Consider the following 72,089-nt stretch of genomic DNA (forward strand, 5'->3'; position numbering starts at 1 on the left):
GTGGCAGCCAGACTGCCTTTGGCAAGGATGACATGCAGCTGACTTGCTCTTAAATTTCTATGCTCATTGATACCATCTAGATGGCTTTGAAATAGACCGGTGCATGGATCCCAGGGATTCCAGCTTACTTACTGTGAGTACTGACTGGGCATCTGGATTTTCATAAGCTCCACTGCTCTTGAGACCTTTAGAAGTTCCAAGTTCCTGGGAAGAGGTTAAGGAATTCGGGCCAACCGGAGATTGTTACGCAGAGCAAATAAGAACAGATGGAGTCCGATGAGCTCCATGCCCTGTGATATGGCTCTAGGCCTGCTCAGTGATCTTTTTCTTTCCTTCAAAGGGCATCCTTGGGTCCCTTCTGGTCACTGCATGCCAGTGTCCAGATGACTGCCTGCCTAAAGCCAAAGGGCTGCGCCCTACGGAGACCTCACATTGTACCCATCTCCTGCTCTTTAATGTCCAACCGTGAAACAGAGACCTCATTACAGTGAAGTCCAAGGGTTTGTCAGAAAACACATGGCTGCTGTTGTCTGGATATGAGGCAGCCAATGCTGGCCCATCAGAGAGCTGTGGATCCCCAAGCCTTGCTACCAGGCTGTCAAGCTTCTCAGCAACTGTCACCCTGTCACCACATAGAAGAAGCAGCCTCCTGCTGGCTGAGATGCTGGTACCCCTCCGCTTCCCTCTCATGGTGGGTGGGGAAGAGTGTCTCAACCATCAATCCGTGTGTCTTCAGCATTAATGCTGCCCCATATCAGGATTGTGCTGTGCAGCCATGGGAGGATCTGGTTACTGTACAAGTCAAAGGCCATATTCTGCTGGTTTCAGTAAATCCAGTTTCTGTTCTCTGATACTACTCCTTCTAGGACTGGTAGAACATCCACAGTGTTCTTCACCTTTGGTTTTTTTCTATTGTGGACAGAGGATCTTTGGCTTTTCTTTATTTAGAATTAGTTCATATCAATGACATAAATTGCTGGAATTTTTATCAGGATTGCATTTAATCAATAGAAAATCTGTAAAAAAGTTAATAACACCTTAACAATAGTCATGCTTCCTTTTCATTCACACAGAATATCTCTCCATTATTTAGATTTTTTTAAAATTACTTTATCAGTTCATGCTTTATCAAAAGTTCTTGTGTCTTTTTTTTTTTTAACTAAACATTTCTCTTTGTTTCTTTTCCCTTCTATCCAATCCACTTCCTTCCAAGGCATGTCAATAATCTAGGATAGATTTTTTTTTTCTTTTTCTCTGTACCCAAATACTCCTAACTTGATAAATATCTATGTGTCTTTTTGTCTTCCTCTCCCTCTCTCTCTTTCTTCACTCTCTTTCTTTCTCTTTGTGAGCTCACACACATACATCATTCTTATCGCTGTTGACTTATGAAAATGAAATTCTGCTATTACATATCTTCTTGTGTCTTTGTCTCACTTAGCAATCTCATATAAATCTAAGAGATTTTAGTCTAACTTTAACATTTTTTTAAATGAAGACATGATATCCAGTAGTGGTTGGGGTCACCAATATTTATTCAGTTTTCCCATATGTAGTCATTCATTTTATGCTCTAATTTCTTTTTCTCCCCTCAAACATTATTATATCTTCTTGCAAATATGTTTTTACATGTTATTGTCATATTTCTAGGGATAAATTCCCAAGAAGGAAATTTCAGGATCAGAAAAGGATATAATTTTTATTTAAAAAAGTATTGCCAGACTGCATGTTCAGAAAAATACATTAATACTCCATTTTCTCATCATAAAAACTTGGATAGAAAATTTTACCCATGTTCCCACTATAAATTGCTGTTATCACTCTTTCAGTAATTTTCTCAGTCTAATGGGTATAGAAGACTATCTGTTTTATTTTTATTTCTCTGACTACTATTTAAATGTGAGTATAATATTTTATATTTGTCAATCCTTTGGATTGTATCTTTTGTTAATTATTTATGCATATATTGAGAATTTTATTCTATTTTTTTCTCATTGTCAAGCTGTAAGAGTTCTTGGTATATTATATATATCCATATATTTTATCCTTTGACTGCCATCTTCATTAGTTATTTTTTTCTAGATATATCTTTTTAATTGAATTTATCTGCAGGCCATTTTATTCTTTTTTTTAAGTTTAAAGAAATTTCTTTTTTTTTTCATTTAGTCACATGTGCATACATTGGGTCATTTCTCCAACCTGCCCCCCTCCCCCCCCTTCCCCCCACTCAGTTCCAGACAGGTCCTGTTCTGCCCTTATCACTAATTTTGTCGAAGAAATGACACAAGCCTAATAAGGAAGAAAAGTGTTTTTGCTAGTTAAGGATAGCTATACAGAGAGATTCCTACTATTGCTTTCATGTACCCATGTGTTATGACCCATGTTGATTCAACTCTAACTGATCTTTACATTGGTTCCTGATCCCCTGCTCATGATAACCACTGTCATTGTAAGGTTTCTGTATTAGTTCCTCTGGAGTGGGGACATTAGTTTGTACTTTAAAGCATCAAACATTGGCTAAATATATGTGTAGGGACTATTTTAACTAAGAGAATCAGAGTCAAATGAATGACGAAACAACTCACTTCCAGACGGCTACTGCATCCTGAGGAAATCACAGAGAAACTAAGACCATAGTGAGCCAGTGGCTAGAAGACAGAGGGAGATGACAAGGCATCTTATGTATCTGAGTAATTGTCATGGATTCTAAGAGGCCACAGGTGGTAGAACTACATGAAGGAGCAATACAAGGGGGAGAATTGGGCTTAATATAAGAGAACCACAGCTGTCCCAGGTAGATGCTTATGATTTAGTATTCCAGGAAACTTCTGGAGATGGAAAACTTTTAAGAGAAGATGTTATCGATAGGTTTCTATCATTTAGGAGCACTGTGGCCATTTGAGACATGCTACAGTTTGGATTTGGTGTGCTCTTGCCAAAACTTGTGTTGAAATTTCACTGTTATTATGGCAGTGTGGGAGGTGGGACCTTTAAGATGTGATTAGATCACGAAGAGCAACTAATCCTTCTCTCCCAGGAGCTAGACTCACTCTCCTGGAACTTGATTAGTTACTCTGAGAGTAGTTGTTATAGAGTGAAGCTGGTCCTTATACTTTGTCATCCATATGTTTCTGCTTTTCCTTCTGCCTTCTGCCACGAAGTAGAAAAGCAGCACAAGAGACTCACAAGCACCATGCTATTAGACTTCAGTGCCTTCAAATCATGAGCCAAAATAAACTTCCTTTCTTTATAAATTACCAGTCTCAGATATTCTGTTATAACAACAGAAAACAGACTAAGACAATTTATTGCAAAAACAATTCATACAGGTAAGTCTGCAGTCACAAAACTGTTGAAAGGGATGAAGAAGTTAGTCAGGAAGCAAGCATTTCACTTCACTGTGCAATGATAGTCTCACAAGCCAGATAAATGGTGCTGCTGCCCGGAGGTCAATGTCCACAGTGTTGAGAGAACTGTGGTTCCCTCAACACTAGCTTCTGAAGTACAGAAGACAACCAGAAGAACAGGTTGTTAAACATCTAATGCAGGGTTCAAGCATTAGAGAGGAATGAATACTTGGTGCTGCATGGTCTGCTCACAACTGATAGAAGTGGAACTTCTAGCATGTTTCTTACCCCTTTCTTTCGAAAGGACTGTTTTGCAACAACCACCATCATGACACTCTTGTGTCTTCTCTACTTTACTCTTGGCAAACCAGCAACACTGCCTTTCTAAACACAATGGCAACCCACCCACTCTATTGCTTTTATAGATTCTGTGCAAATTTCATTTAAATAGAAGTCATCTCACTGAAGCTGGTCATCTTTGTGAGTGCTAAAATACAAACAAATTATTCAATTCAATCTACATGTGTTGAAGAACAACTTCCATGAGCAAGAAGAGTATTTGAAAGCCCAAGAGGCCAGCTCACGCCTGTTGTAGACACAACCTTACCCTGAAAAACTGTCCTGCTCAGACACAGAATGACCATAGCGGCCTCTGAACAGAAGGGAAATGAGGAAGAGAGGCTTTCTTGCTTGGGTTAATTCCATTGTGATAGGCAGGTAAGTCACCCACTTCCATCCCATTTGAGAACCAATTCTACAATGCCATGTAGTGAAGATTAAGGAATAGATTTTATTAAGGAAAGGAGAAAGTCACAGGGGCAGAATTGATAATATGGTAGTGCATTTTGTATCCTAGTCTTTCGTCATTCCCTTAAAAGGCACGGTGAGGACAGTGAAGCAGCCATGGAAGTGTGTTTCTCAGATCTCATCTCAGAGGACCTGCAATGGAGCATATAGCTGGTTAGACGATAGCTTCTTCTTTCGGGGCCTCTGTGTCCACCACAGTTAGGCTTCACTCTCCTCCAGCAGCTCCAGCAATCACTCAGCAACATATTAATAAAAGGGCCTGGCCATTTTGTCCAATGTGGAACTCCTCTATGAGTATTCTTGTGCTGGCCCTTCCCCTTGAACTGGTCAAGACTATCCCAGAATTGCACAGTCCTTCCAAATTTGTCCTCTTTCTTTGATGCTGTAGGTGTTAGATCCACAATGTGGTTCTTCCCAGCTTTCCCTGGCTTCTTTCCCTTTATCTCTCATGGATGCTATCCCAAATAAACTCTTGTATTTGCAACTGGTATATGTTTTCTGGAGAAAGGCATCTTCCAGGCACAATGTCTGTTGTGTAACAGAGGAAGTAGCTGTCTTGCCTTTTGACTTTCCATTTTTCTGTGGAGGTAAAAGGAAAAGAGAATACCAAATAGCTTGGATTTGAGAGGCCAGCTTGTGTTAGTTGTCCTTTTCATTTCTGTGGAAAATACCTGAAAGGAACAATTTAATGGAGGAAGGATTTATTTTGGCTCACGACTTCTGTCTATAGTTACTAGACTCAATTGCTCTGGGCCTATGATGAGGCTTGGCATCATGGTGGAAATATATAGTGGAGCAGAGCTGCTTACCTCATGAGAGCAGGAAGCAGAGAGAATAAGAAGAAAGATCGGGGGATAAGATATACCCTTCAAAGGCACACCCCAGGGGCCTACTTCCTTCAGCCAGGCCTTACCTTGTAATATTCTACCCAGCCTTAAATTCATTAGTGGATCAATCTATCAACGAAGTTACACTCTCATATCCAACCACCTCTCAAAATTCCATCAGCTGGGGACCCAGCCCTTAACGCATGAGCCTCTGGGGAATATTTTTATTTTATTTTATTTTTTTTTTCATTTTTCTTTTATTATTCATATGTGCATACAAGGCTTGGTTTATTTCTCCCCCCTGCCCCCACCCCCTCCCTTACCACCCACTCCACCCCCTCCCGCTCCCCCCCTCAATACCCAGCAGAAACTATTTTGCCCTTATCTCTAATTTTGTTGTAGAGAGAGTATAAGCAATAATAGGAAGGAACAAGGGGTTTTGCTGGTTGAGATAAGGATAGCTATACATATATTTTTAGAATCAAACCTTAATACGACTGTATTAAGTTTGTCGTATTAAGATGTCTGAGAAAGCCACTGCTTTGATTCTGGGGTGGGGTTATTAAGATGTTGAAAAGCCTTATATGATGATGATAGTCCCATATGAAGCTCATCTCAGATGAAGCCCTTTCTACTGGGAGTGATCCCAGATGGCTCACTATCCAGGTAACTCCAGAGTTATTAGGAAACTCTTCTGCTCATCACACAATGCACAACAGCATTGCTCCTTTTATTTGTGCACCTCGGTGGGTCTTCGGGGCCACCAGTCACAGATTCTAGGCTTTTAATTCCTAATTCAGAGCACAGCTACATATATATTCCCTGTTCTTAAAAACATCCAATTTTAAAGTAAAATAGTTCCAGCTGGAGAGAGGCACACTGTCTACCACCCTCTGCACTCACATTCAGAAGCCAAGTTTGGCTGACAAATCACAGAACTGTTAGGCTTTGCATTTGCAAAGGTTCCCCCCATTTCACCTCCAATATGTTACTTCAGTGCCTTTCCAGCCCTAAGCCCAAAAACCATTGTTCTTCTTTCCTCCCATGTTATCGTGCCTCCTACAACAAGGAAGAAAGAATTAACACCACTCCTTGTTTTGAATAGCTAATTAGTTCCAAAGGAGCAGAGCGGGATTCACATATTCACATACCTGTGACTTTGGAAGAAGAAAATGAAGTGATTAAAGCTACAAATAAAGGAAATTTTTACTAGCCAAAGTTATAGGAGCCCATCTAGCAGAAGAAATATTACTTGGGCAACTAATTTGGGCACCATGAACTTAAAGTCAACATCCGCCCTTCCTGTAAAGTTGAAACACACTGCAAACATGAAACAGAGAAATGTGGTGGTATGTCATGGGTGGAAGTCAGTGCCAAAATCTCGGGACTTATTTGACCCATACTACATAAAAGGCAGCCAGAGATTTATTTGGCTCAAACTTCACCTTATAGATGAGGAGAATGACTTGCATACAGTTGTATCACTTACCGGTGGCCTATCAGAAGTAGTACCCAGATCTCTACACTCCTATTTCTCCCCACTCCAAATCCTCCTGCTCCTTCTTTACTGCCTCCTTGCTTCTTGATCATTGAACATTGCTATGCTTTATTTTCTCCAGGCACTGCTGTGCAATTCTCCCCACAGCCTTCATGTTCTCTGAAATATATGTGACATGTCAAAAATCACCCTGATTTCTACTTGAGGCCCTACTTCTTATATTTTTGTCATCTAACTTTCCCTCTTCTATCTAACAGCCCCACTATGATCCACTGCTATTTCCCTGAGATGGAGAGAGTGGGGCCAGTGCTGCTACAGCTCATGCACCTGCCCATGGACCTGCAGCTCCCCTGGTTGGCCTGGGGCAGTAACCAGCCTATAGCTCCCGCAGGTGCAGTTGGCATGGGCACCAGCTTCTCCTAGAAGTCACCCATGTCTTTGAGTTTGAGGACAATTGGCAACTGGCATGGAATCCAGTTTGTCCTTACTCTCATCTATGTTATGTCCAGCTTTCCTTCCCCAATCCTGGCCCTTACTACCTCAGGCCCAGCATCTGACAGAGATGACAGCGTATGTGGGCTTCTTAGTAGCTCCATGGGTGCATAAGACTTAATGTCTGCAATGAATGCCTTACTCTGTGTCACTCACAATAGCTTTACTTCTCAAGTCACACTCTAAATGACATACTGTTGATCTTTCAGCCCCGAATTCTTCTGCCAGTCAATTTCCTCACTTCTAGACTTTGAGTCTAGAAGAGCCAGGTAACTAGCTTTTGGTGTGACACATGCCCAGTGGCACTTTCCCCTCTGCAGCTCTACCATTACCAAGAGCATAGCATGCTCTAGTCAGTTCCTCCTCCCTGGGAGAGTTGGGATTCATGAGGGGCAGAGCCATCCCAACCATCATAGTCAGAAGCAGAACTTCCTCCACCAACCTTAGATACACAGTGCAATGGGAAACTGCCATCCCGTCCAGTCTGGATCAGCTGAACACCAGCTGACATACAGATGCCTGAGCAATACCAAATATTCATTCTATCAACAAGCTGCCTGTTGCATTATGTCAAAGAACAGATTCTATACCTCTCTGTCTTGCCAAAGACATTTTGAGGAGGGAGCAGCAGTGCTAGGGATAGAACTCAAGGCCTTGCATATCCCAAGTAAGTGATCTACCCCTGAATTACATCCTCAGTCCAAAAAACATATTTTTGTGTTTAGCAATACTTCTTTAAAAAATCGCCCTCCTTCTATTTCATTTTATAACTATCTGACAAGCACACAAATGTTGGACATAGTTTGGGTTTAGATTTTGGTTCAAATACTTTGATTGTGTAAGACGCTATTTAACCTGTTTCCTCATCTGTACAATTGGGATGGGGTATTGCCTAACTGGTTATAGTGAGGCCATAGTAAGGGAGACTTTACATAGTAACTGTACCTAGTTACTATAGATATGTGTGGGCATGGACTCAGGTAAAGCATACTGCCTTCAAGTGTTTGGTTCACTTATTTGGTTGGCACTCAGGCCCATCAGCTGAGCATTTAGTCTCCATGTGACAGAGTTGTGTAGCAGGCATCCACAGTGGAGACAGAAGACACTGCCTTGAGAGATATCTGTCGCCTTTGCCACTTTTCAGCTGCTTCCCAGATAGCTAAATCATTTCTGAAACCCTGGGATGGAAATAAGGCTAGTGTGGCCAATAAGAGACACAGTTTATGATTCTGTAGAGCAATCAAGGATGTAAGCAGGAAATGAAGTGCTCAGTGATTTTGGAGACCCTCCCATGGTCCCCATGGTCCCACTTAGCCCATGGCATGGACAGGAGTCATTTGACTCCAAATCCCAGTACCTTCAACCCCAAAGTGCAGTTACATGGCTGTCATCATTGTCACCACCATCATAATCCCTACGTTACTTCAAGTATCTTTCTCCTAGTAAGTGAAATAATTATAGCATTTACATTCTAATTTGCAGCTTCTGTTTTAACCTCATATTTCTGAATAACCTGAAATTTCTTAAAAGAACTTCATTAATCTTACAATTTATAAAACCAGATTGTTTCCACAGTGACCTCATTTCAGGCTAATCATAACAGTAAACATTGACAATGTGCTAGCTTTGTCAATTGTGGCAGCCATTATCTTTAGCACACGATATAAATTTGCTCAATTAATATAACAATTGCACTATGAAGATGGATTTATTTTTCTTGTGGTACTGAGGTTTGAACTCAGAGTTTTGGTTTGCTAGGCAAGTGCTCTACCACTTAATTCACGCTCTCAGCCCTTTTGGCTTTAGTTATTTTGCAGATAGGGTCTCTTTTTGTTTGTTTGTTTGTTTGTTTGTTTGATTGTTTGTCTTTGCAGGGGCTGGCCTGGACCAAAATCCTCTAACCTACGCCTCTCATACAGGTAGGACAACAGACATGCATTACCATGCCAAGCTTGTTTGTTGATGTGGAGTCTCACTAACTTTTTTTCTGGGCTGACCTTGAACCACAACCTGCCAGTCTCCACCTCCCAAGTAATTGGGATTATAGGCATGAGCCACAACAAAGTAGGAACTTATAAATATTTCCATTTTGTGGATCAGGAAGTGGAGGCAGAGGGAGTAAGTCACCATCCCACAGTTCCCAGTTAACCCACAGTATGGGCAGATGTCATTTTACTCCAAATCTCGGGCTCTTCAGCCCCAAACCACCCCACCTCCACCACCTGCTCCACAAAGCAAAACCTGCACTCTGTACATAGTAAAGCCTAGTCAAAATCCTCCAGAAAAGATAATCCTCAAAACAGTCTCTTCCTTCTTCTGGACCTGTGGCCTTGGGTGATGCTCTCTATCATCTTCAAGCATCATTTCCATTTAATAAACATCCTCTTTCTATTGACAGGAATTTCATTAACTTGGTCGTCTCTTGGGCCCAATAGGAATGATTATCACATTCAGGAAATTGGAGAGAAATGGGTTATTACTTTGGAGGCAAACAGAGCAGGGGAAGTCAGAGGAGCTAAATGCAAAGAAGGTGGGAGCGGGAAGGGAAATTGGAGCTGCTGCATGCAGGTCTCCCAGTTGCTGCCCACCCCCCCCCCCCACTGGCAGACAGTTACCAGAAGGCCCTGGAGTGACTGCTAAGCACGCAGCACAAGGTCCCCAGGGCCTGCACTTCTCCCACGACCACACTATCAAGGAGCAATGAGAGAACAGCTGCCGGACAGCTGCAGAGGGAGGCGAGATGAAGCAATGTGTCTTGAATTTTTTAACTGGAGGCTCCTGGAAGCTTCTCTGTGCTCTGCTTGCTCCTGGGGAGCCAATAGCAATAGCAAATGAAAAGCATCCTTCAAAGGAGTGCAGGAAGGGAGCCGTATGGCACACGTTCAAAGGCCCTGAGTCATCATTTCCAGCCCCTGTGGACAGGTACGCTGCCCGGAGGCAGAGCCTTCTTGCTTAATCACTTGGTGATACTCATGAAACTCGGCTGACACAGTCTCTCCACTTCTAGAAAAGAGTGTTTCCTCTGTCAGGCCACAGAGGCCAGCCTCATTTCTGCCCTGCCATTTGAAACAATTCTTTCTATTTCTGTACTGACTTTTGCCAGCTGCCCCTCTTCTGGTGCTCGGAACACCTGGATGCTACAATGGTCTCCTAACCAGCCTCCTTGCATGACTCACTTCCTGTCTATTTTTGACCCAATATCCATGTAGGCTATGAAAGTCATTTCTGAGAACTGGAAAGGGTTTTCAGCTAGGATAGTAGGTGACTTGGTTTTATTTGTGATTTTAAACAGACAACTCTGGCTGTTGGGTCAAAAATAGACAGGGTTGCTCTGTCATGCCCTCGTTCTATAACCCAGATCATGTGCTTAACCTGTGAAAGTCTCATCTGTAAACCATGGGTCAACAGTACTCCCCTTGTTGATGAGTTGTGAGTATCAGTGTAGATGATGTATATATGGCTCTTGGTGCATAGTAAATTCTGTAGCATACTAGTGGTTATCACTGTGCTTAAAATGAGACTTCAAAAGAAGCAGGATAGAGTTGAATGAATTTTACCTACCTTCCCACCCTCCATGCCTATCTGAGGAAATCTGCCTTTCATACAGAATTCACCAAATAGGTGTTGATCTTCAGTCACAAATAGCATTTTGATAACGGCCAGCAAGAGTGACTGCAAAGGAACTTTTAATCATACCAAACACTCCTGGCTAGATTCCTAAGACTGAGTTGGATTGGTCCCTCCTCCATCTCATCTCTCAGGACCCCTGGGTGCAGGCACCAGTACCAGGTATGCTGCCACACTGTTTTACAGGGTCAGAAATGGGACCTGGTTCCCGCTTAGGCACAATCGTCATGCAGTCAATGCAGTGTTTGTTGTGTTAGGATGAGCAGGGTTAGGAGGAGCAGGGATCCCTCCTGTGACCCATCAGCAGTGGTAAGTGTGCACAGCTGAAACTGGGGAGCAAGAGAGGAAATCTCTGGATAGTTCACAGTGCAGCTCATCAAACCTGGTGCAGCACCTCAAGTAGTTATAGCTATGTGTGGACTGTTCTCTGGTTTCCTATTGCTGCTGTAAAACAAATTAGCACAAACACGTTGGCTTAAAACAACTCAAATTTATTCTCTGACAATCCTTTAATCTGAAGTTCAAAATGAACCTCACAAAACTAAAATCAAGGCAACTGAAGAACAGGATGCTTCTGGAGGGTCTGGGAAAAATCCATTGCTTGCCTCTGCCAGCTTGTGGCTGCTGGCTTTCCTTGGCTTGTGGTCGCAACACTCCAGTCCCTGCGTTTATGACCACATTTGGTTCTTCTTCTATGGTGAAAACCCTCTCTGCTTCTCTCACAAGGACTGTCCACCTGAGTAATCCATCTCAAAATCCTTTGCATATCTATAAAGGCCCATTGGTCACATGAACTAATGGTCACAAATTCTGGAGATAAGATGTGTATATTGTGTGGGGAAGCATTGTTTAGTCTGCATAGGTTTACCTCATAGAAAAACTGAAGCAATAGGTCCGCTCTTCAAACGGATGAGAATTACTTCTTGTCACTTTCCCAAATGTCACCATGCTTCCTACTCCCTTCAGTGATTAAAGAAGAGGAGAGAGAGGGGGAAGCCCTGAAAGAGAGAATCAAAGGCTCTCCACCAAAAAGCACTGAACTGTTAGTAGCTATGGCTGATGTTTAGACATTTTGCTCAAAAGACATCACAAACAGAGGTTACGTCTCTCTCCAGTGGAGTCACAGCTATAAGAACATGCATGGCCATGAGGACACACCTAGACGATGGGCATCAAAGGAGATGCTCTGCTTCCCTTTATTGTATTCTAGAAGGCACAGGTTCTGCCACCTTGTCCCATCACTCCTCTAAAAAGGTGGAACCCAACCACATCAAGTCATTTATTTCTCACTAGCAAGAAATCACTTCTCACTTGCTCCAACACCTGCCCATTGACTTTGATTATGAATGACCAGTGACAATCAGCCCGATCGCTTGTTCTGTTCTGTCCACTTAGCCATGGCTAATGAGAGCAAGGGAGAACACACAGCTCCCCATTGGATGCTTTCACACTGTTTGAAATAGTTCCTAGGGATCAGGTGAACCAAATGAGGTTATCGGCACAGAGACACTACAGAACAAAAGGAAAGGGGACACTGATCATGTAGATGCCTTTGTGAGTGCACCACAAAGAAACAGGCATGACATATTCAGAAGGGAACCCTAACTTTCAACTAATAAAACAAGATTCTGTTTAAACAACAGTCTCATTACATGCATATTTAACATACATGATTACAAATTTAAAGAGAGAGAGCATAAGAGAACAAAACAATTTTATTGATGGGGAAAATTCCAGCATTCTTTTAAGTGAACATGACAAGGTTGGGTTCCCACTGAACAAGGATCTCAGAGAAGCATGTAGTTCACTTAGGAGGCCATCCCAGGTCGCATTAGTAAGGTGGTGGGAAAGCAAAACAGAAAAGAAAAGGAAGTTAATATGGAATGCAATTAGGAGCATAATATTCTGCTCACTCCAGCAGACATCTTCTGGGAGACTTGTGAAAAACATCCTGGTATGTCCCCCACAAGGGATGAGGAAGTTGGAGTGCTTCTCTTCCAGAAAGTGTCCATAACTGGTAAATGGCTGCTCCAGAGGGCACCGATTGGCACTTATAGCTGCTCCAGCCAGGCTGCCATCAGAGCAAGCCCTTGGGCTTGGAGTCACAGGTGTCTGTAGAATAATGATTCTTGTACACAGGAATGATGAGTGCCGAGAGGATCTAGGCAATACACAGACAGGGCCAAAATGGGTGAGCAAAGGGAGAAGTAAATCAAATATTTCAGCATTCTCCCTTCCTGTGGGGCTTTCAACACACCAGTGTCATCGCACACTGAGAATGCTGTCATTCTGATGTTTAAGGTATGAATTTTCATAAATGCAAAATGCCTACTCTATCTGTTGCTCAGCTGAGCAAGCAGCAAACTATCCCAACACCTGGCACTTAGTGAAACTTATCAACCCACGAGTCTTTGAAAAGATCTTGGTAGCTTCAGGGTGAAGGAAATCCCTTGACTTTGTGTCTCTCAATAGATTTGGTGAAAGGAAGAAGAGAACTGGATCAGAGGTGGAAATGGATGAAAGGAACTTTGTTGTTTTAAACAGAGATATGAGAAGTGGCATAGCACTTGCTTATCATGCATAAGTCCTGGGTTCCATCACCAGCACCAAAAAAAAGAAAGAAAGAAAGAGCAGGGAGTAGAAGGAAGAGATGGAGGAAGATGAGGAGAAAGAGAGAAAAAGAAACTGAATGGGCATAACTTAAAGTAAGACAGGATTTCAGAGCTAATATTACTACCTATAGAATATTGGGTAATTATTTTTCCATTTTACTCTAAGTTTTTGCCTTCTTATAATCCTTACTTTTTGTGGGAACTACACAAACCAGTGAACACCCAGAGCTAACAGTCCTTGCACATAGTTGGTACTCAAAACCCTTCAATTCCTGCTTTCAAAACTAAATTTGCTGACCGAACTAACATAATCAATATGTTGTCTTGAATCCTAAAAATCAAAGGCAAGCCTGGTTTATACCTGACATATTGCCTCCAAAATGTTCCCAAGGTAGAATCAATCTTATAACTTCCCTTGCCCTAAGAGACACTGCCTCCCTCTGGGACTGGGTCCTGGAAAACAAGGCTTTCTTAACCCAGATAGCAGCTGAAAGGAGGGCTGCCTTTCATCTGTCATGAGGAGCATGTGCTCAACTCACTCAGTGCAAACCCAGCCATACAATGCAACTCTGTCCAACAATCCTTTGAACTTGGCTAGGCAGAGTGAAAACGATTCAATTTTGTTCCAGTTATTATCTTTGACCATTGTCTGCTGAGTCTCCCTCCTGATTTTTATTGTGCACGGATTCTATGCTTTTCAATTGTTCGGCAACTTAAAAAGTCCAGTTCATTTAAAACTCCAATTATAGATTCCATTTAACAAAAAAGAATTGGGAACAGATAGAATCATTGGAGAAGGGGCACTGAACCAGAGCTATCTTTTGTGTTCCAGCCCCCTTTGCAGTCTTCTGAGGTGTTTTTGTTTTGTTTTGTTTTGCTTTATGTGGCAGGAAGAGGGGTCCTATGGAAGAGGGAACAAATGAGAAAGGATTAGGATCCATGTGGCTGAGACAGGGAAGTCATTCCTACCTGAACTCTGTAAAAATGGTAGGGTGCTGAAAAATGAAGTCTTCTTAAATCTGTTTTCTTGCCCAATCCTCTTCAGAATCCAAATCCTGGATTTTAGTCATCTGCAGAGCATCTGTTTGAATGTTTTACCGGAACAGAGATAGGTAGAACACTAAACCCCTTGACTTTCTTAAACTGTCTCTCATTCTGATTAATTCATTTTGCTCCCCCTCCCAGCTTTGCATCAACAGTTCTTAAAGCTACAAACCATTGGATTATTATTCCTATTTCTCTGACCTGTTCAAAGTCCCTTTCATGATACCATTTCCCATACCAACTTACTACTAAGGTCTTCTTGGCTGACTGGCATTCCTTTTAGAAAACAATTCAGTCAATCCTAGAAAACTCATCTCTCCTGCCTTCTCCAGCCATGGAGCTGGAGGTCATCCTGAGTTGCCTCTCTCTGCATGCTGGAATCTCTCTCCAGGTCTCTTCTCCCCCTGTTCCAAAAGACACAGGATAGCAAAGTCAGCTAATGTGCTATAGACAGACGTCCAGTGTGTGTATCTCTGATAGATCACCCTGTAAGGGAGCAAGGATGCCACGACTGCCTGCCTGCCAGGCAGTGACTCCCGCCCTCATCAGTTCCCTTGCCCTCTCCCTGACCCAGTGTTCCACTGACACAAGATTGAGAATGGCTGAGGGCAACAGACCTAGCTATAAGAGGCCATTTTCAAAATTCTTTCTCAAACTTACATGTAAGAGCATACAATCTTATGAGTTTTAACAAATACAGGTTGCATAACCACCACCACAATAAAGATAAATAGCAGCCTCATCACCTCAAAAAATTCCTGTTTCCCTTCTCTACCCTTGAATTCCGGCAACTACTAATTCGTACTCTGATCCTATATCAAAGTCAGTTTGATCCTATGATCTATGTCAGGTCACAGACATGGGATTGTATGTGGGCTTTTTGAGCCAGGCTTCCCACAATTAGCGTAACACATTTAAGGGTCAGCCATGTTATTACTTCTAACAATAGTTCTTCTATTGTAGAGTGGGACTATGATATGTGTATGTGTGATTATGACACAGTTATGAATGAATAAATCTGTCATAAACATTCCTGCACAGTTTTGGGGAAGACATCTAAGTCATACAGCAAGTATAAGTTTAACCATAAGAAACTGTCAAACACTTTCTTCAGTGACTACACCACTTCTTTTTACAACTAATGTTCAAGAATTCAAGTTGTTCAGAATACTTGGCACAATTTGTTACTTTATATTGACTGTGCTTGTTTTTAAAGGTGTTCTGATATGCACAGTGATATCTCATTGTGATTTAATTTCATTTTTTGATGACTAATGATATTACAGGTTTTATCTTGTGCTTCTTGGCCATATATATGATCAAATCTCTGTCCATTTTAAAGCTGGTGTTTCTTCTTTTCTTACTGTTGAGAAAAGGGTTCTTTATATGTTCCAAATAAAAGTACTTTGTCACATACGTGACTTTCAAATACTGTCTTTCAAAAAATAGCTTTTCATTCTTGTAAGAGTGTTTTAATAGCACAAAGAGTTTCCGTTTTCATGAAGTCCAATTTGTCTTTCATTTTTTAAATTCATGGGTAATTCTTTGATGTTATTTCTGAGACCTCTTGGCCTAACTCAAAATCATAAAATCTCTGTTTTTTTCTTGAAATTTCATGGTTTTGCACTTTTCATTTAGGGCAATGATCCATTTTGAGTTAGTTCTGTATAAGATTTGAACCCAGAGGTTGAGGATTTTTTTCCCCTCCAACATATGGGTGTCCAATTCGTCCACTGTGGTTTATTGAAAACACTATCCTTTCTTCATTGAATTACCTTTACATCTTTGTCAACTTTGTCAACTAGCCAGGTTGTGCACATTTATTCTGGACTCTCTTTCAATTCCATTGTATATGTCTGTCTTTTCATCAATACCACATTATTTTGATTACTGAGACTTTGCAATATTATCAAAATTAGGTACTGTGATTCTTCCAACTTGGTTCTTTTTCGAAAATTATTTAGTTATCCTAATTTATTTACTTTTTCACCCAAACTTTAAAATTAGCTTGTCCAAAATGACTAATATCTGGAATATATATTGAACTCTCAAAACTTATCAATAAATAATACAGCTAGAAAATGGTCAGAAAATATGAACAGACACTTTACTAAGGAGATACACAAATGACAAACATAAAAAGGTGTTCAATATCTTTCCATTTATTTAGTTATTCTTTGGTATCTTTTCTATTTTTTGTTGTTTGCAGTACTGGGGTTTGAACTCAGGGTCTACACCTTGAGCCATTCCATCAGCCCTTTTTGTCTTTTCAAGATAGAGTCTCATGAACTATTTCCCAAGGCTGGCTTCAAACCATGATCCTCCTGATCTCTGCCTCCTGAGTAGCTAGGATTACAGACATGAGCCACCAGCCCCCAATCTTTGGCATCTTTCATTGGTGTTTTGAACCTTTCTGCATTAAGAGTTCATTGTAAATAGTGTTGCTTTTAATTTTCATTTCCAGGTGTTGTTCACTAGACTATCAAGATGAATTCAGTTCCTGTATATTGATCTTGTACCCTGCCAATTTGCTGGGTTCACTATTAGCTTTAGAAACTTTTTTAACAATCCCTTTGACTTTCTATATAGATTATCATGCAAACTGTGAAAAGTTTTGTTTCATCCCTTTCAACTTATATGCCTTTTATTTCTTTTACCTCCTCTTTATCACACTGCCTAGAGTTCCAGTATGGTGGCAAGTAAGAATTACAAGAGTAGACATCTTTGCTTTGCTTCTGATCATGACAGGAAAGCATTCAGAAGTTTTCTATTAGGTTCTTGTCTGTTGTTAAGTATTTCATAGATGCCCTTTATCAGATTAAGGAAATTCACCTCTATTTTTAGCTTGCTTAGAATGTTATTATGAATAGATATTGAATTTTTACAAGTGCTTTTTCTGAATGTATTAATATGATTATATGATTTTTCTTCAATAGTGTGTTAATATATTGAATTCTATTGATTAATTTTTCTAGTGTCAAATTAGCCTTACATTCTTCGAATAAACCCTGCTTAATTAAGATTCATTATTCTTTTCATATAATGCTGGGTTAGATTCTCTGGTAACAGTTGACTAAAGATGAGTGTGTCTATGTTCATGAGGAATATTAGTCTGTAGTTTTCTTGTTGTATTGTAATATGTGTGTCTTTGGTATCAAGATAATACTTTTTTCAGAAAATGTTCTGTTCTAGTTCCTGGAAGAAATTTTGTAGAAATGTTATTTTTCTTCTTCAAATAAGTGACAGAATTTTCTAGTGAAACCATCTGTGAGTGGATTTTTATTTGTCAAAAGGTTTTTTAGTAAGTCAAAAGTTTAAAAATGCTAGTGAGGGTGAAGAGGTAAAGGAACTCTTGTACATTGCTGTGGAGATGTAAATTAGTGCAACCACTATGGAAAATATTAAGGAGGCATCTCAAAAGCTAGAAACAGAATTGCCTGTAGGATCTAGCAATTTCGCTACTGAATATGTATTCAAAGGAATACATACCAGTATGTTGAAGAAACACCTGTACACCCATATTTATTGCAGCAGTATTCACAACAGCAGATATGGGATCGATCTAGGTATCCATCAATGGATGGATAAAGAAAATGTGGTACACATGTATACAATGAAATATTACTTGGCCACAAAAGAATGAAATTCTTTCATTTGCAGCAATATGGTTGGAATAGGAGGGCATCATGTTGAATGAATAAATGAGGCACAAAAAGATACCACCTGTTCTCACTTATATGTGGAAGATTTTAAAAAGTGATCTTATAGAAGTTGAGAGTGGAAGAGTGGTTACCAGAGGCAGGGAAGGGACCGGGGGAGGGGATGGAGAGAGGCTGGTTAACAGGTACCAACTGCAGCTGGTTAGGAAGAAGAATTTCTAATGTTCTATGTGTGCGATAGGGTAACTGGAGTTAGCAACACTTCATTTGTATATTTCAAAATATCTAGTACAGAGGATTTTTCATGTTCCCAACACAATGAAATGACAAATATTGAAGGTGACAGTATAATGATATAATCATTATACTAAATTATATTCTCAAAAAGAGTGTGGGGCTGGGGAGAGAGTGCTTGCCTAGCACACACGAAGCCCTGATTTCAATCCCTAGTACTAAAAAAGAAAAAAGAAAGAAAGAAAAGGAAAAAGAACAGCAATGTATGAGATTTCCCCTTTCAACTGTATTCTCACCAACATTCATATCTTTTTGGCAATGGCCGTTTTAACTGGGATACTTAATGCAAAACCATCCATACAAAGCAGCTCTGCCCAACAATAATTCGAACTTGACTAGACAGTGTGAAAATGATTTCATTTTGTTCTAGCAATTCCTTTTGATAGCTTATTATGATTTTGATTTAATTTCCCTGATTATTCATGATGTTAGACATTTTTCACATACTTGTTGGCATTTTTATTCCCCCTTGTAAGAAGTCTATTCGGACCATTACCATTTTTAAAATCAGATCATTTGTTATTTTGTTGTAGGGTTGAGTTCCTTATATACTCTATATTTTAATCGGTTGTTTGATGAATAGTTTGCATATATTTTGTTCCAATCTTAAGCTGTCTCTTCACTCTGTTGTTTCCTTCACTGTACAAAAACTTTGTAGTTTGACATAATCTTTTGCCAATGCAGTACCTGTCAAATGCTCACAATGCTGGTGAGAACACAGACCATTGTCCTAGAGCATTCTCTGAATATTTTCTTCATAGTTTGGAGTCTTACATTTAGGTCTTGGATCCATTTTGAGTTGACTTTTTGTATATGGTGAGAGGCAGAAATCTAGTTTCATTCTTCTGCATGCTGTTATATAAAGGATTCTGTAGATGCCAATTGAGTCTTGGTGGTTAGTAGCATTTCTCTGGTCTCCTAGATTATTGCTGATTTTCTGTACACTCATCCTATTGGTAACTCTCAGTGCAATCGCTACCATATTTATGTGGATATGTCAGCTTTTAATTTCAATTCCATTAGTTTTGAATACACATATTTTAAAACTGTTTTAAGTAAATACATACTTCAGATTATTTCTTTTTGATGAGTTTATCCTCTTAGCATGATGGGGCACCCCTCTTCATCTCTAGCAAATTTCCCATTGTGATGTCATGAAGCTTGGTAGTCATACAGCCATTCCACCTTTCTTTTGATAAATGTTTTTGTGGGGTTTTTTTTGTCCATTTCTTACTTTTTACCTAAAAGTAGGTTATATTTAAAGTAAGAATACTTGTAGACACCGAAAATCTGGGTATTTGTGGCCATTTATTTCTTTACTTGTCCAGTTTTACAGTCACTATTAACATTGTATTTAAAACATTTATGTCAGTGTAATTATTCATATGATTTAGAGCTGCCACTTTTTTCTGTTCATCCTCCTTTGTTTATTCTCTATTCACCTTTTCCTGCCTTATTTTACATTATTTTAATATATTTAATATTCAATTTTAATTAAATACTCATTTATTGGCTCTTTGGCTATACCTCTCTTAAAATTATTTCTTTGTGCTTATTCTATCAATTTAAATATACATGCCTAATTTTCACAGTAAATTTAGAGTTTATATATACAACTTCCATAATACAAAGAATCCTTACAAACATGTAGATCATGTTACCTTTGTTCTCTTATTGTAGTCACCATATGTCTTACAAATGTATATATTGAGAATCTACCGATAATGTTGCCACATTTGCTAACAATAGCTATACTTAGAGAAATAAAACATAATATACATATATATATATATATATATATATACCCTAATACATATGCATACACACACACATGCCCTAGATGTTTACTGGGGTTTTTGCTCTTTTTTCATTCTAAGTTTTCCTCTGTATCATTTCCTTTCAGTTTAAAGAACTTCCTTTTAGCCTTTCTTCTAGAGTGGTTCTACTGGAAAATCTTTTTCTGATTTTTTCTTCACTTGGAATGTCTTTCGTTTTCCTTCATTCTTGAAGGATGTTCTCACTGAATTCATAATTATTGGTTGATAGTTCTTTACTTTCATCTTTTAAATATGCTATTCTACTGCTACCTGTCCTCTACTATTTTTCTAATGAAAAAACCACAGTCACATAAACAGGTACACTGGTTTTCTTGGAGTTTTTCCTATTTTGGACTAACTAACCTTCTTAGTCATATAAATTTGTGTCTTTCATCAAACTTAGGAGGTTTTCTGTCAATATTTTTTGGCACAAGTCTCATCCTTTAATTTTCTGGAATGCCAATTACATGAATCATTTGATGTTGCCCCACAGGTTCATGAGGCCCTGTTCAATTTTCTATGTCTTTTATTTCTCTGGTGTCCAATTTGATAATTCCTACTGCTATATCTTTAATTCCAATGCTTCGTGTCTTATCTCTACTCTGCTATTGATTATTTGATTTCAAATATTATATTTTCATTTCTTAAATTTATACTTGGTTCTTTTTGTAGTTTCTTTATCTGTGTTGAAACATAGTTTTCCATTCATTTCAAGAGTATTCTTCTTCACTTCCTTCATTAACTTAGTTGTAATAACTACTTTAAAGTCTTCGATAGCTCTAACTTCTGTGTATTTTCGTGTTTGTCATATGGGACTTTGACTTTTTCATTCAGTTCTCTCAGCCACTTGTATGTCTCTTTGAGTTTTTTTCATCAGTGTGCTCCTTGGGTATGAACCTAGAATTTACATCAGTTCATAACAGAATCAGGATATGGTGTTCTCTAGGAGTCTCCTTGCAGGAATCCCCCATATTTTTTGTCTTCAAAGGACCTCCTGGAAAACATATTTAACATATTACACATTCTGTAACATATGAATAATTACATACTAAAAAAAACCTCAATATTTCCATTGACTCACTGGCTACTGGCTCTATGTCTTCCTATCTCTAAGTACAGACTTTACCTGAAAAGACTGCTTCAGAAAGATGGGAGGCAAGACTGTAGCACAGATTTCAGATTAGGAAAAATGCTGCTTTACCTCAATCAATACCAGAGAATCTGTACCTAGACTGTGAACATCTTACGCTAATGTACTGTGACCCAGTGGTTGCCCACACCTGCTGAGGCCCTCAGGAAAATTCTGCTGCAAACAACTGAACAAGATTTTCAGAAAAGCTTAAGTTGAGGAAGTATGTCTGTGACCAGATAAAACCAGGAATGGAAGCATCTTATACATTAATTTTAATCTCTGACTTGTTTAAAACTATAAACAAATGCTGATCTTTTAAATTTATAAATGATATGGGCTACAAACAAATGACGAGATCTTTGAAATTTTATAAAATTGAATTCAAAGTAAAGGTATGTGTAACATTAAGATCAAGAATACAGAAAGACAATGGTTTTCCCCAGTGTTCTGAGACATCAGAAAACTTTCCAGAAATTAATATTAATATCAATGACCCAGAACACTCATCTATTCACTGGAGGGAAAGAAAAAAATTCAAGGTCATGGTGTAAAGTGGTTTTTTTTTTTTAAGTCAATAAATGGTAGTTAAGACAAAGAAAGTAATATGGAAAAAGTATGTGCCTCCATATGTTCTTGAGTATAAAAGTATTTTTATAATCAGGAAAAAAGTAGAAGCAACCTAAAAGTCTAATCATAAGTGAATAAGTAAGTTAATTATGGTACATCTGTTCAAAAAAGTGACATGCATCCTGTAAAATAAATAATGTTTAAAAGGAGGTTTGATGGGTATAGAAAAGTCTACATTCTCTAATATAAAACAGTATGGGTATGTAATGTATGTATCTACATGTAGATGGAGTATTTCTATACACATCCATACACACATGTGTAAATACATCATCCCTCACCATCCTCATCATCTATGGGGCCACTGGTTCCAAATCCCCCTCACAGATATCAAAAGACATGAGTGTTCAAGTCCTGTATGTGAAGTGATATGGTTACAAATAATGTATGCACTGTGTACTACATCTTCAGTACAGATGTAATTTCTTCTGAACTTTTTTTTTTTTGGCAGTACTGGGGTTTAAGTTCAGGTCATTATGCTTGCTAGGCAGGTGTTGTACCACTTGAGCCACTCCACAAGCCCAATTTCTGAAGATTTTTGAACTGTGGTTGGTTAAATCCACAGATGTGGGAGATAGGAAGGACTTACTGTAATATATTTACATATATGTGTATATATATATGTGTGTGTGTATATACACATATATGTATTTGACATATTTCCCATGTGTGTCCCACATATACATATATAATGTGTGTGTGTGTCACAGGCTTGCTTTAAAAACCTATCTGTGTACAGTAACTGGCACTTTGGAGATATTTAAGGAGTTTATAAATCAGTTACGAAGCTGAACTCATCTGTTCTTTCCCTATGATATCATTAAACACAAATTTAAGTGCCAGAAACCAAAGAGAGCTTGTGAAATAAGTCATGTACACTCTTGATGAGTATCTGAGCTTGACTATGATGGAATAAATAGCAGCCGAGAACTAGTGGTGACTGTGAGGTCATGTCAGCCAAGGGCTCAAGGGGCAGGGCTGGGCGGCTCCTCTTCACCTCAGGGAGGCCATTAGACCATTCACCTAGTTACTATTCAGTATGTTGCTTGAATCCAACCCAGGAATTGGGCTCTAATGGAGTATCACCTTTCTTGTTTTCATTGTAAAAACATCTATAAGAGGAAAGGCAGGTAGAGAAATACAATTAAAAAATGGTACTGAGACTAAAAGATAAACAGATGTATAAGCAAATGATTAAATATTCATGGAATGTATTACTACTTATCAATAAAGAGAATGAAGTATTGATACACAACAACATGGATGAATCTCAAAAACATTTTACTGAGTGAAAGAAGGCACACAGAAAGGAATGCACATGAAGTTCTGCAGTAAAGAAAACAAGATAAAAGCGAGAGCACACAAGGGAGGGGTGAGGATAGGTAAGACACCTAAAAAACTAGCTAGCATTTGTTGCCCTTAATGCAGAGAAACTAAAGCAGATACCTTAAAGCAACTGAGGCCAATAGGAAAAGGGGAACAGGTACTAGAGAAAAGGTTAGATCAAAAAGAATTAACCTAGAAGGTAACACCCACGCACAGGAAATCAATGTGAGTCAATGCCCTGTATAGCTATCCTTATCTCAACCAGCAAAACCCCTTGTTCCTTCCTATTATTGCTTATACTCTCTCTACAACAAAATTAGAGATAAGGGCAAAATAGTTTCTGCTGGGTATTGAGGGGGGGAGCGGGAGGGGGTGGAGTGGGTGGTAAGGGAGGGGGTGGGGGCAGGGGGGAGAAATGAACCAAGCCTTGTATGCACATATGAATAATAAAAGAAAAATGAAAAAAAAAAAAAAAGAAAAAAGAAAACAGGACACAGATTATTGGTTTCCTGGAAGTTGGGAGGGAAGTGGCAATGGACACAGATGGTGGTTGGTGGGGGTAATGATCTGCAAAGGGGCACAAAGGAACTTTCTGGTATGACAGAAATATTGTATGTCTTGGTTGTGGTGGTTTCGTGAGTATCTATATTTGTCAAAATTCATTGACCTAAATACTTAAAATAGGTACATTTTATTCTATACAAATTAAAACCTCAAAAAAATTTATTAGAATTCTGAAAATAGGTTGGCAGCTCACAAAGCCAGAACAGTTATCTCATGTTAAGTGGATAGAATTACGAAGTTCCTTAAAGGGCATGGATTTACAAAAGCATTTCCCTGTTGAGTGAAGGTCTGGGTGGAGTTGTGTAGATTGTTCTTCTCAACCTGAACTGCAGACTGAAACCACTTTGTCAAATTCAATTGTATGGTTCTGTAGTGTGGCCTGGGCCTCAGGATTCTTCAACGCTTCCTGAGTGATTCCAGTACGTGACCAGAATGAAGGTCACTCAGGCTGTAAACACTCTGCATGTCCAGGGCTCCTGCAGCAAACAATGTGACAGCATCGCCAAGCCTCCCACCTGCTGAGGTGCCCAACAGAAATCAATCTGTGTGGGGGCTGACTGAGGTGTTGGCCCAGACTAGCCCTTTCCAGGAGGAGGTTCTGAGAGCAGAACCAAACCACACCCACAGGTTCACCTGGGCACACAATGCTCACTAAACAGTTAGCCAGACTCAGCTGGTCCTGCAAACACAAGATGAGGCACTTCCACTCTGTCATTTGATCTTATTGACATCTCAATCCTTCTGTAGAAGAATGCATTGGGGTGGATCCAGGGAAATCATGTATTTTATCTCTTCAAAATGAGGGCAGACAAGGGCATAATGAGAACAGAGAAAAGAGATGTAAAGATGCAAAATTCATTGTCACCCACTGGCCCTCTGAAAATGCAGGAGGGAACTAATACATAGGGACCAGGTGCTTTACAACATTATCTTACTCAGCTCCTCACTTTTCCTATTGGATATACTGTACCAGGATTAGCACACTTGGCAATATGGTAACTGAGGCTTACTGAAGTCATTTGTCTTGTCCAGGTTCACACAGTAAGTGGCAGACTCATAATGTGAGAACTTGCTTTTTCTAAAACCTGTGTGTGACCAAGCATGGTGGCTCACACCTATAATATCAGCTACTACAAAGGCAGAGACTGGGAGGTTCACAGTTGGAGGCCAGCCTGGGCAAAAAGTTAGCATGATCCCATCTCAACCAACAAGTCAGGCCTGGTGGCACACCCCTGTGGTCCCAACAACATAGGAGGTTGTAGGTAGGAGCATCGGGATCCAAGGCCCATTCTGGACAAAAAAATGAAGACCCTACAAAAAAAAAAAAACCCTATTTGTATGCCATAGTGGTTCCTGCTGTCTTGAAAACTGATAATTCTTTTAGCAGTAAAGTAATGATATTATCTATTAAGAGTTTTCCACATGCTAGGACCAGAACTAACATTTTATCTGTATCTCTACTCCTACACTGTATCTAGAGATAGATACATAAAAGGCCCTTAATCTTCATGCCTGCTCTAAGAGGTAGACACTATTTTTATCCTCACTAACTATGACATAAATAAGATGCAAAGTGGTTAATTTTCTTAAGGTCACAAAGCTACAGAAGATAGAAGTTAATGGAAATTCTCTTCTGAAAACCCCTTACCTAACTAACTCAGCCAAGGAGAAGAGAAAAGAATTTTGCTAACCTCGCTTTCAACCCCAATATTCAATATGGCTCAATAACAATTATGATTTTTAAATGCCACTTCTTGCCTTCATACTCTGTAAACTTGGGATAGTCCATTTTGACTGCAGCGATTATGATATCTGGGAAAGAACTGGTTATTGCAAACTGATTTGCAAGATCGATGTGCATATTATTACCCCATCATTTCAGAAAATCTTGGATTAGCAAGCTGGAAAAACACTTCTGACAGCTTCTGCAGTGAGAGAAGCAATGCATTGCATCTGTCATGGTGAAAGGGAATGTAGAAAGTAGAGCTTCGAGCAAGGATTGTCAGCTGGAACTGACTATGGAAAATGCAGCCTGCTTTCTTTATCAGATCTTCTTCCCAGAAGCAACCTGTGAGTCAGGACTCCAGTTTCACTGACATATGCAAGTTCTTACTCACTAAGCCCTGCAGGGTGAATGTGAGAGTGGCAATGTGACCAGGTCCTACCTGCCTCATAAATCCTCAGCACCAGTGTCGGCTGAGTTCTCATCGAAGACATTTATTCATGATACTGCAGTCCATCGGGAAGGGGATCGTGGAATTCATGTCCCCCACAGCATTTTTCCTTGAATGAATTTGTATGTAGGCACACTCATGTTGAGGTTAAATGCAGGCAGGAATAATTCCAATATCAAAAAGAGATGATTTAAGTGATAATGGGTGCAGTTCACCAATTTAAGCTTCTCTTGGCTATTACAAGCCATTTGTACTTCATTTAAAAGTCACCCTCATTCATTTAGTGGTTATTCACACACTTTCACACCCAGGTCCTTGGAGCACAACTTCCCCTGGGTGTGGTCGTCAGGGCTTTTCCCCAGTCTGTTTGGATCCATACTCAGCTGTATATTTTCAACTTAGGGCACCTCCAGCAAGGCAAGGGTGACCTCCCAGCTGCATTGGCAGACTGGGGTAGCCAGATTTATCCTCTCCTTGGGCAGCAAGACTGGCAACTCCCACCAGCACATCATCAGAAGAATTCTGCCTGTCTCAGATTCCATTTGCTGGATGGAATTGGTTTATCAAGTACTTTTTCTCATCAGAATGTAGACATAAAAGAGTTATATTTTTTCTCATCTCTGCTTTTATCTCTACTTTATCAAATGTACATTTTCTGTTCCTTAACAACATCTTGGGGGCGTTCCAAACCTTTCCCTCAATTTTCATTATTAAAATTGGTCTGGACAAGTTTTAAATTTCCATCTTGTGTCCCCTTCAAAGCTCTCCACATCCTCCATCCCTTAGACTTTTGTCTGGATTCACAGAATGTGGGTGACAGGGAGAATGATAGCCTTGCACATACCCCACCCTTCCTCTGGATTCCACCTCTTCTGAGGCTCCTGGGTTGAAGACTGGAAGGAGAGGGCCATTACTTACCTAAATAAGACCAGTTCTTCCTTTTTTTTTTTTATTTTATTATTCATATGTGAAGTTCTTCTTGCTGACTGGTTGCTTCTCTGGTCTTCATCTCTGGCCCTCAAGACCTCAAAACTTTGTGCCCGACCTCCTCTAAGTGCTTATAGCACAGGGGTGGGATCCTTGAAGCAGGGGTCCTGCTTCTTGTCCACTCTTCCCCAGCTTTCTAGCCTCTACTGCTAGCATCTCCTCACTTAGCAGGCACCCTATAGGGGGCATATTAGAATACCCAGGTACCTTATTCACTGCTGTTAATGACAAGATATCTTTTGCAAGTTAAATGGGGACAGTACAGTGTCCCTGCCGCGCCATCCCAGTCTCACGTCCTCACTCTCTTGCCCCCTGCTCAATAGGCTTACAGGTCAATCAGCAAGGCCATTATCTAAAAATTATCTAAGCTGACAATATAAATTTCTTCTTGCAGAGCAGATACCTCAGGTCTTACTGTTAACAGTGCTGGTGCAGTCTGTGATCAGAAGACTTCCAAATTCTTTGTGTCTCACTGGGAAGAATCAGTGGCAGGACATGTGGGTGTAAATGGAGTTTATTAAAAGTTACGAAGGGAGTTTATTAAGTTAGAGAAGGAAAATACAAAAGGGAGCATGGGGGATGGGGGTGGGCAGATAGAATCCAGAGGCAGAGAGAGTGTGCCTTTCTACCCAGGTACTTTTAAAACTTATGCTAATCTATGGGAAGGGAGAAGCCAGGTGATTTCCATCCAATAATCAATGAGTGAAGAAGGGTATGGTTGGTTCCTGGCTGGGTAAGGGTGCCCTAAGCCAAGATCCTGAACTTTCCCTAAGTTTAGTCTGTCTCATTACCAGTGCTCTCAAAGACTTCGCGTTCCTTGCTTTAGACAAGAAAACATAACCCTCCTTCCATGCTCTCTCTCTCCTCACAAGACTGACTGACAGTGACCATGGCCTAGCCCAATCAGGAGAACAGTGGGACTGGGTTGCTGACCTGTAGAAGCAGAGATGCATCTTACATATGTTAACAAGCTCTGGGTTGGAAGAGTTGGACCTGGAATTGTCAGTTAAAATTACTGGATTCTCAGTTAACTTTAAATTTCTGATAAATAACAAATTGGTTTTAGCAGAAATATGTCCTAAATATTGCATGGGACATCCTTACTTAATGACAAATTTCTTCATGTAGGACATCTGTTGTTTTGTTGTTTATAGCCCAGGTTAGCCTCAGAACTCCAGGAAATCCTCCTGATTCTAGCCATGGACCACCGTTACCCCACCAGCATACCTTTATCCTAAAAATAATTTATTGTTTATTTAAATTTTAAATTTAATTTTTACCTGGACAGCCTATATTTTTGTTTGCTGATTCTGACAAATTTAGTCTTACTGCGGTTTGAATGCATGTGTCCCTCCAAAATTTCTGCGTTGGAACCTAATGCTCAATGGGATAGCTTTAAGAAGTAGGGTATGTGGGTAAGTGACTGAGTCATAAGCACTCTGCCTGATGAAGGAGATTAGTGCTCTTATAAGGGGTTGAAGGGAGCACATTGTCCTTTTTGCCCTTCGTCCCTTCTCGAAGACACAGTAGCAAGGCACTATCTTGGAAACAGAGAGCATCCCTTGCTAGAAACTGAATCTGCCAGCACCTTTGATCCTGGACTTCTCAGCTTCCAGAACCATGAAAAATAAATTGCTATTGTTTATAAACTGCTTAGTCTAAGGCATTTTGTTAAAGTAGCACCAATGAGCAGAGACAGGTCCTGTAGGTTCCTCTTTAGCAATTTTTTTTTCAGATTGTGAGGCACTCTTGTTTTCAGCTTTGGCATATAGGCAATATTCTGGAATAAAGAAAAAAGACCCATTGGTAATCTCTTATACATGGTTTTATTTCCAATTTTCTCTCTTTGTGCTGCCATGGGCACTCTGTTCTCCCTTGCCCCTTCTTTTTCTCTCTTTTTGGAGGGACAGGGTCTCACTATGGGTCCCAGGCTAGCCTTGATCCTCCTGCTTCAGCATCCCAAATGCTGAGATTATAGATGTGATCTACTATACCCACCCACTGTATTCCCTCATCTGTGCTCACCTGCCTGATGTCCCAAAGAGATGTTCTGAGCATCTTTGCTCTAAGTTGGGGGGAAGCCACCAGACCATCATATTCTTCAAGAATTGTGCATTTGCTCTGCCTGCTAACCACCTGGACAATGAGGCCCTCAGGCCCTTCCTGGAGATGTTCATCTGCTGTTTTTTCCTGCCTGTGTCTACAGCCTTAGGTATCTTCAGCAACTTAGAATTCATATCTACAATCTCAAACATTCACTTCTACAATAAACTGAATTTGTCCAATCCCAACAGACAATACGGAAACCTGATTATCCAAAAGATGTCTGGCAGTAGATGCCAAAGGAGGCCCAAAGTGGGAGCTGGTACCATAGCGTCCAGGGTGGTCTGGATCACCTGGCATGACCATGTGGGGGCTGACGTTCCTCTGGACCACATTCTTTGATTGGAAGGCTTCAGATTCAGACAGGCATGGTTCAAGCTCCCTACACTCCATGCACACTCCTCCCATTGTCCTCCTGGCAGACTCTCAAAGCACCACACTGTATTTGGGTCCCTTTTCCTATTTCTGTGCTCCCTCTCCTTGCTGCCCTTTGACTTGACTTTGAACAGGCTACCCCAATGACCAATTATGGACAAATGCTCCTGGGCTCCAGGAGTTGCTTTGTCCACCAGAAGAGCATACACGCCAGTCCCTCCTGCTCTCTTTTGGAGCCTCTACCCAAAGACTAGCAGGTGGGGAGACCAGAGAAATGCCTTGGAGGCATCCCCCTTCATCCAGACCAAAGCTGCCCTCTTGGAGTCTGCCTGTTGCTGCCACATTGTTTGGCTCTCTGCCTCTTCCTGTCCTAGCCACTCTCTTACCAGCTTCTCCCATACTCCTTAATACATCTTTGCGACAGTCTCATTGGAGTGTCTGCTTCTGCCAAGCCCAAAGGGAGGCAAGTTCCCTCTCACTGGGAGACAGACTAAAAGGGTCAAAGTACCCTGGAGGAAGCTGGGCCCCCTGAATTCTCACACACTCCTTCCACAACTGGCCATTCGTGTACTCAAGGTCCCTTCCAGGGCATTCAATTAGAATGAAAGCCCTGAGAAATTAAATAGAAAGATTTTGCTTTGCAATGTTTATATGGACGGATTTTTTTGGAAAGGAAAAGGCATTTTAATATACTTACAGCTAATTAGCTCTAAGAGGAAGCTCAAGCATTTCAAAGTCATGGTTTTGGCAAAAAGACTCGAAACACAGGGAATGAAAATCAAAATTGTAATTTTCTAGAGTAGTCAGATAATTGTGTCAGTGTGTTGGAAGGAGGAGAATCACTTTCTAATTAGTAGAAAACTTCTAAGAATCCCAGACCACACTGAACATTTTTATGAAAAATCCAACGGACATCAAGAGCACAGGCAGTTTTTTGTTTATTTGTCTTAACTTAAGAGCATTATGTTCATGCAACTATGACAGCCATGTTCTGTGAGGGGTCTGAGATTACTCTGAGGGCAAGGTGGGCCTGAGAAAGGCAGGCAGTCCCAGCACTGCCTGTGACAGAAGCCAGGCTGCTCTCTGATCACCTCTTCATGAGTTATGTATCTTAGGTTGGCCTGTGCAGAAGCAGAGCCTGAGGCAGGGGTCCTCAGGCATGGAATTTAGTGAGAGGTCCTCAGATGAAACTTGTAGAGGAATGAAGGGAGCAGGGAGCAGGCAGAAGAAAAGGCAGGTAAAGATGTGGTTTTAGGTGAAGTCCAGCCTCATCCAATCCCACATGAGCGCTAGAGTTGTTCTGCCCAGAAGCAAGGGCCCTGGATTCTGGGCTCTTTTGCCCTAAGTAGGCCATTCATGGGTATGGGCCATCTGGAAGTGGAGTGGCCAGGAGTGGCATTCACCAGTGGGAATGGGTAACCATACTAGAGAGGGAGATTCTATTAGTAATTGGCACCCATGCACCTGAGGGTGGATTCCCAGCCCTGTGAAGAGGCTGGGTACCAGGAGTGTGCTAAACCGGGGTGCCTCAGGGTCTCAGAGGTGATGCCACTACAGATGCCCCCCATTCAGTAGTTTTCCAGTCATTTCCTAAAGGAAGAAACTAATCCTCCAGTCACCTGCCTGATGCTGGCACCTGTGAGAAACAGATGAGTCTTTTCCTCCTGCAACTTAGCCGGGTGACCTTTATGAAAAACTATGTCTTACCATCCCCACTTCCCACCTGGCCTAGTGCTGCACCCAGGCCCTGTATGCTCTTTAGGTGCTGCCTTGGTAGGGGACCTTGTATTGCCTGGGCATCCAGGACCCTTTTGTTCCCAGCTCCACAGAGTGGGGACTGAGCCCTGGGCAGGTCTTTTAGGGCTGTGCCATTTTGATGCCACAGACTTTAGGACAGCAGATTTTTGTTCACTATCAGAAATCCCAGGGTTGGGGGAGATTCCAATCACGGGAGGTCAAAGACCCCAGAGTCATCTGGGCTGAGTGGGAGGGATGCCCGCCTCCAACCCTCCCAGCATCCTCGGAAAGCCACAGGCTGCCCAGGAAGAGCTGGAAATGTCCTGCCTGAGACAGCCCATCCAGTTCACTCTGAAATGTTGCATGATGAAGCGACCATTTGATGACTCAAAACCAGTACTGACCCTAGAAAAGAATGAAAGGGGCTGTGAGCATCCTCCTTTGTCACCACTCCCTGACAAGACAAGTGCCTGTGGTGCTCAGTCTGTGACAGGACTCTCCTGGCCATCCTCCCCACCAAGCCGCTGGGCAGGAGAGCTCCATGTTCCCAGGGCCATTTCCATGGTAAGGAGGTGAAAGGGAGATGGTGGGTGGTGACTTGTGTTTGAAATGTATGGTGTTTGGGAGTCTTTTGAAGAGCAAAAATAGACCTATTTATTGACCTAAAACCTCCCATGAGATATGATATGATCTCCAGGGCAAAGAATAAAATAGAAACTCCCAATAGTGTAGCTATCTGAAGATAAAAGAAAAATGGGACATGAGCAAACTATTTCTTCATCCACAGTCCTGACGCTGAGCTTTCTGCAGAACCCTGAATTGTGTTATTTGTTTCCGAGCCTCAGACAGATAAAGATGGGGAGAAGAATAGGCTGGTGATGGGGATTGGGATGGGGGTTGGGAATAGGGAATTGAGGGTGGGGATAGAAAGATAACTAGCTAGCTGTATCTATTATACATATAGATTTCTTTTTATTTAATTGTCCTCTTTTCTAAAGCCACTGTGCGGCCACTCTACCTTATTAATAACACTTGGTATCATTTTCTAAGCACTTACAGGTGTCACATATTATAAAGACATTACAGTGTATCATCATGAAATTCTTAAAGCACCATATAAAGGAAAAATAATAAATTATATTTGCATTAAAGATTAGGAAACAGAAGGATATTATTCAACTTACTCAAGGCCATACACCTAGCACACAGCAGTAAGATTTGAACCCTGCCTAGTATGGGTTCAAAGACAGCCTCAGCTCTCTCTCTTCCTGGTGCTTGCATTCTTAACCAAGGCTTCCTTTGACTGAAGAAAAGTACACTGTGGACAGGCACTCTCATTCAGCAGGACTCAGCAGGGAACGCACAGAGAGCAAGACACAGAATGCACTTTCACACTTGAGAGAACTAGTTTCCCTTAACTTTTGCAGCTTGTCATCTACGCTGTTTACAGTTTGAATCAAGGGTGGTGTGTGGATTGACAAGAGTAGTCACCATTGACTCATCTCTGTCCATCCTTTGTAGATAGTCACCCACTACATGCAATGGATTCTCTCCTTTGAAGTGATGCTAAATCATCCTCCCTCAATACATTTTTTTCTCCACTTTGGGTTCAACCTTCATCTCTTCCTATGAAGATCACATCAACATTTCCCACACTGGTTTCTCTGATTTGGCTCTCTCTCTTCCCTCCTTCTGTCTGCCTGCCTCCTGCCAGGCATGGGTTCGTAAAATAGCGTATCCAATATTTCACTCTCCTGCTCAGACAACTGTGAAGCTCTCATTCTTCCTTGTTCAAGGCTCTATATTCTGCTTTTGTGTCTTCTTTCATCTCACTGAACCAATGTCCTCCCCATCTGTCCCTGTTTCCATAATCTGCCTCTTTCATACCTGGTCATACTCACCTTCTCTCTGCCATACTGCTATCCAAACTGTATCCAAAAGCTAAGGTCACACCCAACACTCACTATGCCAATGAAGGTGTACTTTAAACAAAACCACCCGGTCCACTTTTCTATAGGTAAAAGAGCTGTTTAATTTAGATTATTACCAAAATAATCCCTTACCAAAAGGAAAGGCTCAGATAAGAATCTAAATGCAAATGCATTACTTGGAAGTTAAGGGAAAAAATGATAGTGGAATGAAGGAGAAGGACAAGGAGTCAGGGAAGCTAATGAAAAGTGAATTATCAAGCTAGTTATCACCATGTACAACTGGAGCTTACTCCCGTGAAGAAAAGAGAGCCAGTACTTCAACTATCCCGGTCGGGGTGAGGGAGTTCTAGTATTGATGCACTAACTGCCATCAGTCATTGTTCAAGGGCTGTGCCCATGTGGCATTAACTCTCCAGCACTTCTGGCCCATTAGCAAAGCAGTTCCATTAGCAAGGAAAATGCCCATATGAAAGAGATAAAGGTGGGGGAAGATGGCAACCAAATGGGATTTACTGCGATGAGGATAGGAATGGGGCTTTGCTAGTATCTGCTCCAATACTCACAAAATTCATTACTCAGACCAAGGTACTTTTAAGATAATCATTCTGAGACTGACAGAATTCTGGGCTATCCTGAGCAATTAGTATGTCTGGTCTTGCATTTTAGCTGTTATTTTTGTATCTGTGTTCTTACCCTTCTTCACAAAGATAAGATGATCCTTGAGGTTAGGTCCTGTGAAGAGCAGGTATGTGCTCTTCACCCACTCCAGCACAGTTCTTAAGACAGCAGATGTTCAGAAAACACTAAACAGCTAGACCTAGGACAGAATAGCCACCAAACCTTCAAGGTAAGGTACTACCAAAAGCAAAGGCTTTGAAGTTGGATGGTCCTGAGTTGAAATCCAAACCCCACTGACTCACGACTAAACCTTAATGTAGACATGGCACATCTCTGAACTGCATCCTTATCCCTCATGATAATAGCAGACCTGCCTATAGAGCAGTTGAAGACCACAGATATGCATGAAAAAAAACCACCCAGTATTTAGTAAATCAAGCTACAGTAAATTGAACTGTAATGTTATGATTGCAAAAGCTATCTTTTAAAAACTAATGATATTGTCATATCACTTTAATCATTATCCCTTATATCGCAAGTACGTACCGTGTTTGTCTCATCTCGGCGTGTTGTTTCCTTTCCTGTGACTGTGGACATTTTCACAGAGCAGGTGGATTGAGCCCTCATAAACATGCCTCCATTCATGGATACAAGGAAGCTAAACTGACTGGACATTCTCTAAGGCAGGGGTGAATATGAATTCAGAAAGGGAGAATATTTCCTAGCAAAGAGGTTCAAAAGATAAGATCTGTCATGAGCAATTCCCTAGACCAAAATCACAGATTAAGTGTCACTGTTTCATGCTGTGTAAAAGTCTATGGATTAAGAGAAAAAGCCCATTGTAAAAAAGATGCCCGAACTTCCCAAAAAAAAGATTCTAATACCTCGGAAGCACATAGGTCTTTCCTAAGCCTCTAAGCTGAGTTACTGTTTTATTGTCACCACTATTACGTTAGATGTCCACAGTCCTCTCCAGAAAGGGACAAGGCACCTGAGACACCAGGATGAAGAGAGCCAGAACTCCAGATATTCCTCTTATGAATGTGTTGCCTTTCAAAAATTTGACTTTAACTTTGTTAACTTGTGCTCCAAGGGCAGAAGACATTGAATGGCACTTTTTCTTCATTGCCAAGTGTGATAGAACCTAAAAGTGAACTCCCCAAAGCTCATTAGCTATATAATTAATCAAATGGCATTTCCAACTCAAAATCCTTCAGCAATAAACAATGAAATGGACAGGTAAAAGAGCCCAAGAAGGAGAACAAGGAGACCCTCTCAGCCTCTGGCACAGACTGGCAAGCAGGTGCTAGCCTTCCCTTCCCAGCCCCAAAAACAGCCCTTCATCTCAGACTGCCAGGGCAGGGCTGCAGTGTTGGGAAAATCCAGCCCAGGCTTTGTGCCACTTCTTATGCAAGTTTGGGTGGGCAACTTGGAAAGTGTTTTGCTTCAGGTAGAAAGCCAGTCATGATGAATTAATCCAATACATTTTCTTGTTTTTTAATTCAAAATCGTATTAGCTAAAGGCTCTGCATCAGGCAGACACACAAGATTCAAGAAAGCAGAGGAGAGCTGTATCCTGCCACTTGGCTCTCCTTGTCCCAGAAAATCAGGCTAGTATATTAGCACCCACTGTGCATTCTAAGCTGTATCAGCTAATGACTGAGAAGCCAGTCCTTAGTGGCTCAAAATTGTAATCAAGGTTCTATAAGCAGTGGGTGACCCACACATTCCATCACCAAGATTGCTTATAAGATAGAGGAAAGGCTGTATGTCCTTTTAGAAGCCTGGGTGTCATTTCCTTATTTTTGAAAGAGGAAACAGCAACAGTTCTTTCCTGTGGCTTTATCTCTTTCTATTTCTTTTGCAGGCCTTTCCAGGCAAGGGGCTGCTGAAGTGCTAAGCTGGTATTCTCCCAAATCCATATATTCTCTCAGAAGGTGAGACAATGTGTCTTGAAAAAAGAGCATCAGAATTGTGAAATACATGTGAAAAAGATAAGCATAACCCATACGACCTTCCTGGTTGCTAGTGTATATAATCCAAGAGCCAGGGTACTCACAGTGTCGTTTCCCAAACTTGCCTGACCATAGAGCCCTTTATTTGGGGAGGAGAGTAGATATTTCCTTATATTTCACAAACCATTGGTCCAGGGAATGTAGTTTAGAAACCGAAGGCATGAAAGCCTTGGCCTCTAATGCCTTATGCTAGATTTCAAAGCCAGAATAACACAGGCTTGGAAAAACCAAGAGACCAGATTTGAAAATTGCCTTTGCCCATACCCTGGCTGTTCTGCCTCTCCTAAGTCACTTAATTGCTATGAGATCCATTTCTGTATCTCAAAATGGGGACCATAGTATTTACTTTTAACTCTTTAGTAAAAAAGATTGCATGAAATATTGTATATAAAGCCCTCCAAAGATTGCCCCACCCTAAGTGGGCACCAGCAATAGCTAATAGTATTTCTATTTATTTTAAATTTCTCCATTCCTATCCACATCTGCCCCTCTTCATCAAGGACTCCATGTTGCCCATTTGTTTAGGTCTGAAGTCCTTTTCATAAGAAGTTAAATGGGTATGGTGCTGCAAAGATGAACACGGAAGGGCTGATTCTCAAGCACTGGGGACAGAAGAATTACTTGGTGAGAATGTTTGTTAAAAGACACATTTTTTTAAACACCCATCCTGTACATTAATTTTAGCCTAATGAAAGCCATTTTGGACTTCTTGGTTCTAGAAAACTGCAGAACAACACATGTGTGATATAAAAGTTACTATATGTGTGGCAACTTGTTAACTGCAGCAACAAGAAACCAAAGCAGGTTGTTTTGATGACCGTTGCTCACCAGGCATGATTGCTTCAGGACAATAGAACCCAGACAAGAGCAAGCATTAGGTGTGCAGCTCTTTACATTCAAAATAAGCTCCCAAAGCACACTCACAAACAATAACTGTGAAAGCTACAACTTATATTTTGCAAGAGCTGGATTTTTGATGGATTCCCGACTTTTATGGGAAAAAAAGCAAATAATTGCTTGCTCCAAAGATTGAAAGCATGTAAACCCAGAGAAGCAGAGAAAAGAGGAAGAGGATATGTCCTAAGAGTTTAGGATCTTCATAGGGAAAATGGGAGATGACCTAGAGGAATGTGTAAGAGAATAAGATTAAAGGTCAGATATAGTCCTCCTGCCACATAGGGAAAGTACACAGCTATGTAAGCTGAGAGAAAATCAGGTGGATTCAATTGAGGACATGCTGAGGACCAAGGGATTTCCCAATTCACTCCACTAGTTGTGGGAGTGAAGGATGGATTGCAGGAAGTCCCAAAAAGTGATAATTGGCCAAGGAGACACTTCTCTTTCCCAGGAAATGTCTGTTTGCAACTGAGAGACATCTCTACCCTTGGGCAATAAAAAAAAGCCTATAAAAACCCAATTTCCAAACTGACCCATGGGACCACCAGTTTCCAGGTCCCACTGCATGCCCCCATGAAGAATTTCTCTTCTCTTCACAAATAAAATCTTTGTGATCTCTGTTGCTCGAGTCCGCCTCTGCTTCCAATCTCAGAGCAGATCCAAGAACACTCAGCAGCTGATAATTCCTGTGTGTCGTCTGGGTATCAGGAGAATTGCTCCTCAGAGCATGCCCCTCACAGAAGAGGAGGGAGATAATGCAGAAAGGGAGGCATTTAGGTAGAGAGAACCTGAGATGGTGCTTTTGGTTCCCCAGACATCCATAACTCCTCCTGTCCACACGAAGGGACCGAAGAAGGTAGAGAAGGTCCATGCATTGGGAGGGGTCTGGGTGTCAAAAACACAGACACCATGACAGCAGCCCATGATTGGTCCATGGGGCATACTCTGTGAGTAGGAATGAGACAGGGAGACAAGGACAAGCAGTGGGATATGGCTTTTTCTGCAGCTGTGATGCTGTGTCTACTTCCCTTAGTAATCAGGTGTCATCCTACTGAGGAAAAGAGACAGGGAGAGCCCCTAAGAAGGGAGATCTGCCTCCACAGGGAGTTTCAGCTTTGAATGAACTCAGTTAAACTGAGCCTGAGTTGATTGTTGACTCCAAAAAGAAATAAAAATTTAAGAGAAGAAATCTGAATTATTTTATTAAATATCTTCCCCCTCAATAAAGAGCAAGTTAAATTTGATTATAGAGAAATAAATTGGATTATACTGTTATACTTGCAAGCCGTAACTATAAATTTTAAGTCTGGTCTATGGGTGTAGAGCACCTGACACACAGTAGTTACTAAATTATGTCAAATCTCACCTTCCCTGATGTGGATGAAAGAACATATTTGTCTAGGGCACAATGAAGGGAAAGAATATATTTTGTGAAAGGAAGGTAAGCTCAGTTATAAAGTAGGTAGCAGGTGTCCATTACTTCTGCCTGCTCTCACTGGGAATAAAACCTAATTTTTCTTTGGAGCCCATCTTTTCCCTGGTCCTTCCATGAGATTTGAGTAAGCAGATCTTATCCCACCTCTGGGATTAAGCACAATACCAAGGCCTGGTCCATCCAAACGCCAAGGCCTCTGTTTAGAATAACCAATTCAAAGAAAGAAACAGAACCCAAGTTTTAGGCCAAAGAGGAATTCCAAGGGCTTTTCCTGACACCATTTAGAATAAGGCTCTTTTTCTCTTGGGCTTGGTAAACTAAAAAAATGTAAGAAAACTGGAGTTCTGGAACTACTCTGCCAAGAAAAGGGAGACCTTACCTGAAATTAAAGCCAGGGTTGAAAAAAGAATCTGGAGATTTAGAAAGCTATCAGGCAGCATTATTCATGTCACTGGATCCATTCATGTTTGAATCCCTTTTTACTTAAGCAAATTATGTTTTTACACTAGCAAGTGTAATCCCCCACATATAGAGCACAATCCAAGGTGAATGATGGTGGTAGGGAAGTCTGGAGAGGCAAGGCAGCTGCCCTGATGGTTCTTGAAGGCTGAGTCCAGAGATTTGGTTTCATTCCAATAATCAGAAGATAGCCAGAGTAGGTTGAGAAAAGAAGTGACATAATAAAAAGGCAATTTGAGGGACATCTGAATTGATTAAGTTGGGGCCTCTTAATTCAAGACTCAAGACCTTGGGTGAGAAAAACTTAGCAGTTTTATTTACACTCATTTCAATTGGAATGTGACATTCTCTTTAATTTTGAATATAGGTAGCAGACCACAGTAGTATCAGTAATGCTCATATATTTGTTATAAATAAAAGTTATAAATATTTTCATGTCCCATTATAGTTACAGGTATATCAAAATATCACTCATCACTGCTTTAAAATTATGGTTGTTCCAGAATCTATCACTGGAACTTGTTGTATAAGGCATTATTACAGTAACATTTATTATTATAACATAATATTTATGGGAGGTTTTCTACTTTAATAACTGTATTTTAATGTATTATTCATTTGATATAGACTGTTTTTCTTTACAATACTATATATTTTACTTTACACATTTAAAATTTTCACTTGGACTAGCCTATATCATAGCAAGAGAGTCCATGGCATGCATATGCACACACACACACACACACACACACACACACACACATGCAAGAGTTTTCAACTCTTACATTAGAAAAGGCAGAAAGTCTAAAAGCCAGAAAGATGATACAGAGGCTATGGACCAATCCCACAGTGAAGCCTAGCAGGTTTCAAGTCAGGAGGAAGCATGGAAAGCAAAACACATCTCCAAGAGGCTTTAAAAACGTTCAGCTGCACCCGAAGGAGAGAATGAACAAGTGTGATTCAGGCAGTAAAGGAAGATATATAAGAGTGAAGGACAACCTGAATATATTTGAGTGCTAAGAAAATAAGTACTAAGTAAATGACAAAATGACTGAAACAACCCTTAAGTTGCGGAACTGGTATACAGTCAGCTTTGTGATCTATTTTAAGATAATGGTAGGGAGGAGAGACCAAGATGGTGGATAGCCAACAGACCCTGGAGCCCTGAGCTCTCATGAGTCTGAAAGAATGCTTCAGATTTGTGGTAGAAAGGATAAGGTAACCTGGCTTTTTTGCCAACTAAAATAGAGCCAATACATAGGGTACACATAATGTACAATGACCAACCTTTAAATTATAATTTAACCCCAGAAGCCCAGGCACTGTAGACCAGCAGCTGCCTGCCACCCACTAGAAAGCTGTTTTGCTATTTTTCTTTTTCTTTTTTTTTTCCTTCTTTTCTCCTCACTCTGAAGAGCAAAAAACATAATACAGAAAAGAGCAAAACTAGTTCTGCAAGCATCTGGGACATCCTAAACCCACCAAAAATAGTGGACATGGAACATCTGACTGCTGACTGCCTGCACCATCCTGGTCTGACCCCTGATACCACTGAGTGAAACTACAACCCTACCAGGTAAGCAAGCCACATCATCTGCACTGGAGAGAACCACACAGTCCAGTGCAGCTGTTAGGCAGATTGTATCCCTCCTGGACAAAACTGGTGGCCTAATAAATGGAAGGAAAAGTTCACCTCCACCTGATGGGGGTGGGGTGGAGTGTTAAGCTGACCCAGCTATGTGGGGGTGGGGTGGTCCTATTGGAGTCTGAGAAAAATAATAGCACATTCAACCACACTGGGCAAACTGGTAGTGAGGTGAAGCTGACAACCTTCCAAGAGAAAAGCAGTCAACCAAAAAGCTCAATTCTAGCTCCTAGGCTTTCTCTGTGGCCAAAAATGGGACTGGCAGCTGCTCATATACCAGCTCCTCATGGGACCACTTTGGAAAACCCATCTACAAAAGCAAGGTGACCAGATGGCTCATATGCACAAGAAGAGCCTAGACTCAATACTTTGAGTGGATCCCCCCAAAGCTGTCCTGTAAGGAAGGGTGCCATCCATTGCCACACAGCCCAGTATATCAACCTTAAGAAGGGGCAGAGAAGCAGAGAAAGCTCCTATCAGAGGATCAGCACCTGGATTAGAAATCAAAGGGAAGAGCCCAAAGAACTTATTGAACTGAGAAGAAACCCACTGCACTCCATAACAAGGAACAAACTGAGAAAACAAATAAATATAAATATATAATAATTGTTTTCCTTTTCTTTTTTAAAATTGTGTTGATTGTTACCTATCTCTTTTTTTATTCTGCCCAAATTTCAATTTGCTTAGCCCTCTCTTTGCCACTTTCCTTTCTCTCCCCCAATTTTTTTCTTTCTTTCCTTCTTTTTTCTCTTCCTTTCTTCTCTTTACTTTCCTCTCCTCCCCTTCCTTTTCCCTCTACTGTCTTTACTTCCTTCCATACTAACCACTCACTAAGTACTCTGTTATACCAGCTTTGCACATTAACTCCATCCTTTCTATCTCTCTGCAATTCTTGACAATAGCACCCTCCCCCACAATGACTGAACTACACCTTTACACACATTAGGGCCTTATTATCCTGTAGCCTCCATACCTCATAACTCTTGATCCCCTCTTCTAGTGCCATAATTTTAATTACTTAAGTATCAATCCTAATGCAAACAACTGTTATCTCTTCAATATCTGATGTTTACAGATAATATCACCTAGGGTTTTACATATTATGTAAATAATTAGTTTGGCATTGAATCTGTGAATTTGTTATTGCTAAGTTATATCTCCAGATCAGTGAACAGAAATATTACAACAACCTAGCTAAAAACTAAGGTAGTTAGAGCATAGAAACTAAGTCAAGGGAAAGGTAACAGGTGATTAATACTCCCAACTAACTAATCAACGACACATGAACAAAGCACAAAAAAGAAACATGGAGAAAAAAGAAGGCAGGGAATATGACTCCTCAGAAGACTTACAATAACACAATAAAGGATAGGGTGGAAAGTAAAGGGGATGAATCCTCAGTTTCTGACATCAGAAGAATGATAACAATGTTCAATGAGCTTAAAGAGGACATACAAAAGCAACTTAATGAATCCTAAGCAAACAGATTAAAAAAAAAAACTCCAGAAGACACAGAAACAACCAAATGAACTCAAAGAGGATTTCAACAATCTCTGAAGTGAAACTGAGAAGATTATTAAAATAAATAAATGAAATAAAGAAGACAGTACAAGATATGAAAAAAGAGTTTAACAAAGATATGGAAAGTCTCAAAAGCAACAAAAAAAAAAAGAATCAAACAGAAATCCTGGAAACAAAAAGCTCCTTAAGTCAAATAAAAAACACAGTTGAAAACCATTCCAGCAGACTGGAATAAGTGGAAGACAGAATTTCGGGGCTGAAAGACAAACTAAATATTTTTTAAAAAGCAAGAATCTTAGACAAAAGGCTCAAGAGCTGTGAAAGGAATGTACAATAACACTGTAATGCCATCAACAGACAAAATCTGGAATCACAGACATTGAAGAAGGAGAAGAGGTGTAAGCCAAAGGTATAGGTAATATATTCAGCAAAATAATAGCAGAAAATTTCCCAAATCTTGAGAAAGACATGCCCATTCAGGTACAAGAAGCATGCAGGACACCAAACAGACATAGCCAAAGTAAAACCTCTTGACTGCATATTATAGTTGAAAACATTAACACAGAGAACAAGGAAAGAATAGGGAAGACGTAAAAGAGAAAAATCAAATAGCATATAAAAGAAAACTCATCAAAATAACAGCAGATTTCTCAACAGAAACCTTAAAAGTAAGAAGGGCATAGAGTGAGGTATTTTGAGCACTACGAGAAAATAACTTCAATCCTAGAATGTTTTGAAGGAGGAATAAAAATCTTCCACAAGAAACAGAAACTAAAGCAATATGTGACCACTAAACCATCACTACAGAAGATTCTGAAAGGAATCCTACACACAGAAGATGAAAACAAACATAGCCATTAAAGGATGGTTATTATTAAACCTCAAGAGAAGACCAAACAAGTAATCAGAGAGTAGCATAGAATTAGCTACACATACACAAACCCTTACACAATGAAAAGGCAGGAATCACCACATACCTCTCAACAGTAACAGTGAATATTAATGTCCTCAACTCTCCCATCAGAAGATATCAGTTGGCAAACTGGATAAAAAAGGAAGAGCCAACAATTTGTTGTTTATAAGAAACTCACCTGACAGGAACAAACATTGGCATAAGGTAGAAAAAGATTTTCTAAGCTAATGGCCCATGAAAACAGGCAGGAGTAGCAATACTTATATCAGATAAAGTAGACTTCAAACCTAAATTAGTCAAAAGAAACAAAGAAGTCATTTCATATTAATAAAAGGAGCAATACATCTAAGGGAAAAACAATTGTTAACTTATATGTGCCCAATGTTGGTGTACCCAACTTCATTAAACACATATACTCCTAGACATAAAAACACAGATAGACCCCAACACAGTGGTGGTAGGAGACTTCAGTATTCCTCTATTACCAATAGATAGACTATCCAAAAAACAAAAAAAAAATCAACAAAGAAACTCTAGAATTTAATGACACCATAGATCAAATGGACCTGATGGACATCTGCAGAGTATTTTATCCTGCAATAGCACAATATACATTCTTCTTAACAATCCATGGAACGTTCTCAAAAATAAACCATACTTTAGGTCACAAAGCAAGCCTTAACAAATATAAGAAAACTGAAATAACCCTTTGCATACTGTCTGACCACAACACAATAAAATTCAAACTCAACAACAAAAGAAAAAACAGAAAATACTCAAACACCTGGAGACTTAACAGCACATTGCTCCATAATCACTGGGTCATCAAAGTTCCTGGAATTTAATGAGAATAAAAGCCCAATCTGTCAGAACCTGTGGAACACAGCAAAGGCAGTCGTAAGAGGAAAGTTTATAGCCATGAATGCATATATTAAAAACACAGAAAGATCTCAAATAAACAACCCACTGCTGCATCTCAAACTTCTAGAAAAAAAAATAAGCTAAACTCAAAACTAGCAGAAGGAGAGAAATAATAAAAATGAGGGCTGAAATAAATGAAATAGAGACCAAAAAAAGAAACCTACAAAGAATCAACAAACAAAAAGCTGGTTCTTTGCAAAGGTAAATAATATTGACAAATCCCTGGCAAACTGACTAAAATTAGGAGGGAGAAGACCCAAATTAATAAAATTAGAAATGAAAAAGGGGAGATCACAACAAACACCAAGGAAATCCAGGAAATCATTAGGGACTACTTTGAAAACCTATATTCAAATAGATTGGAAAATCTAGAAGAAATTAACAAATTTCTGGACACATATGACCATTCAAAACTGAACCAAGAGAGTATTAATCACCTTAACATATGTATGACATGCAATGAAATTGAAGCAGCAATAAAGAGTCTCCCAAAAAAGAAAAGTCTAGGACCCAACATATTCACTGCTGAATTCTACCAGACCTTTAAAGAACTAACACCAACACTCCTCAAACTTTTCCAGGAAATAGAAATAGAAGGAACACTGCCAAGTTCATTCTCTGAATCCAGTATTACACTTATCCCAAAACCATGCAAAGGCACAACAGCAAAAACAACAATCACAGGCCAAACCCTTTAGTGAATATAGATGCAAAAATCTTTAATGAAATATTGGCAAACCAAATTCAATAGCATATCAAAAATATCATACACCATAATCAAGTCACTTTTATCCCAGAGATGCAAAGGTGGTTCAACAAACACACATCATTAAATGTAATACAGCATATTAACAGAAGAAAAGACAAAAACCACATAATCATTTCAATATATGCAGAAAAAGCCTTCATAAAATTCAACATCCTTTCATGATAAAAGCTCTGATGAAACAAGGAGTAGAAGTAATGTACCTCAGAAAAATAAAGGTTACATATGACAAACCTCTAAACAACATAATACTAAATGGGGAAAAACTAAAACCATTCTCTCTAAAGTCAGGAATGAGACAAGTGTATCCACAGTCTCCACTCTTATCTAACATAATCTTGGAATTCCTAGCCAGAACTATAAGACAGGAAGAAAAAATAAAAGGAATACAAATAGGAAAGGAAGAAGTCAAACTATCCCTGTTTGCAGATGACATGATCTTATACCTAAAAGACCTGAAAAAACTCCACCAAAAACTCCTAGACATCATAAACACTGTCAGCTATATAGCAGGATACAAAATCAATTTATAAAAGCAGTAATCTTTCTATACACCAACAATGAACAGACTGAGATAGACTATGTGGAAAAATTCCATTTACAATAGCCTAAAAAAATGAAATACCTGCGAATAAACTTAACAAAGGATGCAAAAGACCTCTACAATGAAAACTATAAGCCTTTAAAGAAAGAAATTGAAGAAGACTGCAGAAGATGAAAAGATCTCCCATGCTCATGGATTGGCAGAATCAATATTGTGAAAATGGCTATATTACCAAAGGCAATCTATATGTTCAGTGCAATCTACATCAAAATTCCAATGACATTCATCACAGAGATTGAAAAATCAACCCTCAAGTTCATTTGCAAGTGCAAAGGACTGCAAATAACTAAGGCAATACTGAGCAAAATGAATGCTGGTGGTATTACAATACTTGACTTCAAACTATACTACAGAACCATAGCAATAAAAACAGCATGGTACTGGCACAAAACCAGACATGAAGACCAGTGGAGCACAATAAAAGATCCATATATGAATCCAAGCAGCTACACCCTCCTGATTTTTAACAAAGGTGCCAAAAACATACAATGGAGAAAAGACAACCTCTTCAACAAATATTGCTGGGAAAACTGGATATCTCCATGCAGAAAACTGAAAGTAGATCCATGTCTATCACCCTGTACAAGTATCAACTCAAAGTGGATTAAGGACCTTAATATAAGACCTGAAACTGTGAAGCTAGTGCAGAAAAGAGCAGGGAATACACTGGAAGCGATAGGGATAGAAAACAACTTCCTAAATAGAACTCAAAAGGCTCAGCAACTAAAAGAAAGAATTAACAAATGAGATTACATTAAATTAAAAAGCTTCTGCAAACAAAAGAAATGGTCACCAGATTGAACAGGCTACCCACAGAATGGGAGAAAATCTTTGCCAGCTATACAGCTATACATCTGACAAGAGATTAATAATCAGAATATACAGGGAGCTCAAAACACTAAACTCCCCAAAAATCAATGACCCAATGAAGAAATGGGCAAATGAACTGAATAGAGCTTTTTCTAATGAAGAATTCCAAATGTCCAAAAAACACATGAAGAAATGCTCAACATCACTGGCCATAAAGGAAATGCAAATCAAAACCATGTTAAGATTACACCTCACTTCAGTTAGAATGGCTACCATCAAGAACACAAACAACAACAAATGTTGGAGAGGATGTAGGGAAAAAGGAACCCTTATACATTGCTGGGGGAATGTAAGTTAATACAACCACTATGGAAAACAGTATGGACACTCCTCAAAAAACTAAAAATAGAACTGCTGTATGATCCAGCAATGTTACTCCTAGGGATATACCCTAAGGAATGTAAGTCAGGTTACAATAAAGGCACCTGCACATCCATGTTTATTGCAGAATTATTCCCAATTGCTAAACTATGGAAACAGCCCAAGATGACCCACTACTGATGAATGGATTAAGAAAATGTGGTATTTATATACAATGGAATTTTATTCAGCCACAAAGAGGAAAGAAATTTTGTCATTTGCAGGTAAGTGAACTGGAGAATATTATCTTAAGTGAAGTTAGCCAGGTTCAGAAAGCCAAAGGCTACATGTTTTCTCTTATATGTAGAATTTAGACCTGACACAATACAAGCAATATTATGAAAAACAGAACACACTAAGGAAAGGTCGCATACAGATGAGGGAAGGTAAAAGAGTTAAGATGATGAATAAGGTTGATGTACTTTCTATACAAGAATGAATATACAATTTTTAAACTTGTTGAAATTGCCGTAAGGGGAAGAATAAGGTAGAAAGGAAGAAAATAGAGGAGATGAACCAATTTGGGTTATAATACATATATACAAGGAAACTCCCTGTATAGCTATCTTAAACAAACAAAAATGTCATTTTTTAAAATAAAATTGGAGAATAGGAGGGCAGAACAAGTCCTGTCTGGGGATTGGTACCAGTGGCACAGGAGAGGCTGTGGGGAAGCATATAGGAGGGTGAACATGGTGCAAATACTATGTACACATGCATGTAAGTAGAAAAATGATACCTGTTGAAACTATTCCAGGAATGGAGGGAGAGGAGATAAAGGAGAATGATGGAGGAGGTGAATTCATCTGTTATATTTGTTATATTATAAAAATGTTCATAAATATCACAATGTCCTCCCAGCACAATTATAAAAATGTCTGTATTAATTTAAAAACTTTAGAATAATAGTGTATATAAATGATAAGACAAAATAATGGTAGGACTTCCCAAAAAAGATAATTGTTGGAAAATCAAAATATTCCCCCAGCAGCTCAGGTAGAGGTCAGGGCAGGGTGGGTCCATTAAGAGACATCCCCAGGGGGTGAAGGGATGGAAGAGTGGAGTACCTCTGCTTGCAAGTCCTCCTACCTCTGCTTTCCTCTATGTACTGGCTGCAAGTCATCTTCAAGGACCAGTATGTCTATAGTAACTATAGCAATTCCCTGCCTGTCACCCCCACCCACACCAGCCAGAGGGAGAGTCAGTTCCCTTCTAAGAGTCCTTGGAGAGAGATTCTTCTTCTCCCCACATTAGAGATACTTATGTTTATTTTGCTCAGATTGGTGGGGTCAGGTGGCTTTTCTGAATTGGTCACCCAAGTGATCATATGTCCAGCTTTATTTCAAAAAGTCCTGGTCTATGCTATTGGATCAGCACAATCATTAATAGTGCTGCATTTACTCTCAAAACCATCACAACCTGCAAAATATGTGGCTCCCTTCCCCAGACAGTGGCTGGAGCCAGGGGAAAGCAGGGGATGACTTGTGTGAATATGTGCTCCACCCCTCTGGGGACTTGGGTGGGGAAGGATTTCCCATACTAAAATCAGTACAGTACCAGCAAAGAATGTGGAAGCTGGTCACCAAAACCTACTAACACCCACCTTAGTAGGTGTGATGAAGAAAAGGAGATCCTATAAGTTAGAAAAGAAAGATATAGAGCAAGACAAAACAGGAATAGCCAGAAAGGGGAGAACACAAGAAAGCAAATTCACTCAAGAGATAGGAAGTGACTGGCTATTATTAGATTGTGAGCAGTGCCGTGATTTATTTACAGGGCTATGTCTCCTGGCAACTTGCTGCACAGTGTCTAGCAGATTTCAGTGTTTCCATTGAAATAAAAACATCAGAGGCTGTTGGTTGCTGATGCTTTCCATCACCTAAGAAGGCTACCATTCCTCAAAAGCAGTCACTTTGCTGGAGGTGTGCACAGTGTGGGTGAGTCTGCAGGCAGCTTCTTCCCTCCACCTTCACTAGCACTTTCACCATGACAGGTCCTGTGAAGACCCACAAGCAAGGAAGTAGTCTTTGTGCTCAAATAACCAGTGTGTTATCAGTGCACACCTCACAGGGCTGGCATTCAAACATCTAGCTTTTCTTTTTTTCTGGTTTTCATATAAGCAAGTTCTCAAGCCTCCATTTCTAATCAGGATAAAGTTTCTACTCTTCAACGCAGAGTCTTCTGGGTTCACATGAGATCTAATCAGGATTGAAGTTTATATCTGTTTAGGACCATCTAGGTTGTTTTCAGGCCTCATTGCAAAATGACAGTGCAAGGCCACTCACTGGCTCATAGGATTAGTCATTGAGAGCAACATTGGAGCAGTAATGTTTTCTGAGCATGAGACCCATTACAGGTCATAGGCCACAGCTAGCCCTGTCTCCCTTCTCCTCTTCTTTCTCCTTTCACCCCATAGGATGAAACTGCTTAGCTTTCCCTCTTCCCAGGGTTATGAGGCCAGTGGGGTAGTTTGCTTCCCAAGTATTACCCAATGCCTCAGCACTGCAGAATCTTCCTGTAGCTCTCATGTTGTGATCCTGTGGATCCTGATGGGTCATTGCTTACCACTCAGGATCTGTTTGTTAAGAATCCTGTCTCAGTTATTTGACTCCCACAGCACATGGTAACTCGGGTATGTGCATTCTCCAACCTAGTGCAAATCTATAAACTGCATCTTTTCACCCCGGCAGATGAATAATATCTTGGCTGCATGTAAGATTCTCCTGGCACACACTTTTCCCCTTGGAGGTTTATAGAGACATTATTACACTATATTCTAGTGGGTAGTGTTGCCAAAATACAGTTCAAATGACATTCTGCCTCTTTTTTTCTACATAAGTAACTTTTTTTCTATCTTGAAGTTTATAGGATTTTTCTCTTTACCCTTTAAGTTCAGCTATCTTCTCAGGATAGACTGAGTTATATGGCCTTTCTCTTCAACACCACCTAGTACTCAACAGTTTTCAGAAGTCTGCACACTAAGGATTTTCTTTAGCTTCAATTCTCTCATCAGCTCAGTTACATTTCTTTTTTATTATTTATTTATAAATACGTGCTTCCCCGATCTGCTCTTTGCTCATTCTGGAACTTCTTCAGCCTTCACAGATCTGTATATCAATCTACTCAAATTCTTTCTCCATGATTTCTTCCCTTTGCAATTTTTCTCTGAGTTCTAAATAGTCCTGTGCTTGACCTTCGTGTTCAGGTCCCAGCCACTTCAGTTCATCTACAAAACCTTTAGATGTAAGGATCATGATTTTTATTTCAGGAACTTCCTTTTCTTTGTGTGGTCAAATCTCCTTTGCTGCTCTTCCCAGCTTTTTACATGAGTTCTTGGATGTGTTTCCCATGACATTCACGGCTCTGAGACAAGGGCTCTCTATTTCTTCTTTCTGCTCTGGACTCTTGGTTGCTTTACCCTTGGGATCGAGACCATCTACCAAGAGAAGGCAGTGGGAAGAGTGTGCTTGCCACCTATTACTCTACAGAGAGGCACAGTCTATAGAGAAATTAAAAACAAGAGCAAAACAACTAGAAGCCGGTATATGCCTTTTATATCCACTATGCATGGTGATTTAAATAATGTCAGTGATAAAATGCATCCCTCTACCACGAATCTTCTGCTAATATAACAATTGCTGTAATTATTGTTGAGTTTTAATCAAATATATGTAAACTTCAAATTACGACATTTTCATTACTTATCTTTTAATGAATGTGTTCTACATTGAAGTTGCTATGGTTTGGATGTTAGATTATTTCAAAGGCCTATGAGATAAAAGCTAGGCCTTTAGAGCAATGGTATTGGGAGGTGCTGTGGAGCTTTAAGAGTTGGGGCCTAGTGCAAAGTTCTTAGGTCACTGGGGATGTGATCCTATAGAGGATTACACAATTCTATTCCTGTCATCTCTCTTTCTGCTTCCTGGCTGGCCATGTGAGCACTTGCTCTGACACTCATTCCTACCATTCCTCACCACAGACTCAAACCCATGGGACTGCCCAGTCATGGACTTGATCCTCCAGAACCAGGTGCCAAAATAAACCTCTCCTTACTTCATAGATAGCCTGTATCAGGTATTTTGTTATTGTGACACAAATTGACTACTGCAGAAGATAATTCAGAAAAGTCTCAATTATACAGCTGGCCCCAGCATATCCAGACTCAGTTGTGAGTTTCTATGAAGAATAAATTCACAGTAGTTTGGATTTTTCCAGCTCACCTCGCCTAGAGTTCATAACTACAATCTCTAGGATATTACATATTCCTGCATTTGATCCCAAATGAGCAATAATAGCACAATACTGAAATGTGAGGAAACGGAACTTGGGTCACTTGAGTTTTGTTACTATGTGAATACTTAGAGTTTTTATTTGTGCTAAAAATGTTTTAAAATGAAAGAGGATGAACTATACAACCTAATATTTTTATTTGGGAAAGGCAAAATTCAGTTCATACATGAAATATTTTACTGAATTCAATTAATATTTAAAAGTTGAAATTTACTTCTTTGTTAATTGCTGTTTGTTTAAGGGAAATAAATTAAGTTATGATGATTATAAAATACTGTGTGATCATCACCAAAAGTAGTGTCAAGAAAGGAAGAGAAATTACAGCATAACGTATGTTGGGTCTCAAATAAGTGAAGACTTTCTGGTTCCAACCGCTGAGCACCTTAGCTGACAACAATACTGCACAGGATGTCCTTTGGACCAGTAACAACCTAGCTAGAAAGTGACACATTCTACACATCCCATGGCAGTAGAAGTATGTGGACAAAGTCCCTGCTCTCTGGCTTCATCCAAAAACACTAGCACCCGACAAGTCCTCAGAAGTAAGGAGGATCCGACCCACTTTGTTCAGATCCATCACAGTTTTAAGGATCTGGCACCAATGAGAAGTTGCAGAACCTTTCATAGAGTCAATTGGCTTTTCTCTTGCACTTTTTCTGAGAGTAATGCTTGAGTTGAACCTTGAAAGATGAGCAGATGCTCTCCCAGGTGAACTCATCTGACTTGACAGCAGGTGTGCAGAGCCCAAAGGTACCAGACAGTGCAAAATATTCAGTGAATGGTGCTCAGCTTCCCTGTGGTTGGACCATGGAGAGAAATGGAGGGGAGAGGTAGGCACTGTAAGAGAAAAGACTGGCAAGGCTGCAGGGGCCACATCATCAAAGGGTTTGTGGGTTGGGCCAGGGTCTGGTCCCAAATATAAGTTCCTGTAGGTAACTACGAGCAGTGTGCACCCCTAACCCTGCTATGTGCCCATGGAGGCTCTCAGACACCTGAAAGAATACCACAATGCGGGGAGTGCACTTCATCTGCAGTGACTGCCTCCAATGAAACAAGTGCCTGTGGGCCAATTCTGAAAGACTATGTTACACAAAGTCATTGGTGACTGATATAAAAAAGTTTTCCACCTCACCATTCTCCATAAGAATTCTTCCAGGGCCTGACACTAACACAGAAACCTATACGGAGGCCAACTGGGACAGGATGATTACCTAGCATCCTAATCCCCCACCAGATCCAACCATTCAGAACAACACAAGAAAGGAAATAGAAGGGTAGGGACGGTGAACACCTTGCCCCCACCCACACTGTGTAGAGGATGCTAAGTCATTTTCAGTGGCCTCTGGCAGGAAGCAAGCCTGCCTTTCACTCCCATTCTCAAGGGGTTGGAGAATGAGGGAGCAGACACATGGAAAAGAATTCAAATGGAAATTTAAAGAAAATATTCAAAGGATGAAAGTAAAGAAAAAAGAAAATTCTCAAGGTCCCACAGAGCATTCAGGCATAGAAGCCCAGCCACAGATAAAACACAGCTGAATCAAGGTAGTAGATTGCTCTCCCACAGACGTGAAATGCTATGAAGAGGAGAAAAAGAAAGGCAGAACAGCCCTGTACAACCCTCTTGCCCTAAAGGAACTAACTCTAAGATAAGTTCCTTCCTCTTATTTTCTAAGAGCTCTGTCCTGTCTTTTAAGCTGGTTCATGGACCAGCTCCACAATTCTATTTTGTCTCAGTTCTCTGAAACAATAAATAAGTAGTTTTTTGTAAATCATTTCTGGAATGTGGTTGCTTTGACACAGTGAACTTCAGCATTCTACCAAAGCAGACTCCTCTTCTGTTTCACCACCAAATGACTCCATTTAGTAATGGTGTGTTAGATGCAAAGACACTGCAATCTCCATTGATTGTGGTGAAAGAAGGAGGCAAAAAAAAGATGCTCAAAATGGAGCATAAACTCTATTTAAAACAAGTTTCTGAAAAACAGAGATTGTGAAGACCCCAAGCCAGGACAGCTGGGAGCAAGCCATCAGATTCCCCTTTAAGGCACAGCTCTGTTGCAGTCAGCAGACCACATATTTCTTAGCATCTTTAAAGAAATGTTAAATCAATAAGCTACCTAAAGGTTGCTGACAATTCAGATGCTGTTCTTTAAAAAGCAGAATCCCATTGCCATGGTGAAATGGAAGGCTTGGACAATTTTTAGAAGGAAAGGGCCATTTTCCACTAACTCCTTCACCTGTATTCTGACATCTGAGACATCACAACTCACAGGAGAGTACTCTTTAACACAACTAAGGTTTAGAATCCCTAGAAAAGCAAACATAGAATGTGGATTTTACCAGCCTGGTACTCCATATTAATTCTGAAAATGGTCTCTGACTGCAAGGCCATCCTTTTTATCTTGACAGTACTTTGCAGCTTCAGAGCATTTCACACCATCTTGTCAGTAGCTTGACATAAAACCCTTCTGAGTTTGGCCAAACCAATGTTCTTATACTTACATGATATGGGTTATAAGACTTATATGGGTCTTATGCCCATAGCTAAGGACAAGAAAGTTAAGAGAGTCCTTAGCACCTTGTTCTAGATCACACAGCTAGAAAACGATGGAGTCAGGTCTAAAACCTAGGGGTTCTATTTTCTATTTTACATTTCTTTTTCCTTACTCTTCCGGGAATTTAGTGCCTTCATCAAGTCCACCCACAATTTCCACCAATCTCCTACCATATGTTAATAATTCATACATTCTGCTCCAAAAACAAAGCAATACTTTCTCCAATAAAAATGCTTACTGACGTAAGGAATCTGAATGTATCTGATTCCTGTGTTAATAACTGCATGAGTTTTTGTCTTATCTCCTAAATTAATTCAATCACTTTATATTTATTAGACTTGTACATGAAGTGTGTGAGGCACTTAAACAAAATAAGACAGTCCTTGCCTTCACATTTCCCACAGTCCAGAACAGGGACCTGTAAATTTCTTCAGTAAATATTTTAGGCTTGGTGATCATACCATCTCTGTCATGACTGCACAATGCTGCCATTATAGGGAGAAAGCAGCTGTAGAAATTGTGTAAGTGAATGGGTGTGGCTGTATACCAGTAAAACCTTATTTATAAAAACAGGATTTGGCTCACAGGCTATAACTGGTCTACTTAATCTAGAAGGAAACTCACTATAGGAAACAATCTACCACTGAGGAATATGTTAATGCCTTAATGTCAAAGTGCATGTTGGTGCCAAGTGTGGCACCATTGCGCCTATCTATGTATGGAAAGTATGTTCCAGAAACACCTTCCATTATGGCTCCAGGTTAAAGTTGACTAAGACAGAAACTTGTGTACAAGTTGGGAAAACCAAAGGCCATTACTGTAAAAGGTTGTGATGTTCACAAATGAAGACGAACAGATGGAGATGTGTCCAGAGGAACCCCAGCATGTCCTCCTTCTCCTCTCATTTTATATCCAAGTTACATTTCTGACTTCTGGCCCTGTTGACCAAAGTGGTCACACGTTCACCATAGGCACTTGATTGTAGCCAGCCAAAGGACAGATTCAGTGGAAACTGCTTTCACAAAGGCAACAATTCTACACCTCTCTCCCTGAGCACCTCCTTTGGATTCCCCATATATCATTAGCCATTAACTCTTCCTGCAGCTTAGCTATCTATCTATGCCAGTACTTCTCACAAATATGATGTGCAACTGTGCCTCTGAAACTCTGACCCCCAGGCAAAGTCTATGCTACATCTCCACAACAGTAATAGTGGATACACCTCCTAACCTGCAGACACATTTTATGAACTAAGAGCCTTAGGGGCACAGAGGAGGAGGCTACAAAGTGATTGTGTCTATCTTTCGTTCTGACTTGTTGGGGCAGAGGCAGGGAGAGAAGGAGGAGACTTTGTATGGTCTGAGGTCAGGCTACCTTACTTATAAATAAAGCCTGAGTCTCTGAGACCCGAGTGCAGAAAGTTGGTTAGGGGTGATGTGTACAGGAGTGAGGACAGCAGTACTGGACAAGGGAAAATATAAAATGCATATGGCTGCAACTAGGACTTCAACCAGTCCCATGGGAACTCTGGAACTGGAAAGGGTCTTAGGAGAAATTCTAAATTGTGACAAATGGATGGGGACTTTGTTCCTCCACATCAGCCAGTCAAGCCTCTAAGGAGCATATGCTATGAGCATCAGCATCAACACTCCCAATTGGTCAGGAAATGAGTGTCACAGCCCTGAACTGGGCTCTCTATGGCAAACCCCACTGCTAATTGTCAAGAGTGCTTTAGAGGATAATTACAAGTATTAAAGAAGGGGGGGAGGGCCAAGCATGATAGTACATATCTGTAATCCCAGCTACTCTGGAGATAGAGAGTGGGAGGATTACATGTCAAGGCCAGCCCAGGCAAAGAGTAAACAAGACCCCAACTCAACCAATAATCCAGGTGTAGTGGCACACTCTGTAACCCCAGCTATGAGGGAGGTATAAGTAGAAGGATCATGGTCTGAGGCTGTCCCCAGGCAAAACACAAGACCCTATTTGAAAAATGACCAAAGCAAAAGAGAGCTGGGGCATGGTTCAAGTACCTGCCTAGCAGGCATGAGGCCCCAAGAATCCCAGGTCACCTTCCAAAAACAGAAGGGTGGGATATTTAAAAGATGAAATACTCAAAGCAAATGCATCTTGATGTGAAACAGCTTAAAGTGTCCCAAAAATTTCTACGAGCTCAAAGGGCTCATTGGAAAGGAAGTAGCTGGAGAAAGGTGTCTTGCAGTCTCCCTACTGACCTTCCTGAGCCTCTTTGTTTTCCCTGATCTTCCTAACGTGGTCTCCTACTTAGTGAGGGTTTTAAATGGTAGAGAGTTAGGGAGGTGGGTGAGTAGTAGATGGCGAAGGATGGCTTTATGGACACACCGTGGTTGATGGGTGGGTTGACGGCGCTTGACAAATAAGTGGGTGAGCTATGGGATGTACTGTCACTCCCTTAGTACACCATTCCTTCTCTGGCTCCTGTGAAGCAAAATCTATGCCTTGCTAGGCAATAACAGCTAGTAAGATAACATCTTTAGATACAACTCCCTGAGTACTAAGCATAGTGGTAGTGGAAAGAACTAAGAGTAGGAACATGAATTTGCTCTTCTCACTTGCCACACCCACCTGGCTCTCTCTGTAATTGAGTCTGGAACCCTTTTCCCAAAGGGACTGAGAGGGCATCTATCCAGAGGTAGACCTTAAAACAAAAAAAAAAGATGCGGGATGTTGAGGAAAGAATCCAGGTTGGCCCCATAGAGCAATAAATGGAGGTGGCTTTATCAAGCTGCTGCCACTATGGGTACCTAAGTTTTAATCTGGATGGCAACTCTGAGGAAATATACAGAAGGCTTGCCTTGGAGTTACTCCACCTGAGGGATGGGGGAGTGGGGTGTTTATACACTAACTGCCACCAGCCATTGTCTCAGGCCTGCTTGCTGTGGTAATGAGTGACCTATTGCTGCCTTGCCAAGATTCTGCAGGCCACAAGGTCCAGACACTGGCAGCTAAAAACCCAGGCTAACAATACAAGGAGCTGATACATCTGGAGCTTGTCCTGCTAAATTTAATAAGCACCCAATACATATGTGTATTAGTCAGTTTTGTCATGGCTCTCACCAAACACTTGCCAGAAACAACTTGAGAGGAAGAAATATTTATTTTGACTCACAGTTTCAGAGGGCTCAGTCATGACAGTGGAGAGGGTATGGAGAATCAGAGCAGTTCACTTCATGGCAGACAGGAATCAGGGTGAAGAGGAATACAGGAAGAGGCCAGGGCAATATATAGCCCCAGGGACACATCTTAGTGACCTACTTCCTACAGGGAGGCCCCACCTCCTACAGTTTCCAAAACCTCTCAAAACAGCACTACCATCTGGGTGACCAAGCATTCAGCACATGAGCTTTTGGGGAATGTTTCATGCTCAAACCATAACAGTGTATGTAGTGAATGAATGTGTGCGAATCAATGAATCAACGAACCATTGAATAGGAATCAGATATGGAAGGCCTGATTTCAGGCAATGAGTTAGACAAGTGGGAGTATCCCTGAGGGAGGGCTTTGCATGGATACGTGTGCATCAGACTGCATCCTCTCCAGGGGCTACTTCTACCTGAAAATTATTTAATGTACTCAAAGTGCTATCAAAGAGTCAATTTACTACATAATTGCAACAGTAACAATCATCATAGTAATTCTTTGTACTTAATAACATATTGGAGTCAATGACAATAGCCATCCCATCAGTAATGCACTTAGCAGGCAAAAGGGTTCAACTTGGGTGATATTGTACACACACTTGTTTGTTACTTTCATTTTAGATTATTTATTTGTGATTATCTAAAGATGTCTTCATCACAATTTTCCCAAAGTCTGTATTCAGGAGATGAGGTTGAATAAGAGATGTAATTACCATCTTCTTTGCATTAACTCATGCCTGCCCACATCATTTCTTTGTAGCTGACTTTATGGTCCAGAGTGATTATTGTTACCCCAGTGGCTGTCAGTAACATTTTTTATTGAAAACTCCTAGCATCCCGTAAGCATTTACAATTTTCAAAGTGCATGTGGTTCTCACAGCAACCCTGAGATAGTCATATGGAGGTATTATTACAGTAAAGCCCTGTAATCTGGGATAAATGGGGCAAAAAAGGATAATTACATAAAACATGGGGTTGTATTATGAAGTTAACGATAGTATACAATTTTAGTTTAGATGTGTAGGAACTAGGCTAATTATTGTAAATGAAATGTTTCTTGAACTTATAAATTCAAAACTTAAAAATTATGACTGAAATGTGTAGGACATCAGCCTCAAACCCCAGCTGCCTATACATAGTGAAGCTGGAAAAGTCCCAATCATATCCTTGATGCTTTCAAATATGTCCCCTAAAGGACATTTCGATCAATTACAGCCAACTTCACGTTATCACAATTTGATTTCTGTAGGGTTTTCCTGTGTTGTTTCTATTTCAAAGATGAGAAAACTGAGACTCAGAGAAGGTAAATGGTGTTTCAGAGATGACACCACCACTATTTGCTCATAGCTAGAGCTGGAAGCCAGAATCAGTTTTCTGCCTCACCTGGGGTTTAGCTGACTCCTGGCCAACTGCCTTTTTCTGCCAAACTGACTATGCCTATCCATCACTCAACGAAACATTTTCCCTTTACATATCAAGCCCTTGTTACCATTCGACTCTAGTAACTTCTAGACTTTGTTCTTATACTCTATTGTAATGTATTTATGGTAAGAGCACAGATAAGCAGTCATATTCTACACTCTCACTTAACATTTTCCTGCACTATCAGCTAGGATCAGAGGTGACTTAAACAAGATTCTTTTTCTCTCTACCAAGACAGAAATTCTAGACATAAACAATGCAGAATGCTATGGTGGTTCCACAGTCACCATGGACCAAGCTCTTCTCTCTCTCCTGCACTGTCTTAGATGATGGCTCCCATGCAAAAGGCACCTCATGATTCACAGATGATCAGTGATTCCAGTTTTCACCCATGTGAGGATGGAAGCAGGAACAGAAAGGAGGGAAAGGCAAAGGGTGCATCTCTCAGCTGAGGCATTCTAAAAGGAAGGATTCAGTACTTTATCTTATTGGCAAAAACTGAATTACACAACACATCTAGCACTCAAGAAAGCTTCAAAAACATATACCTTTACTTAAGTTCATTGTTGCCCCAATAAAATTAGGATTTCATTTTTATAGAATAAGAAGAGAATCCGTTATTTCCACCACAATGCTGCATAAGAAAGCACCCCAAAATTCAGTGATTGGCAAGTTGCATTTCTTTCTTGTTCATGTGTCTTACATCAGTTATAGTTTATGGATTAAGGTTGATCTCAGCTGGGATTAATTACTTCTCCTGACTCTTCTGGGATAAGAAGGCTGCTCAGGTGAGTTTTTGCCTGGGCAGTTGCAGAAATTTAACAGAAGAAACCCAGTCACACTAGAATATTCCAAGCTTCTACTTGATTTATGTTCATGAATATCCCATTGGCCAAAGCAAACTATATGGACAAGGTCAAAGTCAAAGGGCACCAGGACACCACAACAAAGGTGGTGATATTCACTTCCTTTATACTTCTGCTTTAGGAAATTATTGGATCAATAATTCAGTCTTCACTATAAGCAATAAGTGATTCTGTCATAATGCAGTCTTTCTTCCAACCCTCTTTCTGATTCTCCCTTATACACAACCACCTTAATTCCCACATGGACAGTTTCTAAACTCTAGAAACTGTAAGTCCACTCAAATTGCTCCCAAAATGAGCAGGAGAGAGTTCTTAGAAAATCTGACAAGCGGCCTGTGGAGTTTGAGGAGAGGAGGGTAGCCAGAGAATGTTGCCTGATTCTGTCAGAAGTGATCAGAAAGCTGAAAATAGCTGTGGACCCCACACTGGCAAAGTGAGAAGACAGAATTTGGTGGAAGAGTCTGCACTGATCGAGGCATGGTGCATGTGACCCTACTAGATACCTTGAATGAAACTATCATGGAGCTTTCTTGAAAACCCACATGGGGCCAATCAAGAAAAGCAAACCCCAGGCATATTCCTAAAGAAAAAAGGGGACAAAGGGAACTCACAGGAGATCAGCAAGGCATGTGTCACTGTGTCAGTGCAGAGCACACTGCAGGGAATGGGCCTGTGGCATCGCACAGCCCCAAGGATGCCACTCACACTACAGTCCATGGAGTTAGCAGCACACAACTTACATGGCCTTGAGCACAGCCCTGACAGTATATTCAATGTATGTTCACACTCAAGACATCCTTCATATCAATAAGCATGGGTCTGTTTCCTTTTGTGAGTTGTAAAATGTCTATTGTATAGATTTACCACAATGTATTTAATTCCCTCATAATGGGCATCAAGGCTGTTTCCTAATTTTACTGCCACACACAATACCGTAAGGTTTTCTACATACATATGTTCCATCCTTATCTCAAATCCTTCTCGATAGATCAGAACAAACAAACAAACTTAAATGTGAAAAAAAAATAGAAAGCATTAGAAAAATACAAGATGGCACTTTTATATTTTAGGGTATGAATAGCTTTTATAAACATAACATAAACTATCCCTTGGGTGCTTAATTTTATATAACTTCTATATAGATAAGCATAATACAAAGTTAAAAGAAAAATAGGCTTGAAGCTAATGTTTGTAATGCATACTACAGACACCTATAAGTGACTTTTAGTATAGAAAAATGAGCAACAAAGATAAATTAGTAATTCACAAAACAAGAAATATAAATGGAAAACAAGGCATTTGGTCTCACTAGTAAATAAGGAAATGCCAATAAAATCAAAAATAAAATACAATCTTTAACTTATTTTTAAAGCTTCAAAGAAATGGTAACATTTATTTTTGTGAGAGTTTGGAAAAATGAGCACTCCTTCTGGTTGCTGAAAGTAGGGGAGGGCATTTATACGGTTTTGAGCAGGAGAGGTTAGCCCTATTTCCCAAAATAGGATTTAAGGACTCAGTAGTTTCAATCTTGGGATCCAACCTAAAGAAATATACATACTTATGGACTGGAGGTGTGACTCAAGCAGTGCCAGCTTTGCAAGCACAAAGTCCTGAGTTCAAACTCCAGTCCCACAAAAAAAAAAGGAAAAAGGAAAAAAAAAGAAATATGCATACTTGTGCACAGAAACACACACACACACATTTGCACAGGATGTTTATTGGAACATTATTTGTATAAAAAAATGAAAAACAAATGGAAATAACTTAAATGACCATTAAAAAGACAATATTATGGAATACTCTGAAGCCATCAGATGAATGGTGTAGGTCAGACCAAAGTCTATGATTTGTTTTTAGAGTGAAAAAAAATAAGTTGTAAAAATATGTATAGCTGCATTCCATTTATGCAAAAAATGCATATTTGTTTTTATGTGTTTGCATAACTGTAGAAAAATCCTAGAAGGCTATGCTCCAAAATGACTTCCATAGGAGAGGAAATGTTGGATTGGAAGAGATTATTTTATTTCCTACATTCTGCTCCTTTGAATTTGTTGCAAGAAACATGCATACTATTGTGATTCTAAAAATAATGGTTTAGAGAAGATAAATGGTCTTCGATTACATCTGACTCCCACGTGCCCAGGCAGGACGAAGTTCCCACAAAAGAAGTCACACGTGGTGACGTCTGATCTGGGTTGAAGAGGAGTAGGTGGAAGCCCTGGGTATAGTGTCTGTGACTTTTTCTGATGTAAATATTCCCACCATTTTTAATTTCAGATGATTCACGATATTCTTAAATATTGAACATACCAGGTGTTCAATCAATCAATGTTTTTAAAATAGTGATGAAGACAACTGAACTGTCAAAACCCCAAGTAACCAAGTCAAGTCAGAAACTGCTCCAGTGGAAAAGAAACTCCTTGCTGGGCAGCACTCTTGACCCAGGTTCACTACACACCTCTCCCTAACTCCCACTCACAGCATTCCTAGTTCAAGGCTTCTGAGACTGCCATGGTCTCATTATAAAATTTTGCAAAGTCATTTATTTCACCAACTCAGGGTTGAAGAGATGCTTCAACCCTGAGAGGTAGGTCAGGTAGTAGAAGTTCTGCTGGGAAGAGTTCTTTGTTCATTGCAAGCCCAAGTGGCCTCCTGCTGAATTCTGTTGCTGGTATGCAGAGGGAGAGGAGCCAGGTAGGCCAATGCTCAGTCTTTTCGAAGGTTCTTATCAGATGGCAGGATGTGAGTGCTGCCTCTACACTGCAGCAAATGACAAGGCACCTGACAATTCACCCAGCTAGGAACTAGGAAGAACTTGTGTCCCAAATCATTCTGTCTATGACAGCCAGGTCCATCCCTAGAATCTGTGGGGACAATAAAACCTACCCCTGCATGCACTTGGAAGCAGCCAAAGGTCATTTAGGCTGGGAAGTGCAGGGTCTTAGTTACTCCAAAAATGATCAAGAAGCACAGAAGGACTCTTCACCCCATGGAAGGACTGCAGCCAACAGAGGTTCTGGTAAGAGTCCTCAAAAGCATAGGACTAAGGTAGGGGCCTAACTACTGGGAAGTATTTGTAATGGGAAAAATGCATGGGGCTAAAGGAACAAGCAGCCGGCTCTTGACCAGTAATGAGGTTTTCTGGAGGAGATGAGCCTCAGTTGAGACTTGACATACACATAAAGTTTAGCCAATCAGAAAGCAGAGTGGAAGACTCCAGGCAAAGGAAACACTCACAAGACTCCATGGATGCAATACCACCCATGACAATTTGTACCTTTTTGTTTCCTCCCATCAGAAAAAGGCTACCCCACTTCACCCTAAAATCTAGAAAATGAAATGGCAATTTAGTTGGATCCACCTACAAAACAAAATCCTGAGTTCTCCTAAACCACTAGCCCAAGCTCTGTAGCAAGTGAGGCTGCTTCTCTATTTCTACGTTGGTCAGGGGTTTAAAAGGAGCTTTCCACCCTCAAGATCTCTATCTACTCTTTATTCAATTCTCCCCCTTTGCAGTTCACTACTCTCCTTGGAGACTGGTAGAGATAGACTGGATTGCTGAAGTATCAGGTGTTAATTGGGGTAATGAGTTAACAGATAATCCAATTGTGGTTTTATGGCCCCTTTAAGGTCTTAATTTAACCTGAAAGTGTGATTAAGAAAGGAAGTGTCAAGACAAGCAGCAGGCTCCTAAGGAAGCCCTAGAAGGTATTTTAGGGTCTTTCCTGAAAGATAGCATTGTGTCTCCAGGTTGAATGTCAATCCTCTAGGTCAAGGATTAGCAAACATTTTCTATAAAGGATCAAAGCACAAATATTTTAGGCCTTCTGTTCGTGTTTATATTATGTCTTCTGCTCATGATCTCTGACACAAATATCCAGTTCTGTTGTTGCAACTCAAAATTGGATGAGCTAATAAGTGAAAGAATCAGGCTATGTTTCAATAAAACTTTGTTTACAAAAAGCATGTGGCAGTCCATGGTTTACTAATACCTGATCTAGATTTTTCTTGTTCACCTTTCCTCTTGTCACATCTAGGAAACCCAGCCCCACTTACCATATGGAATTTGATAATTATTCCTTGAAATTCCTTTAAGGGGCTCATTGGTGATAGCTATGACTGACCTCACGGAGTCCGGCACTTACGGTCAGATGAGACCTTTCATGATATCTTGGTATCTTACAGCTATCGTGTGTAGGTTATCATTCTGCCCTATTAATTGAGAAAGATAGCATAGCTTAGTAGTTGAAAAAGATCACGGGATCCTGGAGACAGACTAGCAAGGATTGTGCTAGTCAAGACGGGCTAGATATGCTACTACAGTATGTTAACCTCCTTTGTTTCAGTATAACAAAGGTTACTTCTTCCTTGTGCTGCACAAGGATAGGTGGCTCTGCCACACCCAATTAATCAGGGACCAAGGGTGATGGAGGCCCCACCATATGGAGCAGCCCTGGGCACTGCAGTAAGAGAAGAGGGAATATAGAAACCACCGTCACTCTTCTACCCTGCAGCCCAGTAGTGACATACATTACCTCTGTTCACCCATTGCCCATAGACAGTCACATGGCCACAACTAACCAAGGAACTCTATAAGTTAAGCAGAGACCAGATAGAATGTGGAATCAGTACCACTGTCTCTGCCACACTGGGACTTACCTACGAGTTGCTGTCTGACCTTGGACGAGGTATTGAAATATTCTGTGCTTCAACTTCTTCCATGGTAAATCAAGAATAATAATGGCTTCTGACTCACATATGTGGTAATAAGAATTGATAATGTGCTTTTAAATCACAGTGTCAGGTACTTAGCAAGCATTCAGTAAAAGTCAGCCATTACTTTCATTATTACTAACTGTATGATTGTGAGAAGTGCTTTATCCATCTGGGTCTATGTTCTCTCGTTTCCAAATGAGGTGTGTCAATAGCACTGTTTAGGATAACTGTTACATTAAATGGAACAATAAGTAAAAAGATCCTAGCATTGTGCCTGACATACAACAAACATTTTATGAACATTATTTCCCTTTGCTATAGCAATCAGGAATTGGTTATTCTCTTTAGCCCTGGTTGCAAACGGTTTATTTGTGAGTTTAATGGATTGCAATATTTTTTAAGATGCTGGTCCATGGAAAACCAAATGCAGAGTACTTCAAAACCAATATGGCCCTCTCTTTCCAGAAGCCAACTACCACCTAGAGATATGGTGCTAAGTTATGTGTGTGTTGTTCTTTTGACAACCTAAGTTTTCTTGGAACTACATTTCCAGAATTCCTTTTCTTGTATAGTCTGAATTAAAGTTGCCAAAAATGAAGTTGTGTAAGATTTGGGACACGGAAATGAAGCAAGAGTCATTCTGATCTGAAGTTTGAAATCTGATGTTGGTAGGAGGTGTTGAAAGGTGACACTGAGATGCGGTAGGCTCTACTGTGTTCTTTCCCTTTCTTCCACACACCCAGCTCTCCTCGCCAGGTCAGCAGCACTGGGCTCAGGCCCATCACCACTAAGCTAGGAAAGTGCCAGCATAGACAACCCACAACCTCGGTTCCCCTCCAGCAGCTGGATGTAGCTTGCAGTTTTTCCTGAAAGTTTGGCTCCTTCACCCACACCAAGGCTAGAGAGTGAACTGTAAGTGACGCATACATTCTGACAACATTCATTCGTTGAAGTCCTAACCCAAGTACCTTAGAATGGGATGATATTCAGAGATAGATCCTTTAAAGCATGGTCAAGGTAAAATGAGATTGTAGACATGGGCCCTATGACCCACTTCTAACATATGACAAGGGTCGTTATAAGAAGAAGAAATTAGAGCAAAGGCATGCACAAAGGGAAAACCATGTAAAACTCCAGTGGAAAAAAAATCTCTCTGCAAGCCAAGAGGAGAGGTTCTAGAAGAAACCAGCCCTGCCAGCACCTTGATTTTGGACTTCTGTTCAACAGAATTGTGAGAAAATGAGTGTGTATTATTTGAGCCACCTAGTCTGTGAGACTTAGTTCTAGCCATCCCAGCAGACTAATACATGACCTTTCTCTGGTCCCTCAACTTGTATTTGTGGACCTTTACCTTCTCAGTTCTTCCCACAGCTGGACAAAGTCTGACTCTTACAATAAATCCCTTATTCCACAATACTGGTTCTGTTTTCCTGATTGAGCCTAGTCAGATCCATGGAGCAATTAAGAATATAGACTTGAGCCAACCTCAAGCTGTTCAGATAGAAGTCCAGTTTCTGATTTTACCCTCTGTGTGATCATTGGGTGGCTACTTAATTTCTCTGTTTCCTTTGTCTTATCTGGAAAACAAGATGATAATGGCACCATCTTGCAGTTGTATGGATGAAGGAAGCAACTACATATAAGACATTCAGAACATCACCTAGCACATAAATGATACTCAATATATGTTGGTTAATATTATGATTATTGTTATTTGCTGCCTATCCAATAAAGAAAACACTGACTCACAAATTTCTTTCCCTGCCCTGGTTAATTGCATTCACATAAATATTTTAAGTAAAGGTATTTTTACAGGATGTTTTATTTTCCCAGGCCCAAACTCCAGGGTTTCATAGGTCAGGTCCTGCCACTCACCCCAATGTGCCAAATACAGACAAGTAATGGTTTTGGGCAGAGAAATGATGTATTTTACATGGCAAGGGCAGTTGTGGGAAGAGGAAAGGTAGCATTTCAACCCATCTTCAGCCATCTTCCCCAAACAGACATATGCCTTAGTTTAATAGGATGAAGAATTGAGGGAGGAGGAGAGGTATGTTTAATTATTAAACAGTCCCAGTTGTAAGCACATTCCAGTGGTCAGAGATGGTGGTAGGAGGCTCATTGTCTCAGGATTGGTCAGGTGGGGTCTTGTTATAATAAGAGTCATTCATTGCTGCCTGGCAGGTGGTATATCTTTCAGAGGCTCTGCTATTCCTTTTTTTTTTTTTTTTTGGGGGGGTGGATCAGTTTCCTCCATCTCTTGTTGTAAAGATGGTATCAATCAGTTCTGTCCTTCCTGGATTCCAAAATGGTCGCAGCAGAAGAGAATGGCTCAGAGAAAAGCAAAGCACACAGGTACATAATGGAGGCTGGGATGCCAAGCTTATATCCTGCCTTCAGTTAATTCATGGGCCTAAATAAGAAGTCAGTGCTTCTCAGCAAAAGTAACCTTTAAGCACCTGCTAAATAATCACAATTTATTTATCTTTGTTACGTTTCACCTCACACTTGTCTAATCACCTAGCAAGTAGCCTGACTCAAATGAGATTTTGGCAAAATGAGAATTTGTTCCATTTGGTCCAAGAAAGGTTTAAATTCTGTGGGAACCAAAGTTTAAGATGGCTCCCATGAATCTCACTCCCTGGTTTTCACTCCTCTGTGTACTGCCCTCTTAAGCCAGCAGACCTGCGTAACCAATGGGACACAGTGAAAAGGATACATGGGATGCTATAGTTTGTTCTCTCTGAGACTCATGTTGAAATGTAATCCCCATTGCAAGTTATTAGAGGTGGGACCAGGGGGACCTTTAAGAGGTGATTAGGGCTCTGCTTCATCTGATTAATGGATTAATGTGTTAACAGGTCAACATGTTTCCTTGGTGGGTCTGCTATAAAAGCCAGTTTGACTTTTTCTCCCAATCTCCCTCCATGTGATACCCTGCCCCTCCTTGGGACGACTACAGGAAAGTAATAACCAGATGTATCCCTTCAACCTTGGACCATAATCATGAACCTTTTTTCTTTATAAAGAAAATCAACCTTTCTTCTTTATAACTGACTGAATATGCAGAATTGCATTATTAGAGACAGAAAATGGACTAAATGTGTCTTCCAAGGGGATGTAATAAACAAAAATTGAGGCTCTGCCTTGCTTAAATCATCCATTTCTGGACAGACAGCATCAGGAGGCCCTCAAACAACCTTAGGAAGTGGTACACATGTGGAAGACCACAGTTTCAGTGGGCATCTTGATTGTGATATCTCAAGGGAGACTCTGAGGGAGGTTGTCTGGATAAGTCACCTAAATTATGACCAATAGAAACTTTCTGAAATCATAACTATTTACTGTAATTTTTATATGGGTAACTAACATACCATCTGGAGGTTTACCTTGTTTCATTGACAGTGATAATCACCATTTGGATTACATATCAAGTGTTAATTACACCTGTCAGATGCTGTGCTAAGCACCCTGTAAGCATTACTTTATTTAATCTTCAAAGTCATCTTATTTGATGAATGGCTGAATTAGATTTGTACTATTATTCATCTGACTTTCAAATAAGAAAACTGAAGCCTAGAAAAGGCAACTGATTTGCTGAAAGTCACTAAGCTACTTTATGACATAGCCAAAATTCACTCCATAACTCTAGACTCCCAGGTTGGGGCTCTTCATTGATGCCTTACTGTGTCTCATATTAGATATTGGTTTCCTAAAAACAGAGAGTAAAGCCTTTGGCTGCAGACACCCCTTTCCCTCACACCTACTGACATGAATGGCACATGCTCCTGAGCTCCCTACAGCTTCTGGATGCATCCTTCCTAATTAGTCAGGGGCAGGCTCCTGATGGTAACATGGCCCCAGATAACTGCAACTGAAGTCCCCACAATTTCTTCCTCATCACTGCACTCAGATTACCACTCCTGCCTGATTTGTTCCTCTGCTCAGGGAGAGAATGAAGAGATTGCATTAAGAGCCATTTCAACAGGACACCAATGGCTCATACCTGTAATCCTAACTACTCTCGGAAAGCAGAGATCAGGAGGGTTACAGTTCCGGGTCAGCCTGGGGGAAAAAGTGAGACCCTCTATCTCAAAAAAAAAAACAAAACCCAACATGGAAAAGGTCTAGTGGAATGGCTCAAATGGTAGAGTGCCTGCCTATCAACTATGAGACCCTGAGTTCAAATCCCAAAACTGCCAAAAAGAAAAAAGTTATTTCATACTGTATACTTCATTACAAAAACCTTTCCTGTGCTTCAGTGGAGGATACAGCAAAGGAAATAATCAGTTGAGAAGATTATAGATCTTATTATAGAAACCAGTTGCTTTGGGTCCTTCTACATGTAAGCACTTGGTTTGGCTTGAACTATTTACTGATACAGTTTTGCTTGATTATGGGGGAAACATTTTCTCCCCATAATTACTTTCTATTAGTAACTTCCTTGACCATAAAACGTCTAATTGATGGAGGCATGTTCTCACAGCCCATTGCCTTAAGTCCTGTTAAGGCAGCAGGGCCCTTGGAAACCTCCATTACAACTTCCCTGTGGCCTTGAAGGATAGAAAGTAGGAAAAACAGAATGGACCAGAATAAGGACAGTCTGAGGACCAACCTCAGAACATTGTGTGCACAACCAACCAGAATGCTGCTTTCCACATAGCTAATTAACATAAAAATTGAGCAACACCCTGGAGAAAAATGGGTTAAAAACCTCAGATCAAGTCATTTCTAGTGCACCCTCTTCTAGGACTCCCAACACCAACTCTGAGGGCTCTGTTCTCCCACTTGACACTTTTGTATCTCAAACTCTCCTGCTTTACTTGCTCTGGTTGTCTGTGAAGTTCATCTTTTGGCTTTGTGAGACAAGAACCCAGAACTCTGACCCTCCCTCTAGCTAAACACCTAAGCCAGCAGAGTTGAGAGAGACTTTGGATCCTACACAAATTTCTTGTTTCACTATGGAATATAGTGTAGGAGAGACCTTAGACTTTTTCCTTGATATGTTTTCTTTCTAATTATAAAAGTAATAGTTAGCTGACATACAATGGCTCAAAAGGTACATATAACATACAAATAAGAAATTTCCCCAATCTTGTCCCCTGGAAATAATCACTTAACAGTTTAGAGCATATACATTCAACTTCGTTTTTCCACACATGCTGACGTATTTTATTTTCATTTTCTTCTTTAAAAAGTAAAATTGGTATCATATTATATATACTCTTCTCTCATATGCTTTTTTTTATTAGCAATATTTCTTGGAAAAGTCTCATTTTAGAAAGCTGTTTCTACATTAGTATGTATAGATTCTCATTCTTTTGAATGGTTCCCAATATACCATAATATGTTCAATTTCCATACTGAAGGATATTTGGGTCACTTCCTTTTTTCAATGACATTTTGTGCTGAAATGGCCATTCTTGTACATAAGCCTCACATAGTGTTTCCTGAGGATAAATTCCTATAAGAAGGAATTTGGAGACAGGATGGTAGCACAGTTTAAGCCCCCAGCACCGAAGCCAATGGCTGCCTAGTTCTCTTCTCTGGGGCTCTTCAACAATGGATATTATCTTTCTTCCTTCTTTTTTGTGTTATTCCTAACTCGTTATAATTAACATTGGTGAGAATAACAATAGATTCTTTTCCTCCTTTACAGACTGATTGAAAAAGAAATTCCCTAAGTGGTAAATAGAAGATTAAGTTTGCCCAAGAGTAATTAGCATTTATACAGCTTCTTGCTCTGAAAGGTAACACAGCCTTAACTTGCTCACATTTACACACTGGAGAGAATTTTTGCAGGCCTTCCCAGGAGCTTTTCTTCTGCTGTTCTGGGCCAGGTCTGGTGATCTAAAAACCAGGAGGCTTTGAGACACATCAATTTTTTTGGTCTTTAAGTATCACTTAGAAGGACCTAGGGGAAAAATGGAGATTTACATTTATCCTATTTCTCATTTTGATTCAGAAGGTCCTGGGTGGGATATTTTTGTGTCTTTTGGACTTCAGGTGTGGAAACATTAAGTAATCACACTCCTAAATTTGGCACTTTTTCACTCCATGTAAAACCACCTTCTTGGTTTAGTCATTGGCTCCCTTTCAATTCCATTTTCAATTTCATCTTCCTTCCCCACTATCAGCAGCCACTTCAGTGGAGTGGATGTATATTCTATCATTTTAAATTATCTCCGGAAAAGACTTAGTGCGGTTTTGTGTGAATTTGCATATAAATTATATATTTTAAGTAAAAATTTAATATAAAACATATAAAAGATTATATACAAATTAAATTATGGTAAAGTTTTTTTTCTGTTTCTTCCTTTTTTCTCTCAGCACTCTATATTTTTAAGCTCTAGTCAGATTGCTTATGGATGCATCCTAGATAATTTGCTGCTTAGTATATCTTTGTACTGCACTTCCACACCTTTTACTTACCATCCCCCAGGGTCCAACTCCATCTCCTGCTACTACAAAGCAGGCTGCAATGAACAACCATTCATGTTCCCAGAGAGAATTTCTCTGGAGTTTATGCTCAGGAGTTTGATTGCTAGTAAGACTGAAACTAGGGTCATGGACTTGCATGTTGGGTTAGGAAAAGGGAACTCCATAGAATGTACTCTTGTCCCAGAGGTAAGAAAAACAGGGCATGGAGAATCTTGAAACTTCTCTAGGCACCTTGGAACCTCTGCAGCCCACAGACCACATGTGACTGAACCTCATACCAATCACAAACAGAGAGAAAAGCAAACATGGTGGGTGACTGGTACAAGCCAATTGTACTGGCTTCCCAACGGATGAAGGCTTCCCTTTATCTAGAGAAGAATAATATTTATAAATTCCCCAACCTAAGGAGACACGAGCCCATCAGTCTTTCTGAGTACCACCCCATGGGTGTTCTGTCTTTCTTTACTTTCATAAACTTCTTTTTCACCTGTCAATAATTTATTTGGGTTCATCATTCTTGGACTGACCCTGAACAAGGACCCAATGAACTCAAAACTGGTATCATTAGGATTGAACAATTGATGTTTTTAACTTCTTATGTCACTTTACAAAAACAGAGAAAATTGTGTAATGAACTCCACATGCCCATCTGCCAGATTCAAAAATTATCAATATTTTCCTATACCTTTGCCCTTTCTTTATTTTGTTGTGGATTTTAAGGAAAACCCCTGAAACAGGGCCATTTTTCTACAATTATTTCTCTACTGCATAAACTCATTGCTAATATGGACACTTACCAAAACTAACAATATTTCCTTGATCTCATCTTATACCAAGTCCACTTCAAATTTCCCTGATTATTCCAAGGATAACTGTCATGAGTTAGCTGTGTCAGAAACATAGATGGACACTCTAATCTTTCCACAATGTCAGAATTATTACCAACAAATTCATAAGGTATATCAATTTTATTGGCATTAATTTGCCAAGTACTACTGCTTTTGCTTGATAGCCATAAGCCAGTTGGCAAACAGGTTCTTTTATGCAATCCTAATTACTTACATTAACTCTCAGTTCACACATTATACTTCACAATAGGTTACAAAAGCTAAGAAAGTGTTAAAGTGGCTATAGGGTTCAATGAGGTCTTACTGAAGGCAAGAACAGAGAACTATTAAGATCATGTAGTGTCAAAACAAAACACTGAGCTGTTGCAAAGTACAGTGTTAGTTCAAGACACAGAGCTAATTACAAGTTTACTGGATCCTGATGGGGATTTTAGTGAGTCAAGCAAGGGGACTGGGCTGAGCTGAAGCCACGGGATAAAGTTGGGAGTTAGTCACCTGTCAACCCACGGCACCTGCAGATGGATGATGACCATCTGGTGGGTGCCACCATACCTCGGTATTAGATGTCCCTCCTTTAATATGATCCAAGTGAGGGGGTTGCATCATTCTTGGTCTGATGTGTTGGATAAGCAGATGGGCCTGGTTTATCTGATGTGGGTTTGATAGGCCCATGTATCCATGTGTTCCTAATTTAATTTGATAAGCTCATAGTTAGTAATCTTTCATTTATGTAAATAAGTTATTTATCAGTCTGTCCCATTGTTTGTGCTAGACAAATGATGGTGGTTTCCTTGCACAAACAAGATATAGAGTTATTCTCCCTCAGCATTTGAACTCAAAATGGAACAACTGTTCTTTTGTAAAATGGAGTCACTCGGGACAAGGCACAGCCTATCATTCTATACAATGTGGAGTAACTTTGGAGCAGGGCACAGCCTGTTTTCCACAGTAACATTTGTAGTTTGTCCAAATCAGGCCCAAGTAAGGTGGGACATTTTGTTTGATTATTCTTGATCTTCAATCTCTTATTCTCTCAGTTACACCCCATCCTCTTTTTCCATGCAATTGACATTCAAGAAACCAGTTGAGCTTCCTGGTGGAACTTCCTAGTTTGCCAGGTTGTACCCTCAAAGTGTCATCAACTTGGTCTTCTGACCCCCATGTTTCCTGCAAACACCAAGTTAGGAATGTTTGAGTTTAGATTCACTGATTTTAAGTTGATTCTGTGCACTACACAAAACATCATATGAGGAGACATTAGCAGGCCCTAAGTTCTATTTCCATTGGTGATAAACAGTCAGCAGGTTCACAGCACAATAACCCTATCTTTCTATCACGAATTCTTTACCTAGTAGTTTTCTGAGGGTTTTGGCACTGTTTCATAAAGGGCTGTAAGTACTATTTTTTTATTTTATTAGTCCTGCTAAATATATTAGCAGGAGTTGTTGTATGAAAGCAACTTTCCCTTTCCAAGTAGATTAGTTATCCTGAAATACAGTTCATAGGAGCAGGCAAAACTGTTTTTCTTTACCTTTAATTATCAACATGAGGTGTTAGTGACATATCTATCTCTGTGACCAAAGAGTTTTTGGTTTTGTTTATTTGTCTATATTCTGGTGCTCAAATTTTTGATGCTCAAATGTTTCCATCTTTCACTAATACAATCTTTCAACTTGGTTCCAGTGTCCTTTGATATGATCATGCTTTCCTGACTTAGGACTCATCAAGATGTTACTCTTCTTGTTCACTTCCCACCCCAAATATGGGA

Source organism: Castor canadensis, chromosome 5 (assembly GCF_047511655.1).
Source record: "Castor canadensis chromosome 5, mCasCan1.hap1v2, whole genome shotgun sequence".
In the NCBI taxonomy this organism is placed as follows: Eukaryota; Metazoa; Chordata; class Mammalia; order Rodentia; family Castoridae; genus Castor; species Castor canadensis.